At 48.4% G+C, this 69,101-nt stretch overlaps 10 protein-coding genes across 10 annotated transcripts; 5 read left to right on the top strand and 5 right to left on the bottom strand.

Annotated features, from left to right (window-relative positions):
• The first annotated feature begins 27,225 nt into the window (after positions 1 to 27,225).
• Positions 27,226 to 28,166, top strand: LOC100191590 (uncharacterized). Its single transcript, NM_001137020.1, has one exon. The coding sequence runs from the start codon at positions 27,252 to 27,254 to the stop codon at positions 27,966 to 27,968; it is 717 nt and encodes a 238-aa protein (NP_001130492.1). The 5' UTR covers positions 27,226 to 27,251; the 3' UTR covers positions 27,969 to 28,166.
• An 823-nt stretch (positions 28,167 to 28,989) lies between these two features.
• LOC103649438 (patatin-like protein 1) lies at positions 28,990 to 30,874 on the bottom strand. Its single transcript, XM_020548711.2, has 3 exons — positions 30,465 to 30,874; positions 29,619 to 30,273; positions 28,990 to 29,486 (listed from the first exon to the last, which is right to left on the bottom strand). The coding sequence occupies exons 1-3, from the start codon at positions 30,794 to 30,796 to the stop codon at positions 29,250 to 29,252; spliced, it is 1,224 nt and encodes a 407-aa protein (XP_020404300.1). The 5' UTR covers positions 30,797 to 30,874; the 3' UTR covers positions 28,990 to 29,249.
• Positions 30,875 to 31,231: 357 nt separating this feature from the next.
• Positions 31,232 to 33,673, top strand: LOC109944443 (uncharacterized). The gene is made up of 2 exons (XM_020549210.2): positions 31,232 to 31,249; positions 33,063 to 33,673. Exons 1-2 carry the CDS (start codon positions 31,232 to 31,234, stop codon positions 33,534 to 33,536), a joined length of 492 nt encoding a protein of 163 aa, XP_020404799.1. The 3' UTR covers positions 33,537 to 33,673.
• An 882-nt stretch (positions 33,674 to 34,555) lies between these two features.
• Positions 34,556 to 36,440, bottom strand: LOC109944628 (patatin-like protein 1). The gene is made up of 3 exons (XM_020549398.2): positions 36,031 to 36,440; positions 35,185 to 35,839; positions 34,556 to 35,052 (listed from the first exon to the last, which is right to left on the bottom strand). The coding sequence occupies exons 1-3, from the start codon at positions 36,360 to 36,362 to the stop codon at positions 34,816 to 34,818; spliced, it is 1,224 nt and encodes a 407-aa protein (XP_020404987.1). The 5' UTR covers positions 36,363 to 36,440; the 3' UTR covers positions 34,556 to 34,815.
• A 357-nt stretch (positions 36,441 to 36,797) lies between these two features.
• Positions 36,798 to 39,239, top strand: LOC103649437 (uncharacterized). The gene is made up of 2 exons (XM_020549209.2): positions 36,798 to 36,815; positions 38,629 to 39,239. Exons 1-2 carry the CDS (start codon positions 36,798 to 36,800, stop codon positions 39,100 to 39,102), a joined length of 492 nt encoding a protein of 163 aa, XP_020404798.1. The 3' UTR covers positions 39,103 to 39,239.
• Positions 39,240 to 40,122: 883 nt separating this feature from the next.
• On the bottom strand, positions 40,123 to 41,932 carry LOC103648160 (patatin-like protein 1). The gene is made up of 3 exons (XM_008672650.3): positions 41,598 to 41,932; positions 40,752 to 41,406; positions 40,123 to 40,619 (listed from the first exon to the last, which is right to left on the bottom strand). Exons 1-3 carry the CDS (start codon positions 41,927 to 41,929, stop codon positions 40,383 to 40,385), a joined length of 1,224 nt encoding a protein of 407 aa, XP_008670872.2. The 5' UTR covers positions 41,930 to 41,932; the 3' UTR covers positions 40,123 to 40,382.
• Positions 41,933 to 42,364: 432 nt separating this feature from the next.
• On the top strand, positions 42,365 to 44,806 carry LOC109944442 (uncharacterized). Its single transcript, XM_020549208.2, has 2 exons — positions 42,365 to 42,382; positions 44,196 to 44,806. Exons 1-2 carry the CDS (start codon positions 42,365 to 42,367, stop codon positions 44,667 to 44,669), a joined length of 492 nt encoding a protein of 163 aa, XP_020404797.1. The 3' UTR covers positions 44,670 to 44,806.
• An 882-nt stretch (positions 44,807 to 45,688) lies between these two features.
• LOC109939165 (patatin-like protein 1) lies at positions 45,689 to 47,495 on the bottom strand. Its single transcript, XM_020549397.1, has 3 exons — positions 47,164 to 47,495; positions 46,318 to 46,972; positions 45,689 to 46,185 (listed from the first exon to the last, which is right to left on the bottom strand). The coding sequence occupies exons 1-3, from the start codon at positions 47,493 to 47,495 to the stop codon at positions 45,949 to 45,951; spliced, it is 1,224 nt and encodes a 407-aa protein (XP_020404986.1). The 3' UTR covers positions 45,689 to 45,948.
• A 435-nt stretch (positions 47,496 to 47,930) lies between these two features.
• On the top strand, positions 47,931 to 50,372 carry LOC103649436 (uncharacterized). The gene is made up of 2 exons (XM_008673706.3): positions 47,931 to 47,948; positions 49,762 to 50,372. Exons 1-2 carry the CDS (start codon positions 47,931 to 47,933, stop codon positions 50,233 to 50,235), a joined length of 492 nt encoding a protein of 163 aa, XP_008671928.2. The 3' UTR covers positions 50,236 to 50,372.
• Positions 50,373 to 51,262: 890 nt separating this feature from the next.
• Positions 51,263 to 53,266, bottom strand: LOC100285633 (patatin T5). Its single transcript, NM_001158524.2, has 3 exons — positions 52,731 to 53,266; positions 51,885 to 52,539; positions 51,263 to 51,752 (listed from the first exon to the last, which is right to left on the bottom strand). Exons 1-3 carry the CDS (start codon positions 53,060 to 53,062, stop codon positions 51,516 to 51,518), a joined length of 1,224 nt encoding a protein of 407 aa, NP_001151996.2. The 5' UTR covers positions 53,063 to 53,266; the 3' UTR covers positions 51,263 to 51,515.
• Positions 53,267 to 69,101: the final 15,835 nt, after the last annotated feature.

The raw sequence follows: 69,101 nt of genomic DNA, 5'->3' as shown, positions 1-69,101 counted from the left end.
TAATTGTCTCCAAGACGTCTAGTACATTTACCATTCTTTTCCTTTTTGGGGTCACTGATGGCCCCTTTTGGTTTTTTGCTGTTTCAATATTTACTGCAGGACTCAAAACTTCTAATGTTTTTTCCTTGGTCGGTTTTTTCGCTTCTTCCATTTTTTCTGTGGATGGTGCTTCGGTCATCTCTGCAGTTTCTGGCAGCAAGGTTGGCTGTTCAGCTTCGGTGGCCGAAGAAGCTTCTCCGGTGAACTCAGGCACCGAAGCTGGTTCAATATAGCGTGGCCGGTGTGTGAGGACTTTTATCCTCTTTCTCTTTGATTCTGGCTCGCTAGGAGCAGTTGCAGCTTCCTCTTCTGCAGAGGTTGGGTTCTTTCTTTTTTGCCCTCGAGTGGGATAACGATAGTCAGGGTAGACAAACCCAATGGCATCGAATACCCGATTCAGTCTCTTCTTTTTTCGGCCTCCGAAGGCTGCTGACATTGCATTATCTTCAGCCTTCGAGTAGGTCCCGAGTAGCTCATCACTTAAATTGTCAATGCTTTTCAACCACTCATCATCTGGCTCAATAAATTTATCTCCAAATTTGAAGGTGTACTTCAGTCTCACAAGCTCACCTTCGTCGGCCTTTTTCATGGTTTCTTGTGGCATTTCCCATTTCTCAGCAAGCGGCCACACCCTGAAGGCGATATGTTCTTGTACTAAGTCCCTTGTTCCTATAAAAGAGCAGACAACGCCGAAGGCTCTTTGGCACTCTTCGGCGGCTTCGTTCATTTCAACCTTCGGCCTCCGAAGGCCGAAGCTTTGCCAAATAGGACGCATAATTATACCTTTGATGTCTTCTCGTGCTGATAAGTCATTCTTCACATAAAACCATTCTGTCATCCAATCCCCGGGCCATCTCTTCCGAAAGGTTGGTACGGGACAGCTTGCCCCGGACCGAGAAACGAAGCTGTAGCAGCCAAAGTTGTTATGGTACTGTTCTTTGCCCCAAGGCTTTGTTTCATATAATAATTCATGAACATTACAGAAGCTTCTTGCGTCAGGCTTCAGACCTTGGCTCCTCGCAGCCCACACGAAGATATTTAGCCTTATAATTGCCTCGGGAGTAAGTTGATGAAGATAGACTTCGAAGATTTTCAACACCTCCACGACGAAGCTGCTCAAGGGGAATCGCAGTCCAGCTTTCAAAAAGCTTCGGTACACCACAACTTCATTTTCTTCAGGGTGTGGACAAGTTTTTTCCCCTTCGTCCGCCCTCACAATGGACAGGTCCCGGAAATACCTTCCTCTCATATTAACAAGATGATTCTCTTTGATAGTTGATTTACCATAAACTGAATGGCTTGGTCGCCAGGGGCGATCTTCGGAGTCTTCGCCACCGCTGTCCATATCATAACTTTCACTGTCACCAGTATCTTCAGACAGCCCCTCCAGAATTTCCTTGGTAATCTTTTCTGTGTTGGACTTCGACATCGCTATAAGAAACCCTAGGTTCTTCTCTTCATCAAGACTCAGCTTCATCTCAGCAGCAGCCTTCTTAGCAGCTTCAGACATCTTCGGAAGCGCTAAAAAACTGTTTTTAAAAGCCGAAGCTTCAAAGCTAAAAACTTAGCAGATCACAGTGCACAAGAGCTAAAAAATGAATGAGCAGGAGTGGTTGGCCAGAAAGCGTGCGAAATAAGTTTGCGGCATGGCCATATTTATACGCTTGATGCGTTGAAAGTTGAAAGACCCCACTTGTCATTGAATGTTGCTATTCTAGCAAAGGAAAGGTGTTTTTTTCGGACCTTCGGCTCAAGGCCTTCGTCCATATCGCAATCTGAATTTATTATTTACAAATTAATATTGCGAGGGGCTACTGTTGGGGGCCTTCGTCCTCCGAAGGTCCTCAAAAACATGATTTGACAATGTTTTCCGAGTGGATTATGTGAACAGGTATTTTCGGATCCAGAATTATGAATATGGAGCACGGCCAGGACGAAGCCTGAACCAGACGAAGGTCGAGTGTAGCCGAAGCTGTGCGCAGGGAAGCTTCGGCGCGATGGCAGAAGGGGGAACCGACTTAAAGATGAAAAGACTTCGGGGGCCTCGACAGATTTCCATAAGCCGTTAACAAATGTAATGGACATGGATGTAATTTTACGTGGGCTGCGTCCCGCGTCTATAAATAGATGAACAGTACTCCTGTACTGTTCACGCGGACTTGGCATTTGCTTTTGGCATCACGCTCGTACTTTTTACCTTCTCTCAGGACCGAAGGTACATTTGTAATTTGGAATCATTTCTGTTTTTCCATGTTAATAAAATAGAAATGATTCTATGGTGATGCTTATATCATATTTCATGCTTTATGTGAGTCCTTCGTCATTACTTGTTATGTTTACGAAGGTATGTCTCTCATGACCTTCGTCCGAGACTCATTATTTCCCGAAGGAACATAATGCTTCGAAGGACGAAGGATTTTAACACTTAACACTTTTTATGTTGCCTTGTTCTTAACTCTTAGCACTTGAGAACAAGTCCCCAACAAATACACTGCAAACTACTGGATAAGTTTCATAAATCTAAAAAAACTACCCGTGAAATTAAATCACACCTCAACAATGCAGATTTTTTGTATGGACCTTTTGTTACCCTTCATCCAATGTGTTCTCCTTGTCTAATTAGGTGTGTGCCCGTGCGTTACAATGGAAACATAAAATATCCCGATAGCTTATGTACAAATGTGTTTTATATTATTATAAGATCGGGCGAAAACCTAAGCAAAGCTCCCTACCTGGCATGCTAAATGTCATAGGTAAACTCCTAGGTGGCGGAATGCACGTGCCTAATCCTATGAACGAGGGGTTGTCTAGGATTGGTGTTTGGAACCAAAGTGAGCCGGCGGACGGTCCGGCCCTGATGCCGGACGGTCCGCGCCTGTGGGCCGGACGGTCCGCGCAAGCGCAGAACAGATTAGGGTTCCGAGTTTTGTGCTACAGTTGTTAGCTAAATTCGTGGGATTCACTCGGAAATTAGTTTGTAAAGGGTCCAGCCCCCTCCTCTATAAATAGAGAGGTATACAGCCGATTTGTAATCATCAATCGAATCAATACAACTTCTATTTCGCATTTATTTCCAGTACAATTAGGAGTAGTTCTAGTCTAGTTCTAGTTTAGCCTCTCGATCCCCAAATTCTCCGCTTCTCTTCGACTCTACGTCGATTAGAGGAGTCTAGGTCGGCCGGCCCGAGCCTAGACAACTCCTAGGATCTCTCCTCCCCGACGGGGTCCCTCCCGGGAGCGAGATCTAGGCGCCGTCATCGATCTTCCGCCGCCCCTGCGCACGCGCGGACTGTCTGGCCCCAGGGCGCGGACCGTCCGGCCGTCAGGCAGGAGCCCTAGCCCCTGCGCCAGGCCGCGGACCGTCCGACCCCTGCGCGCGGACCGTCCGCCCCTGACCAGAGAGCACCGCCACGGTTCTTTTTGAGTGTTTGGCGCTCCGAAAAGACGTCAACATACTTTTTTGGCGACTCCGCTGGGGAAAAACACATATAGACTCACCAAATCGGCCCTCAATGGTCGGTTCAAGGGATAGCTCTGATATTTCCCCAAGCAATATCATCACACCGACATGGGAAACCTTGCCGACTGAAGAACAACTCTTGTTCGAGGAGCGCCAGGAGCAGCTGATCCAAGAAGCAAAGGCGAAGTTCCTGTCCGACTTTAAAGTGGACAGGAACAACAAAGTCGTTCGGCAACGGGCGACGGATCTAGCTTCGCTCCGATCTACTACGATTACCCCCAATGTAAGTAACACCAACGAACTCCAATCTCTTAAAGCTTACATAGATGAGCAGCGAGAACAGTTGCAACGTATCGTAGGGGATATACAAAATGATCATAAAAGGCTAGTGCGTGTGCTTGATAAGTCAACTATGGCAAATCTTCCTTCGCACGAGGTTGAATTGAGGGAATACACACATAATTCATCGGCTACAGGTTGTCACGACCAGTCACAACCCCTTTATGGGATACCGATGGACATGTACCCTGGGCAACGACAGCCTCCCACGCACATCGGCGATAAATTTGCCGATCTGCACATGTCCGGACCGTCCGTATGTGGGCGCGGACCGTCCAGGCCAGCGGCGGCCGATCCCATTTTTAGAAGCGAATTACCGAGACCTGCACCCAAGCCGCCACATGCCGTGCAAACCCTAGATAACCCATTCGGACCATTTGCGTATGGCGCCAGACAGTCCGAATACAATGTCGGACGGTCCGGCCACATGGCCGGACAGTCCGCGCACGGAGCCGGACGGTCCGCGTATTTAACCGGACGGTTCGGCACATAGTTTTTAAGGAGGATGGATATCCAACTCCGTATCCGTCCCAGCTAAACTCCCCATCTCACCATACGACACACCAGCACCATAATATAATCTATCAAACCCGTGAGAGTGAGTACTTTCCGGCCCCTAGAAGGCCAGAAAGGAATGGCCAGTCCTATGAGCCTCATAGGGCATGCATTAACGCACCGCAAAACCCAAACCAATGGGGAGGAAAACAATATACCAACATCCAAACAAACTCACCCATATTGGATCAAAGACCACCGGCTGCCATCGATATAGTAAGGGAGGAAATAGCTGGGGCGTTCCGAGATAAGCTCGGAGTTAGTATAGTCCCTGGGGGGCAGTCATATCGGAGACCTTATGATAGCCAGTTTGACCGGCTCCCATACCCACAGGGGACCAGAATACCCGAATTCGTAAAGTTTTCGGGTGACCAAGAAAAGAGCATGCATGAGCACATAGACCAGTTCTTAGCACAGTTAGGAGAATTGGCCGACACCGAAGCATTCCGTGTACATTTATTTTCATTATCTTTAACAGGGACTGCATTCACATGGTATGCCACGCTCCCTCCTAATTCCATTTTGTCGTGGGGAGATTTAGAACAAAAATTTCATGAACATTTCTTCTCTGGCGATTATGAGCTAGATTTAGTAGACTTAGTGGCCGTACGATAAGAAAAGGATGAATCGGTTGGTGATTACATCCGGAGATTCCGGGATACGAGAAATCGATGCTTTCAAATTCATTTAACAGATAAACAACTGGTGGGAATAGCCTTTGATGGATTGCGCTATTATTTAAAAGAGAAATTAGAAGGCATCCAGTTCTTTACGCTAGCACAATTACCTCAGAAAGCTTCGGCTTGTGAAAGCCGAAGCAAAGAACTAGTCAAAACGGTTCATCATAATGTCCATATAGTAGAACACAATCAAAGTAGTTTGGACGGTGAACCAAAGGAAATTTACACTGCCGAAATAGTTTGGCCTGAGCAGGCCAAATCTTTGGCTTGCTCCTCCTTGCAGCTAGTTCAAAAGAAACAGCAGGAGGAGATTAAGTTTACATTTAATGTTGGCAGATGTGATAAGATATTCGATGAATTACTAAAAAAATGGTAACATTAAGAATGATTATATCGTTCCACCTACCGACGAACTAAAGCATCGAGCATATTGCAAGTGGCACAACTCATTTTCCCATGCCACTAATGATTGTAATGTGTTCCGACGACAAATCCAATCGGCCATTAATGAGGGACGATTGAAATTTCAGGAGGACACGGAGCCCTTTCCAGTGAATATGATCGACTTTTTCAATGGCAAAAAAGGTCCTAATTCGGCCCAGCACAGCTGATAAGGGCAAAGACAAAGAATTCATCATCGGCAACGCACGGGAGGCCGATGGAAACAATAAAATTGCTTGCAGGAAAGTGGTGGCCGAGAAGACTCCTAATGGAGGGGAGACATTGAAGGTGACCATCATAAACTCCGGCACTGGAGGGCAAGTGCAGACAAGGGGACATGCGCAAGAACCCATACTACGCATCGCGGACGGTCCGGTGCCCAGGCGCGGACGGTCCGGGACATCGCCAGACGGTCCGGAGCGGTCCAGCGGACGGTCCGACAACGCCGAAGAACCAAGGCGACCACGTACCTTCAAACCACGACGACCAGAAATAGGTACGTGGAAAACTAACACGTTCAAGGCAACTGGTCGGTTGGTAAAATCTAGCCCGACCTTTGATCAATTATTGTCTAAATATGTGAAAGAAGGCTGGCCCCAGCGACCGGCCACCAAAGCGACCTCGCTTACCCACCCAGGTGCGACGGCAGGTTAGGCCGATTGGACCACCACACCAATCGGAAAAGATGGGAGGTCATAATGTTCAATTAAGACCTAACGTACCTGCATGGACACCTCCACCACCATATCCACCTATGCCATATCCATACACATACATACCTCCACCATATGTCCCAAATCAAATGTGGGGCATGCCACCATACCTATTTGGGATGCCATAGTACCCCGCTTGGGGGGCACCCCAAACATCTGTATTCAATAGGTTGACACCTCCAGTACAAGACCGATTGAGAGCCCCTCAATCTGGTCCACGAGCACAGGCCCAGCAAGATTGCCGAACAACTCGGCCCCAAAGGCTGACTAATCCGGCAGGGGGGCATACAACTACAACCTCCAACAGTACGAAAAAAGGAGACATCATTAAAATAGGAACGACAGATGTCGTTGTACAACAAAATAATGAAGGGCCGATGATTTTTGGTGAATCGGCCAACACAAACAAAAGAGAAGGTACGACTGTCAACAAAATAGCCGATCCAAAATACTCCATGCCCCGATGGTGCCCATCAGGATTGACACGATCGCAAAAGCGAAAATTACAGCGCCTTAGAGCAAAGGAGAATCAGGAGAAGGAGACAGAAAAAATATTTAATGACACACATCCGCAGTATCCGCCACCACAAAAGAGATGGAGACCAAAGGCCGTTGAGGAAAATCAAACGGCCACAAAGACAGAAAATAAAACAACAACTATGCAGCTCTTTGCAGGTATGGCAGACAGTCCGGCTATAAAGACCGGACCAACCGTACAGGGCGCGGACCATCCGACCCCTGAGGCCGACTCATCCGCAATACACCATGACACCTGCAACGACGTACCAACACCCATGGAGGAAGACGATATGTGTCACACCCGGTTTTAAAAGGCAAACCGAATGCGAACCATGTACGTGCCAGGATCAGTTATTCACGTACACAGCAGTTACATAACATGGACATCATCACACAGTGCTCAAAATAGTATTAATAAGGGAAATAGTTGATTACATCATACGTCTGAGACGTCCATATAGTTCTTACAATAAATCAAAGTGCGGAAAAGAAACGTAGATAACGCGGCCTTCACAGGCAGCCGACTGGGGGTTGCCACTAACCCACACCTAGAACTCGTCGTAATCTTGGAACTCCTGGAAGTCTCCTTCCACAGCTTCATCTTCGCCTGAGCAGTGGTTGCAATGCTGACAACCTGGGGGGGGTTTGGTGTGTAGAGCAAGGGTGAGTACACATCAACATACTCAGCAAGTATCCTGTTTGGCTGTAGTGGACTAGCTTTATGTGGGGATAAGTCAAGCAGTTGCTTTTAGTTGGTCAGATTATTATTTACTAGTAGAAAGCCAAGTTTTAGCATTAACCCAAGTTATTAACCCGATGTACCCTTTCCAAACGGAAAGAATACCACTTACCAGCACCATAGTCATAACCAAAACCATCAATCTCATTGCCACCTGTAAACCAAAAGGTCTCTTATCAAGTACCACTAATCACTGGAGCTCCCTTGGCCGCTCATAACCGCGAGCACGGCTGATATATCAGTTTCATAACACTCTGCAGAGGTTGTGCACTTTACCCACAAGCCGTGATTCCCTCTTGCCTCGGGCCGATCAAACCCTTAAACACTACCAAGGTGAATAGGCAGGGTCTCACTACGTAGCCTTTACAAAGATTCCCCGGGGCTGTAGCCACCCGTTAGGTTTCCTAAATGCACCGCACTCCTCCCCAAGGGGCGAACCCAAACTTGGCAGAGCGAGCCGCATACACCGAGCCCCATTGACGGCACGACGGCTAAGTGAACTACATCCCGAATCCTCTAATTATTCAGCTAAGGGCACCCCATTCCACCCTCATGGTTGCACTGTTTTCCCGGGCGGTCATCCATAGAACAGGTCCTTACGGAGAGGCACTCGAGAAACCGCTCGAGTCCCCTTAAATGCCACAAGTATAATCATAAATAAGAACGGGAAAACAGCGTATCATAGATAACCACATCATGTTCATTGATTAAAGTTGAGCAATAGCATAAAGCTAAACAATAATAATCCAACCCAAATAGGTAAACACGGACATGGATAACAAAAGCTAGTCAATCCTTAGGTATAAAGGTGTAATGCGGGAGGTGAATTAAATAATGAATAGGACAGAGATAGGTCAAAGGACACTTGCCTCCACCAAACGACTGCTGCTCAGGGGCTTCTCCTGCGAATTCCTCGGGCTCTTCGACCGGATCGTTCTCTATGCGATTGCAAACATACATACATCCATCCACATTTAATACAAAAGAACAGTACACCATACAAGGGAACAAATAAAGTGAATATGCATCAAGTATGACATTTGACATTGCATTTGTTATGGTTAGAAAGAAACGGGAAAGGGTCTCGCAGGGGGTTAAATCTTATGCACTAACGATCAATTACAATTGGTTCTTAACAAAAGAATTCTGTTATATGCGCTAGTGGGAACCTAATCATTTTAAGTTGATCAACATTGCACGAGATAAACAATTAACTACATGAATCAATTAGTATAACGGAATTTTAAATTAAACTTCCTATTTCAATAACATTAACAATGATTAGCCTACCTAAAATAAAATAGCTATGATCACAGAAAGTAAATAAAATAAAATAATAAACAAAATAAAAAAAAACAGAGGGGGGGGGGCGGTTGAACCGGCCCTAGGGGCGGTTGAACCGGCCGGGGCAGGGCGCGCAGGGGCGGCCGAGCCGGCCGAGCGGCCAGGGGGGGGGGGGCGCGGCCAGGCGGGCGGCCGGGCGGGCGGGACGAGCCGGACGAGCGGCCGGGCGGGCAGGGCGCGGCCAAGGCCGGGGCGCGGCCAAGGCGGCGGCCAGGGCGGGCGGCCGGACGGGGGCGGGACGAGCCGGGCGGGCGGCCGGGCGGGGGCGGGACGAGCCGGCCATGGCGGCGGCCATGGCGCCGAGCGGCGAGGGGAAGGGGAGGGGGGATGGGGGAGAGGAGAGGGGGAGGGGGCCTCACCGGCGACGGGGACGGGGACGGTGCGGGGCGGCCGAGCGGGGGGCGGCGGCGGCTTAGGGTAGGGGCGGGTAGGGGCGGCGCTAGGGGAGAGAGAGGGAAAATGAGAGAGAGGGAGAGGGATTGGGGGGTTTTGGGGAAAAATAAAGGGAGGGGGGCGGCATGGGCCAATTGGGCCCAAGGGGGGGGCGCCAGGGGCGGCTGGGCCGGCCGGGGTCGGCCCACGGCGCGGGAGAGAGAGAGATAGAAGAGAGAGAAAGAGAGAGAAAAAGAAATAAAAGATCTTCTTCTTATTTTCGAAATCCGATCTTTCTACATGAATGCATTTGCACTTTCAAAGCAATCAAAAGAAATGCAAGGTTCGGCATGGTGCATCAAACAACATAAAGTACTTAGGGTTTTTCTTACATGGGAAATCCAAACCGAATCCCGCTAGAACTTTGGAAAAGGTCAAGGTTTAGCGAGGGGAAAAAGAAAAAGAAAAGGTAACGCCCGAATTTTGGCGAGTAAAGAAAAGAAAAAAATTCAACTGCAAAAAATTCGGGGCGTTACAAACCTATCCCCCTTAAAAGAATCTCGCCCTCGAGATTCAGGGCTGGCTAGCAAAGAGCTCTGGGTACTTAGCCATCAGATCATCTTCACGCTCCCAGGTTGCTTCTTCCTCAGAGTGGTGATTCCATCTGACCTTGCACATTCTGATGGTCTTCCTTCGGGTGACTCGGTCTGTAACCTCAAGGATTTGCACTGGCTTCTCAACGTAGGTCAAGTCCTCCTGGACCTCAAGACCCTCCACTGGCAACTGCTCTTCTGGCACACGCAAGCACTTCTTCAACTGAGACACATGAAAGACATTATGCACAGCAGACAAACTCTCTGGCAAACTGAGCTGATAGGCCACTTCTCCTCGTCTTGCAAGAATCTGATACGGACCAATGTAGCGGGGTGCTAGCTTGCCTTTCACTCCGAATCTTCTGACTCCTCTGATCGGTGACACTTTCAGATAGACAAAGTCTCCGACTTCGAAACTCAGCTCTCTTCTTCTTGTGTCTGCATAGCTTCGCTGCCTCGATTGTGCTATCTTCAGATTCTCTCGGACCATCTTGATGTTCTCTTCGGCTTCAAGCAAAATGTCTGGCCCAAACACTTGCTTTTCTCCAGGCTGATCCCATTGCAACGGAGTTCTGCAACTCCTTCCATAAAGCGCTTGAAACGGTGACATCTTCAAACTGGCCTGATAACTGTTGTTATAGGAAAACTCCGCATAAGGCAATCTCTTGTCCCATCCGGACTGATCTTGCAACGCACAGGCTCTTAACATGTCTTCGAGAATTTGATTGGTCCTTTCGGTCTGGCCATCTGTCTGCGGATGATAAGCTGAACTGAAATTCAGATGCGTGCCCAAGGCTTCATGCAACTGCTGCCAGAAATGAGAGGTGAACTGCGTTCCTCTGTCTGACACTATCTTCTTTGGCACACCATGAAGACAAACGATCCGAGACATATACAATTCTGCCAATACTGCACTGCTGTAATTGGTCTTGACAGGTATGAAGTGGGCTGACTTGGTCAAACGGTCCACCACTACCCAAATGGAATCGTAGCCGGCTCGAGTGCGAGGCAATCCGACTATGAAATCCATACCAATTTCATCCCATTTCCACTAAGGGATCTGCAACGGTTGCAACAATCCAGCAGGTCTCTGGTGCTCTGCCTTAATTCTTCGGCAACTATCGCACTTAGCCACATGCTCTGCGATTTCCCTCTTCATTCCGTACCACCAGAATTTCTTCTTCAGATCCTGATACATCTTCTCACTACCAGGGTGAATCGAATAAGCTGTCTCATGAGCTTCCTTAAGAATCAACTCCCGAATGGACTGGACATTGGGAACACACAAGCGGTCTTTGAACCATATCACGCCTTCTGCGTCTTTTCGAAAATCTTTGCCTTTGCCTTCTAGAATCAGTCGCCGGATCTCACTGATTTTCTCATCATTCTTCTGCGCTTCTTTGATTTCGCGCTCCAAGGTAGGTTCCAACTCAACTGTGACTCCTCGCGAATTGTTCAGAAATCCGAGACTCAACCTGTCAAACTCCTTGGCCAACTCATAAGGCATCGGACGAGCGACCATCAGATTGACTTGACTCTTTCTGCTCAAAGCATCTGCCACTACGTTTGCTTTGCCTGGATGGTAATGAATTTCCAACTCATAGTCTTTGATCAACTCTAACCATCTTCGTTGCCTCATGTTCAACTCTGACTGAGTGAATATGTACTTCAGACTCTTGTGGTCTGTGTAAACATCGCATTTCTGTCCATACAGATAGTGCCTCCATGTCTTCAGTGCGTGAACCACTGCTGCCAACTCTAGATCATGGATTGGGTAGTTCTTCTCATGAACCTTCAGCTGTCGGGACGAGTAAGCCACAACTCTTCCCTCTTGCATCAACACACATCCCAAACCTGTGTAACAAGCATCACAGTACACAGAGAAGGGCTTGTGCACATCGGGCAAGACTAGGACAGGCGCTGTAGTCAACTTCTCTTTCAGCGCTTCAAAGGCCTCTTGGCATTTCTGGGTCCACTTGAACTCAACTTTGTTGCCTAGTAACGCTGTCATTGGTTTCGCAATCTTCGAAAACCCTTCAATGAATCGCCGATAATATCCGGCCATTCCAATGAAACTCTTGATTCCTCTAGCATCTGTTGGCGCTTTCCAGTTCAGAATGTCTGCCACTTTCTTCGGATCCACAGCCAATCCTTCTTTGTTGATTATGTGACCCAAAAACAGGACTTCACTGATCCAGAACTCACACTTGCTCAACTTTGCATACAACTGGTGCTCTCGCAATCTCTGCAATACCATCCTCAAATGATCTGCATGCTCTTCTTCGCTTTGAGAATAAATCAGAATGTCATCAATGAATACCACCACAAACTTATCAAGGTAATCCATGAATACACTGTTCATCAAGTTCATGAAGAATGCTGGCGCATTGGTCAAACCAAATGACATCACCGTGAACTCATACAACCCATACTTGGAAATGAATGCCGTCTTCGGAATGTCCGAAGGTCGGATCCTGAGCTGATGATAACCTGACCTCAGATCAATCTTGGAGAACACACTGGCTCCTCTCAACTGGTCGAACAGATCTTCTATTCTGGGCAAGGGATACTTGTTCTTGATCGTGACTTCATTCAAAGCTCGATAATCGATGCACATCCTCTTGGTGCCATCTTTCTTCTCCACAAATAGGACAGGGGCGGCCCAAGGCGAGGTGCTTGGCCGAATGTAACCTTTCTCTGACAACTCATCAATCTGCTTCTTAAGCTCAACCAACTCTGGTCCAGATATTCTGTAAGCTCTCTTAAAGATAGGGGCGGTTCCAGGAAGAAGCTCTATAGCAAACTCAACTTTCCGCTCTGGTGGCATACCCGGTAAGTCCTTTGGAAACACATCTGGGAATTCAGACACAACCTTGATACTCTCAATTGGATCTGCTTCACTGCTATCGACAGCCATCTGATAACAACTTCCTTTCTTTGGCTCAGGCGGGACTAACTCGGTCACCACTTCCTCTCCTAGTGGGGACACCAACTTGATTGTCCTTTTATCACAACTGATAACTGCCTGATACTTATCTAGCCAATTCATCCCTAGGATGACATCTATTCCCTGAGTACCCATTACTATAAGGTTGGCGGGAAACGCTATCCCCCTTATTTTCACACTTATATTCAAACAAATGCTATCGGCTCGAATTCTACCACCGGCTGAGTCAATTTGAATGGGGGTTGACATGGTAGTAATTGGAAGATTATGTGCTTCTACCCATGATGCAGTAATGAAAGAATGCGTTGCTCCAGTATCAAATAACACTTCTGCAATATGGGAGTCGACTGGGAACATACCTACTATCATGCCGGGGGTCTCCTGAACTGCTTCAGCTTCCAAGTGGTTCAGCCTTCCATGATTATAACGCGGCTGAGGGCGGTTGCCTGATCCAGGCTGAGGCACATTCTGCTTCGCTGGGGCATTGGGGCCTGACTGCTGCTGGGCTACCTTCTTCGGACATTGCATCACCCAGTGGCCTTGCTCTCCACAGTGGAAACACGCCCTGTTTCCAACCTGAGCTGGTGCTGCCTGACTGCTCTGCTGATTTGCTGGGGCAGGAAGACGAGGTGCCTGCTGGTTCTGCCTCGGAAACTGACCTCCTGACTGATTGCTCTGACGGTTCTGATACTGATGCTGAGGGTACTGCCTTTGAAACTGCTGATGCTGCTGAGGTGGACGCTGGTTCTGCCTGAACTGCTGGGGTTGATTGCCTGAGAAACGAGGACGACTGCTGCTTCCAGGCTGGGGTCCACTGATCTTGCGCTTACGATCTTCCATCTCCTTGCGCTTTCTCTCCGTCATGATTGCTCTATCAATCAGGTGCTGGAATGTCGGGAAAGTGTGATTCATCAGCTGATACTGCAGAGGGTCAACCAAGCCTCTCAGGAAACGGTACTGTCGCTTGGCGTCGGTGTTGACATCTTCGGGAGCATAGCGAGACAATTGCAGAAACTTGTCCCGGTACTCACTGACAGACAATGGCCCTTGCTTGAGGGCCAGGAACTCCTCCTTCTTCACTGTCATCAGACCTGCAGGCACGTGGTACTGACGAAAGCTACCCCTGAATTCTTCCCAGGTGATGGTGTCGGGGTTGGCATGGGTGGCAAGGTAAGACTCCCACCATGACTGGGCTGCTCCTCTCAATAGACGGGGGCCATACAGAACTTTCTCCCTGTCATCGCACTGAGCGGTATGCAACTCCCGCTCCACAGTGCGCAGCCAATCTTCAGCATCCATAGGGTCAGAAGAATGAGCGAACGTTGGTGGATGACCTCTCATGAATTCAGCACGCTTGTCTCTGGGCATCTGAGGCATCTGAGGCTGAGGTGGTGCTTGCTGCTGCTGCTGCTGCTGCTGAATGGCGGCCAAAGTCTGACCGATGGCCTGAACTGTCTGAGTCTGCATCATAAACATCTGCTCAATCGACATCGGGGGCGGGGGTGGCAGCTGCTGCTGCTGGGGCGCCTCATCTTGCTGACCGGCTCGCTCCTGCTGAGCACGCCTTCCTCCTCTGCGCCTGTTCTCTGACATCTGCAGAATGCGACCACACATCAGAACTGATCTGGCAAATCTTGCAGCATAAGAAAAGAGTATAGAATTCTTCAATAGCACTGAACAGATGAGCATCTTCACTGATCTCCAACATAGACCACACAGCTTCTCAGATAAAGAGGAAAGTGGAATAAAAGGTTTCCCAACTATATAACTAACTCCATTAACATAATAGGTAAACCAAAATGCAGGGGATACCCACACTCTGGTGACAGTCATTACAAAGATCCAAACCAAACATAGTTCATCATGACAAACATAGATGCACAGGATATAGCAAACTACCCTGTCTAACTAAGACTAACTAAGACTGAGACTAACGCTAAGACTGAAGCTTCTATGTATATATATTTCGTATTAATTACAAGATCCAACTCTAACGATCTATGGTTCTAGAGTTATCTTGGTCTTGCAGTCGGGATTGCCATAAGACTGGTGTCCACGCTGAGGTGAGCGGTACGGGTGCTGAGTCCCGACGGGAGCGGGGGAACCACCATCCAAGTGACGACGTTCCGCGCGCTCAGCCCGCAGCAGGGCGATCTCAGCACGAGCCCTACTCAGCTCGTCTAATGCATGGTCCAGCTCCGTGTTTAGCACGGCGGCTAGGTTGACTGTGCTGCTCAACCTAGGATTGCCCTCACCGACAGGTGAGACAATCACGCCTCCTGTGCTGCCAGATGAACGGCGGGGGTAATACTTCAGGTCAAGACCGTCAGCTGCCCCACCGAAAACCGAGCAGTAGTGCGAAAGCGCACGCCGTGCAGCATCTTGCATGGCTGCCTCAGCTGAGTCCCGCTCAGAGATAGAATAGTGCTCTGAACAGGCCTCTGCACCCTGGAGACTGTTCTCCGGACAGCGCACCAAGCAGGTTGCCTCCCAGCGGTCCGGGTGGACCCCGCGACTATGCTGGTAGACCACACAGCGATACTCGACGGACCAAGTATGCCGGTCAAATGCCCGACGTAGCAGGGTGTCGAGCGCATCGTGGAAGTCACACCCGCGAGCAGCGTCGCGAGTGATCGGTCGAGCAACCCATCCTTCCGGCTCAGGGTTAGCAGAGAAGTCGGTGTCGTGGCTCGAGCTGTCGTCGCCTCCTCCGTCGTCTGGGTCTCCTCCAGCAGCTACTCCAGAAGCTGGGGCGCCCAGTGGTGGTGCAGGGGGCGGCTCCAGAGGAAGCACAGGGGAGCAGCTCCTCACAGACTCTATCTCCTGGTGGAGCGAGAAGGAAGAGCTCTGCTGCTCCTGTCGTCGACGCTCCTGCTCCTCACGCAGGCGGTGGTGTAGTCTCTCCAAGTGGCTGGACTGTCCGGCCACGGGACGGCGAAGCGGACGCTCAGCAAGGCGGGAGGGTAAAAAGGGGATGACTGACTTTCGTGCAGTGTGTCTAAGTCGAGCCATCTACAAAAGACATCGCAAGCAAAAGGGTGAGAACAGAATTAATATGACCAGCAAGTAATAAGTAAATGAAGGATCAGAATGAAACACAATTTTTTTGCAAGGTATAATATATAATAGAACATAGGTTTGGTCGGTATGACCAACTTTTGAAGGGATATCAAAGTCAAGGCAGAGACAGAGGTCTATAGTCCTTAGAACAGCCATTCTACTCTAGGTTAGCGGTCCTACAGTCAGCACGGCTTTGATACCACTTATGTCACACCCGGTTTTAAAAGGCAAACCGAATGCGAACCATGTACGTGCCAGGATCAGTTATTCACGTACACAGCAGTTACATAACATGGACATCATCACACAGTGCTCAAAATAGTATTAATAAGGGAAATAGTTGATTACATCATACGTCTGAGACGTCCATATAGTTCTTACAATAAATCAAAGTGCGGAAAAGAAACGTAGATAACGCGGCCTTCACAGGTAGCCGACTGGGGGTTGCCGCTAACCCACACCTAGAACTCGTCGTAATCTTGGAACTCCTGGAAGTCTCCTTCCACAGCTTCATCTTCGCCTGAGCAGTGGTTGCAATGCTGACAACCTGGGGGGGGGGGGTTTGGTGTGTAGAGCAAGGGTGAGTACACATCAACATACTCAGCAAGTATCCTGTTTGGCTGTAGTGGACTAGCTTTATGTGGGGATAAGTCAAGCAGTTGCTTTTAGTTGGTCAGATTATTATTTACTAGTAGAAAGCCAAGTTTTAGCATTAACCCAAGTTATTAACCCGATGTACCCTTTCCAAACGGAAAGAATACCACTTACCAGCACCATAGTCATAACCAAAACCATCAATCTCATTGCCACCTGTAAACCAAAAGGTCTCTTATCAAGTACCACTAATCACTGGAGCTCCCTTGGCCGCTCATAACCGGGAGCACGGCTGATATATCAGTTTCATAACACTCTGCAGAGGTTGTGCACTTTACCCACAACCCGTGATTCCCTCTTGCCTCGGGCCGATCAAACCCTTAAACACTACCAAGGTGAATAGGCAGGGTCTCACTACGTAGCCTTTACAAAGATTCCCCGGGGCTGTAGCCACCCGTTAGGTTTCCTAAATGCACCGCACTCCTCCCCAAGGGGCGAACCCAAACTTGGCAGAGCGAGCCGCATACACCGAGCCCCATTGACGGCACGACGGCTAAGTGAACTACATCCCGGATCCTCTAATTATTCAGCTAAGGGCACCCCATTCCACCCTCATGGTTGCACTGTTTTCCCGGGTGGTCATCCATAGAACAGGTCCTTACGGAGAGGCACTCGAGAAACCGCTCGAGTCCCCTTAAATGCCACAAGTATAATCATAAATAAGAACGGGAAAACAACGTATCATAGATAACCACATCATGTTCATTGATTAAAGTTGAGCAATAGCATAAAGCTAAACAATAATAATCCAACCCAAATAGGTAAACAAGGACATGGATAACAAAAGCTAGTCAATCCTTAGGTATAAAGGTGTAATGCGGGAGGTGAATTAAATAATGAATAGGACAGAGATAGGTCAAAGGACACTTGCCTCCACCAAACGACTGCTGCTCAGGGGCTTCTCCTGCGAATTCCTCGGGCTCTTCGACCGGATCGTTCTCTATGCGATTGCAAACATACATACATCCATCCACATTTAATACAAAAGAACAGTACACCATACAAGGGAACAAATAAAGTGAATATGCATCAAGTATGACATTTGACATTGCATTTGTTATGGTTAGAAAGAAACGGGAAAGGGTCTCGCAGGGGGTTAAATCTTATGCACTAACGATCAATTACAATTGGTTCTTAACAAAAGAATTCTGTTATATGCGCTAGTGGGAACCTAATCATTTTAAGTTGATCAACATTGCACGAGATAAACAATTAACTACATGAATCAATTAGTATAACGGAATTTTAAATTAAACTTCCTATTTCAATAACATTAACAATGATTAGCCTACCTAAAATAAAATAGCTATGATCACAGAAAGTAAATAAAATAAAATAATAAACAAAATAAAAAAAAACAGAGGGGGGGGGGGGCGGTTGAACCGGCCCTAGGGGCGGTTGAACTGGCCGGGGCAGGGCGCGCAGGGGCGGCCGAGCCGGGGCGGCCGAGCCGGCCGAGCGGCCAGGGGGGGGGCGCGGCCAGGGCGCGGCCAGGCGGGCGGCCGGGCGGGCGGGACGAGCCGGACGAGCGGCCGGGCGGGCAGGGCGCGGCCAAGGCGGGGGCGGGCGGCCGGACGGGGGCGGGACGAGCCGGGCGGGCGGCCGGGCGGGGGCGGGACGAGCCGGCCATGGCGGCGGCCATGGCGCCGAGCGGCGAGGGGAAGGGGAGGGGGGATGGGGGAGAGGAGAGGGGGAGGGGGCCTCACCGGCGACGGGGACGGGGACGGGGCGGGGCGGCCGAGCGGGGGGCGGCGGCGGCTTAGGGCAGGGGCGGGTAGGGGCGGCGCTAGGGGAGAGAGAGGGAAAATGAGAGAGAGGGAGAGGGATTGGGGGGTTTTGGGGAAAAATAAAGGGAGGGGGGCGGCATGGGCCAATTGGGCCCAAGGGGGGGCGCCAGGGGCGGCTGGGCCGGCCGGGGTCGGCCCACGGCGCGGGAGAGAGAGAGATAGAAGAGAGAGAAAGAGAGAGAAAAAGAAATAAAAGATCTTCTTCTTATTTTCGAAATCCGATCTTTCTACATGAATGCATTTGCACTTTCAAAGCAATCAAAAGAAATGCAAGGTTCGGCATGGTGCATCAAACAACATAAAGTACTTAGGGTTTTTCTTACACGGGAAATCCAAACCGAATCCCGCTAGAACTTTGGAAAAGGTCAAGGTTTAGCGAGGGGAAAAAGAAAAAGAAAAGGTAACGCCCGAATTTTGGCGAGTAAAGAAAAGAAAAAAATTCAACTGCAAAAAATTCGGGGCGTTACAATATGCAAGGAGAAGACCTGGTCGACTACGAAGCTACGCCAGAACACTTAGAAAATTAGGAAAGCAAGGTGACGAATTGGTCAGGACCAGTATGGCGCTCGATGATATTGGGACTAACAGTTCGATCAAAGCTAAAGGGGTCACGTCTGTTGAGTCAACCATCGGGACTAAGGCCACTGCGTATCATCCCAGTAAGTGTCAAGATGCCTAAGAAAACTGATGTGATCAAATCGAGTTATTTGCTTTTGGTTCGCCTAGCTCCACCAAAAGGCAGGGGGGCATATGTTTGGAACCAAACTGAGCCGGCGGACGGTCCGGCCTTGAGGCCGGACGGTCCGCGGTCCGGACGGTCCGCGCCTGTGGGTCGAACGGTCCGCGCAAGCGCAGAACAGATTAGGGTTCCGAGTTTTGTGCTACAGTTGTTAGCTAAATTCATGGGATTCGCTCGGAAATTAGTTTGTAAAGGGTCCAGCCCCCTCCTCTATAAATAGAGAGGTATACGGTCGATTTGTAATCATCAATCGAATCAATACAACTTCTATTTCGCATTTATTTCCAGTACAATTAGGAGTAGTTCTAGTTTAATTTTAGTTTAGCCTCTCGATCCCCAAATTCTCCGCTTCTCTTCGACTCTACGTCGATTAGAGGAGTCTAGGTCGGCCGGCCCGAGCCTAGACAACTCCTAGGATCTCTCCTCCCCGACGGGGTCCCTCCCGGGAGCGAGATCCAGGCGCTGCCGGCGATCTTCCGCCGCCCCTGCGCACGCGCGGACCGTCCGGCCCCAGGGCACGGACCGTCCGGCCCCAGGGCACGGACCGTCCGGCCGTCAGGCAGGAGCCCTAGCCCCTGCGCCAGGCCTTTGACCGTCCGGCCCCTGCGCGCGGACCGTCCGCCCTTGACCAGAGAGCACCGCCACAGTTCTTTTTGAGTGTTTGGCGCTCCGAAAAGACGTCAACAATTGGACTATCGAGATGCAAGAACACAAGAACACATGGATTTAGAGTGGTTCGGACCACCAGAGTGTAATACACTACATCCACCGTGAGTTGTATTGAGAGCTTGAGTGTAGGCGAAGATATCTGAGGCCGAGAGAGTGTGTCCCTTGCATCGCATGCGCCCTCCCTTTAATAGTCCAAGGGAGGCACGTACAAGGGTGTTGTGCCCAACATGTGGGTCCTAGTGATCTAGTTTTAAATATATGCAACATGGAGCGTTAAATTCTACGACGGACATAGATCTTCTCGGTCGCCGCACAGATCTTCTAACCAGGCCTGCTTCTGCCCCACTTGCCAGCCCGAGCGACCATAGAGTGGTGTAGATATGCTGACGTATGTAGGGGCCGCTCTTGCTGACGTGCGCAGGAGTTAATGCGAATGACCTATGCAGTCACCTCTAGCTGGTGCTACAACGAGTGCATTGCCCGAGCCGACGGTTGCTCATGATGGCGCCGCCCACGCGCGTGACGCAGAGACACAACCGCTTAAGCCTGTACCACATGGTGCACTGTGCAAGCCATTGTGCGCGGCGCTGACACACAACTGCATACATTGGTAATGCTCGGAGCGATCATTCGTTCCTGCACAGCATAACGAAGCATGTCCATGCTCTGTGCATAGTAGGGCACGCCCCCGCCGCTCGTTGAATGCAGGCGGCAAGCTTGCTTCTAGCCGAAGGCTTGTGGCATGCGCCCACGAGCCATGTGGCAACACCGGAACCCTTTCCAAGCGGAGAGCAGGGACCAATATTGCATGCTGGCTTGAAGACTTGGGCTCCCTAGTTAGGGGTCTAGATGCCAAATGAGGAGGTCTAGAAACCGGACGGTACACGTTGAGGTCCAGGTAGGGATGAAAACAAACTAGAAAAATTCGTCTCGTCCGGTACCGTATTCCCGTTATGACACCGTGAAAAATTCATCCCGTCTGGTACCGTATTCCCGTTATGACACCATGAATTCCCATTTGTGAATAGTTTTAGTTTTTTTACCATTTATACGTGGAGAAACACAATGACGGTAGAAACCGTGGAACCATGTAAATGATGATGATAGAAACTATGACACCATGAAAACTGATGTTTTATATAGTAGACAAATGCACTGCAAACTACTGGATAAGTTTCATAAATCTAAAAAACTACCCGTGAAATTAAATCACACCTCAACAATGCAGATTTTTTGTATGGGCCTTTTGTTACCCTTCATCCAATCCATTCTCCTTGTCTAATTAGGTGCGTGCCCGTGCGTTACAACGGAAACATAAAATATTCCGATAGCTTATGTACAAATGTGTGTTATATTATTATGAGAAAAAGTTTTATAATCTATTTGTGATCCTAGCCATACATAAATTTTGTTTTTCTAATGCAACACAACCTATGGGAAACCCTAACCCTAACACAAGTTTAAGTATTGTATTAATAGACTGAGTTAGTTGGGTCTGGTCATTACACAGGGGTGAGAAGGTAATTACATGGGGTAAACCCCAAACCCTAAACGGGTACTCTAACAGTACTCTAACACCCCTCGTAGTCTTAACTCTATCATGTACAGATGTTGAGACTGGATTGAAGATGTCAGCAAACTGCAGCATGGTGAGGACACTGAAAACCAGAACATCACCAGCGGCGACAAGCTCCCGGATGAAGTGCAGGCCGATCTCCACACGCTTCGTGCGCTGATGCTGCATGGGATTGGTGGAGAGGTAGACAGTGTTGACGTTGTCGCAGTAGACGAGGGTGGCGCGATGAAGGGGGTTGTGGAGAACAATGACTTTGCTAGGGGTGTATTCTTTCTTTTTCAGAGAACTGATTTTGCCCAAGCTAGCTCCAAAATGATGACTTTGCTAATCTGAGCTAACCAACCTCCTTATATATATATCAAATGGTTCCTAGGGGTGTATTCAACTTATCCAAGGTGTGAACCTAGGCATTCTTCATATTTTCTAAGTTTTACCCCTTTGTGGTTGATTTTGAGCTGTATCTAACTTAGAACTGAGTTCAGTGGACTTATGCTCTTGTGAATCAAAGACTAGGAAAACTAGTTAGTCCATAAGGTTGTGATAGTCATCAAGCACCAAAATCAATTAGAGAAAATGGTTAGTGGCATTTCCCTTTCAATCTCCCCCCTTTTTGGTGATTGATGCTGTCGGTACCCCAAATATGGGGTACCCACAGCTATTGGGTCAAGGCAGGACCCCTATGGCTATCCATAGACATTGTGTTCCTCTGTAAAATACACACTCGTGAAGTATGAAACCTCCTTCAGCAAAAAAGCTTCAGCGATGCATCCTTCTACTCTAGCCTTATTTCGAATCATGGCTCACAGGTATTTGAGTGCTCCTTCAACATGATACCCACCTATATTGTACAGGTCCACCAACCTTTGCTTCATATAGAATGTGAATAAGTAGATGCTACATCAGGTTGAAGAATCCTGGTGGGAATATTTTTTCTAGCTTGTATAGTAACAATGGTATTTCTTTCTTCAACTTCTCCATCATACTTTTAATGATTTCTTTAGCATGGATTTGCATGTAGAAATAACTTAGCTCCGCTATTGCTTGCCGCATGGCGTTGGGCATGTAACCACAAAACATGATAGGGACAATCCTCTCAATTAGTATATGGAAGTCATGGCTCTTCAACCCAGTTAGTTTCCTATTTTAAAATTCATAGCTCTTTTCAAGCCTGCAACATGGCCATCAAGAAATTTATTTATTTTTCATCCATCTCATCACCTCGATATTGTCCTTAGAGGCAAGACAGAAGAAGGCACATGGCGGTTTGCTGTTGTCATTAAGCACTTGGGTTGGTCGGTCACAAAGCATTGCTAGATCTCTTCAAGCTTTTGGATTATCCTTTGTTTTAAAAAAAATCATGTAGGTGTGTATGAGGGCTTTGTTAACATTACTTTCTTGGTGCATGACATCAATGTTGTGCATTAGAATCAATGATTGTGCATAAGGGAGCTCCCATAGGCCACATTTATGTGTCTGGTTCTCATCCACTCCAAATCCTTGGTTCTTGTCCCCTTTTTCATTTAGGACAATGTTGTTCCACTGAGCATAAATTTCTGTTGCGTTCAGACGTTTTGGCGGTCCTTTCGTGACCACAATATTCTTTATGAAGTTTTTCTTATCACTTCTGAAGGCGTGTTTCCTAGGCAACCAGCGTCGATGACAATCAAAGTAAGTGATCTTCCCACCATGAGCAAGAAGGAAGCAATCTGTATTTGAACCACAATACGGACATGCCAATCTACCATGTGTACTCCAACCGACAAAAATACCATACGCCATGAAGTCATGCACCAACCACAAATACACGACTCGAAGGTTGAATTTTTGTATTTTGAAAACATCATATGCTTCGACACCTTTCCAAAGCTCCTTCAACTCTTCAATTAAGGGTTGTAACATGACATTAAGTTTCTTTCCAGGATGGTCCGGGCCAGATTGATTAAGCAAAGAAACATAAATTCATACTTCATACAAAGAGAAGGTGAAAGGTTGTATGGAATAGAAAAGATGGGCCAACATGAGTATGATGATGCCATTTGACCAAAAGGTGTGAAGCCATCGGTCACGAGGCCGATTTGAACATTTTCGGTTCAACAGCAAAGTACGGATCAAACGTGTTGATAGCCTTCCAAGCATCCCTATCTAAAGGTTGCACCATTAGCTCATCGTTCTAACGAACACCTTCTTTATGCCATCGCATGTGCATGGCCTTTTTTCGATAGAAACAACTGTTTTACTCAAGGATTTAGTGGGAAGTAGCGAAGCTGCTTATGTGGAACATCTGTCATCACCTTGTCACCCTCATCATTAACTTCCACAAATCTAGATTGTCCACATTGCAAACATTTTTTTCTCTTTCACATGCTCCTTCATGAAAAGCATACAATTATTTTTGCATACATCAATCTTTTCATAATCCATACTGAGACCTTTGACAATTGTCTTTGAAAAATACATGTCTTTAGGCAACTTATTGGGCTTTGGCGCCACATCCTCCAACAATTTTAAAATCTCATTGTAATAGTTGTTCGAGAAAAAGTACTTGGCCTTAATGGACATGAGCCATATCACAAAAGCGAGTATACTCACATCCGTGTGTTCATGCAACAGCTCTTCAGATTCTTTTAGTAGCTTAAAAATCTCAAACCTCTAGTGTGGGAGGATCCTCGGAGCTAAAGTTTAACTCTGGACTTAGCGAATCTAGCATCTCATGCATTGCATCACCCCTAGCCCAATCATTGTTGTCCTCCTCTTCTACATTCGGGCTGGGTACTACCTGACCATTATGCTCCCACACCTCATATCTGGACATAAATCCAAATTGACAGAGATCTAGGCTAACCCATTTCTTATTAAGGTATATACTATTTTTGTGTCGCCTAGAAGGGCATCTGACAGTGTCAGTTAATGACAAGGAGAGCACACGGTCCACAAAATCTTTGGTCTTGGCTACCAACTCATTAGAATGTCGTCCATTCCTACTCTAGCGATTGTATATCCATTCACGATCTTCAGTCATGCCTGAGACTATTAAAGCGGACCATGTCGTAAAAACATCATTCAACTTTCTCAAGGGTATCAGTCCTACATCTATAGACAAGGATAGGTCCTAAACCCACCCAAGAGTGACCGATAGAACATGAATTTATGACAAGCCAGTAGGATCCAAAGGAAATTTCATTAGCATAACATCATTGTTCTCCAGTTGCACGCAAAATATGGTGCAATGGAGAACAATGAGGTTATGCCGTCGAAATTTCCTTCAGATCCTACTGCCTTGTCATAAATCTATGTCATATCGGTCACTCCGAGGCTGTCCATAATTGGGACAATTTTAGACGGGTATGTCTCACGTGCATTGAGAATGGGATGTGAGACGAACCTGTCTGAAACGGGTGACACATAGGTTTCGCTACTTAAAACAATAATACAACACATGCTAATAAGTAAATGACTAAAAAATAATATAACACACTTAAACTAAACAATAATGCATGTTAATATGAAATTAAATCAAAACATATTGAAACTCTAAAACCAAATTACATGTGTTGTTAATGGAATCAAACTAAAGAATAACTCATGTTAATATGCAATTTAAGTTAAGGATTATATTAGTTAATAGAATCAAACAATATTTGAATGGTCTAATTAAATAACAAATAACTAATCACAAGTAACAAAAAATGGTCTAATCAAACAATAAATACTATATTAATCACTAATTTTGACGACAAATTAAAAACAACTGCCAAAAATAAATAATAAAATACAAAAAAATATTAGTGACCTCTCGCAGTCGGTGTCGTGATCGTGATGGTGGGCGAACAGAGTCACGGTCGAGGACGAGGATGAGGGCTGCGTGGCGAGGTTGGTGTGGCCGAAACTGGTGGCAGCGTGACAGGACATCAAGGAGGATCGGACAAGGCGCGAGCGGTCAGGGGCAGGACCGGTGCGGCGTGCTGGCGTGGCTTCCCGTCGAGGAGGGCGCTGGCGGGGCCGGTCGGAGGCGGCGCTGCGCGGTGATGGAGGCCGCTGGCGTGGCCGGGGGTAACACGACGCGGCCGAGGGCGGAGGTGGCGCGGCGCAGGGAAAGGCGCGGCGGCACACACAGGCAAAGGCGACGACGCGGGAAGGTGTGCGCGCGTGTGCCAATGAAAACGCTAAATTTTCGTCTGCCAAAGAGGTGGGCTGCCGAAAATAAAGTAATTTGCAGTAGACATGTACTATGCCACCGTTTGTTACATTAAAGGGGTGTTTGGTTACACCCCGCTAAAATTTAGCTCCTGTCCTATCGAATGTTTGAATCTCCGTTCCGGGTATTAAATGTAGTCGGATTATAAAACTAATTTGTCAGCCGAAGATTAAAAGACGAGACGAATCTAGTCCAGTTGGTTGGGTCTATATTTTATACTCCTATTTAAAAGTCAAACGTTTGATGTGACCCGGGCTAAACTTTAGCAGGAGCAACCAAACACCCCATAAATTTCGACAGTCGCTGGTGGCCGACCAAAATTAAACTGTTTTTTCGGCGGTCGGGACTTGACCGCCGAAAATAGTACCGGCCGCCGAAAATGGTTGTTTCTCACTTACTCTTGCCGTGGTGTCTAATTATACTATGTCTAATAGTGCTAATGTCAATGTGGTGACTAATAGTGCTAGTATCATTATGGTGCCGGATGGTGTGTTTGGCCATCTATACTGAGAGCCACAAGAGCACATCCGGAGCAGATATCGAGGCAGGCGGTGACGCTGCGGAGAAATCCTAAAGTCGAGCAGCCTAGGCAGGGTGAAGATAACGCTCCATGTATACTAGCAACGAAACAAAAGCCAAAAGGACTCTTGGATGACAACTACTAGCCCTTACCAGTTCACTGAGACGGCCGGCGACAGTGAATTGGGCTGCGGCGCGAGGGGCAACTCCGCGCCTGTGCGTGCGAGGGCAATAGTTCAGAGTTCAGACGATTGGTGATCCCGACGACCAGAATAAGGTACGGCGTCGGCGTGTGCCAGCATTACATTGATACAGTTTTAATGCAACATTGAGATAACCAGATGCAGTATATATGTATATATGTCATATTCGCTGGAGAATCTAGAGACTGTTTACACATGTTGTTACAAAATTAATTGAATAGCTAGTGGTGATTACAGTGAACTGAGCTCGAGTTATGCTTAACAAGTACACCATTGAGATCGAGTAGACTGACATGATGCCATCAGAGCCCATGACTTCAATACTCCGACCAATCATGGAACGCAAGCCATGCATGGCATTCTTTGCCTTGTGCTCTCTGAGTATGAGATGCGTACGGTATGGAATCATTAGTCTCTCTCTTGCTAGCATACATGATTCGGATCAGTAGTGATTAATAAACTGTTCCGCGCTACCTGCTGGCGGAGACAATCTGAATTAATAGTTTGTAGTTTTTCTTCGTAAGAGGACTAGAGGAGCATCAGTTCCAAGTTCCAACTGCAGCTACCGATTTCCAACTTATGCTCAACCTCATTTGTTGGAAGGCGTAATAGAAGGCGAAGGCTAGTGTCGTAGGTGTAGACTAACTACACTGCGTATTACTAGTCAGCATCAAAACACATTGTTTGACTTACACAGTTGTACCCGTTTGTTCAGTTGCAGACAAAGTAAGCATTCGTTTCATAATAAACGAAGAAAATCACTGATAAACAGATAAATCTCGAATGATTATAGTATAACCGGATGATGAGGGGATCACTGTCATGTCCGGCTGCCTGTTCCTTTCTGCTCCGCCGAGTCGAGTCGACGGTCAAGTCCGCCTGGTGCTTCAGGACAAATGGAGCGAGCCAAGCCAATGAGTCCCCGCCAACTCGCACCAAATTTTCCACAGGATTTGGTGGCCACGAGGGGACTTGTTGTCGTTGCGTTGCAGAAATTTTATTTTTACCACGGTTTTCACATTATATATACAGAGGCTAACAGCCATGGAGATTGTGCAGCAGCCGATGCCGAACCAGTGACCCGCAGGCGCAGCTGCCAATTGCAAGCATGTGCGGGAGTAAGAAATCCGTAGCCTACTTCGCCCACGACCGGGCGCACCGGCTGCTCCCCATTGCCGGCGGCGACGACTTCACCTGCGGCGGGTGCCTGGTCGCTGGCGCCGGCCCGCGGTACCGGTGCGCCCACCCGGGCTGCAGCTTTACCGTCCACGAGGCGTGCGCGCGCCGCTCCCCGAGGACGCTCAGGTCCGCCGTGCACCCGCTGCACAGGCTGAGGCGGCGCGAGGCCGCGGGAGCCGACGGCAGCGGCGGCGGCGGCGGGTGCGAGGTGTGCGGCGAGGCCGTGGAGCGCGCGTGCTACGCCTGCGTCGCGTGCGGGGTCGCCGTGCACCCGCTGTGCGCGCGGATGCCCGGGTCGGCGCGGGGCCCCGCGCACCCGGACGACGGCCACGAGGCGTGGCTGGTCCGAGTCGCGTCGCCGCCGGACGACGGCGATGGCAAGCAGAAGCAGAAGCAGGCGGCGGGGTGCGGCTCGTGCGGCCGGGCCCTGGGCGCGTGGCGGTACCGCTGCGTGACGTGCGCCGCGGAGTTGCACCCCCGCTGCCTGGTGCCGGCGGTAGACCAGTGCCGCGGCGCCGGCGAGGGCGAGGCCGGGCGCGCGGGTTCCGCGGCCAGTAGCTGCTGCTTGGGGCTGGTGCACGACCTGACGCGCTGCTTGGCCACGCTGGGCACCGCCCTCCACTACCGTGGTTACTACAATGGTTGACGTTGTAACGCGGGAAGCTTGGAAATTATGCGTGCATAGCCATAGCATCGGCACTCTGGAGATGGATCTCCCAGCTCTGAATATGATCGAGTGCAAAACAGTAGCAGTACTACCAACCTGTTCCTTGTTTGCTCACCCTTGCCATGTCTGTCGTCCTTGTCCTGATGAGTTATCATGAAAAAGCTCAAGATGGCCACCAAAACGCTGGTACTTAGGAGTGACAATAAGCCTTTCATTTTAAATTATAGAATTTAAGGATTAAAAAGCTCTATTTATGTTCATTTTTAAACTAAAATTATTTTATAGCTCTAACAAATTGTGAAAAAAAATTCAGATCATAATTCATTACCACTCCTACTTGTTGTGCCCGACCTGAAAATTCCTAGCATTTTCCTCCCCTTTTCTCTGCTCCGGCTAATATACCCTCTTAAACTGAACTAGTAGTGTAAATTTAGATAAGGTTCTCCATTTCTGGACGCCAAAACGGGGGAGCAAGACCCTCTAGAGCTTGTTTAGTTCTACTCCAATCCATATGGATTGAGGGTGATTGTGGGGGGTTTTAATCCCTAGTAAGTCAAAATCCCTTCCAATCCGTATCGATCCCCTCTAATCCATATGAATTGAAAATAACCGAACAAGCCCCTAGTTGGGGGAATCCACGAAACAACACTAGTTTAAGATAGTATTAAGAAAATAGCACTTGTTTTAAAGTAATTTAAAGAACAACATCAGTTTCATTAAATGAATTCGGAAAAGAGCACACCATTTATATTTTCCATTCTTTTATTTCTCACCTCACAAGTAAATTGACCAAATTGCCTCTATCACCTCACAAGTAAATTTTAACGCTCCCACTCGGTCGAAACCCTAGAAAATCTTAGTGCTCGCCGGAAGAACTGCAACATGGCGTCGTCCACACAAGATTATATGTTGCCATCGTCAATCACAAGATTATATATATGTATATATGATTGTTGTTGTCATCGTCAATCACAAGATTGCAATCCAGAAAGGAGGCTGCTTGCATCACGAAGGTCATTAGACTAAACAACCGCACATCAGAATGGAATCATTCTTTTGAGACCATAGGCAAACAAATGATGATTGGACTTACATGTTTATTGGTCGACATATGTGTATGTTTCCTGATTAATATAGTTATAAAAAGTAAGAAATGACTAGCTACCAATACCATGCATCTATGTGAGGCACATTGCTAGCTAGTGTAGGTGCAGCTAGGGCTCCTTCAAGCTTCTCTGCTGACATCATCCTTCAAGCTTGCTAGTAGGAGTCGAGATTGCGCTTGCGTAGCTTGCGCTCGTCAGAGAGCTTCTTGGCGAAGTGAGCTAGCGCCTCTGCATTCGTCCCCTCGCCGGAGCAGGGCTCGTACACACCTGTGTCGATGTTCACTCTGGCCACTGGCTTCTTGAGCAGGTCCTGGCCGATCCCGATCAGAGACTCCATGTTCTCCTTGGTCGCGATGTCCACTGATGATGTGTTCCCAATCAGAGTATCATCCTACACACACAGGCGTCCAATATAATAGCAGCCATCAATGGTTGTCATCCGTTTTATATGAAGAACATTTTTGTTTTTTGCTTTAGTATGTCCATGTTAGATGTTTTCATGTATCCTGTACATACACTGTACCTGAATGCGAAGGTAGTTCTTCTCACAGTGGAGGGCCTGGAAGAGCACGGCAGCATGGATGTCGACCATGTCGGAGCTGGCGTGGGAGAAGATGTCGATGATCGGGGTGAAGCCGCCGTTGTATAGCCACTGAAAGAGGCCCCATTTCGCGCACTGCGGCGCGGTGTACTTCTCCGCCTGCTTGGCCGAGCCGGTCCCCACGGAGATGATGAGGTAGTTGGTGTACTCGGTGGGCCTGCCGGCGTTGAAGTCCGGGTTCCGGCGGAGCACCTCCTTGGTGAGCATGGACATGGCGACCATGGTGGGGTTGTTGGCCGCGACGCCGCCGTCGACGAGGTGGAACTCGCGGGACCTGCCGTCGGTGGCCTCCGTCTTGAAGAAGTGTGCCGGGAAGTAGGTGGGCGCCGCCGACGTGCTGATGCAGATGTCGGAGAGGTGCGCGTTCTTGAGGGTGTCGTTCTTGGCCTCGTACGTGGAGAAGATGATGGGCTGCAGGTACTTGACGTCGAACGCCGGCACGATGACGTTGGTCACCGTGTCCGCCACCCTCACGTCGTGCGTCAGGCTCTTGATCTTGTCGTGCAGGAACACGCCGTCGTACTTGGGACCCCTCACCAGGCCCAGCAGGTTCGCCACCGGCGTCAGGAACCCGGCCCTGTGCACCACCACAAACCACAGTATGAATTTGCTGGACCCGTTGGGTAGCTGTAGCTTAGAGTTGGTGGATAGATGCGATGCATGCGACACGAAGAACAGCCGAACTAACTGACGCATGAATGAAAGTGACAGAGAGCTACCAAACCAAGGAAGAAGAAAGAGCGTCAGGCGGATATGAACGGCGTATACTTTTTCTGAGGGAAGATCTTGGGCCCGTTCTCGAGGTAGAACGTGTTGAGGTCCTTTGCGGCGAACAGCGGCCGGTTGTTCTGGTCCGGCGCCGCCAGCATCGACGTGAGAAGGGCGCCGGTGCTCGTCCCGGCGATCACGTCGAAGTAGTCGGCGATCCGAGCATCTGGGCCGTCCAGCTCCTGCAGCTTGGCCTCGAGGTGCGCGATGATGGTGGCTGGGATGAGGCCGCGGATGCCGCCACCATCGATGCTCAGAATCGTGATCAGCTTCCCTGTCGACGGCGGCGGCTGCGGCACGGTGGCGCAGTTGGACGAGGCGTTGCTCTCCATGTGTCTGAAACTTAACTGGAGATCGGTCTAGCAGAGCTCTAGAGTAGAAGAGAATCCAAGAAGGAATTAAGGATCGGATCATCGGAGCACTAGTACAGAGAAGTTCTATAGTGGCGGTTGTAAACCTATTTATAGTGGCGTTTTTCGTAACCGCCAGTGATAGGGGCCAGTAGAAATCATCATTTCTACAGGCGGGTAACTGAGGACCGCCAGTGAAAATCGATTTTCACTGGCGGTCGGCGTAATAAAACCGCCAGTGAAAATCGATTTTCACTGGCGGTCGACGTAATAAAACCGCCAGTGCAAATCGTTTCCAGGAAACATAAAACATATTTTAAAAATAGTAAAAAAATTTATTTTTATTAGGCCCACCCCACCCGCCCGTCCCGCGAGTCTCCCTCAGCGACCCATACTTCGTGACAGACGTCCGCTGATATGACCCGATGGAGAGCGGTAGGTAACTTTAGATGTTGTTGCTGCTTTTTCATATTATATGTTCAAATTAATAATAGAAACTAATACTTTATCTTAATCACTTGGAAAGGTCTTGGAAGGTTTTAGAGAGTGCAGGGGGTCACGGCCGCAACCCCAATGGCATCCTCGGCCTTCTATGCAGGGAACACTTCCCTGGACTTGTCGAGTACGCCGGAGTGACGAGCCCAGCCTACACCTTCGACCACTATGTCGTCGCCCCCAATGCAGTAACAAGGCGGAGCGGGTGAAGCAAGAGTTGTGGGTAAGTCTTCCTCGCACTATATTGTTTAGTCGCATTTGTTGCATATTCTTGAAATAATGTATGGATACATCATTTTTGTATGTAGGATTTCTTCAGATGCGAGGCTGGATACGAGGCCAGGGCGGATGTGGTGGCTACCACGAGCTGTAAGAAGCTCGTCGTGGACATGCACTACGAGGCACGCATCCAGGCCATCGTCACTTACCATGGCTCCGTCCTTGGGGAGAAGGTGAGCAAGAAGGACGCCCGAACCATGTCGTTGACTCCGGACCAGTACTTGCAGGTAAATACAAAACTTTATTATTGGTACTAAATATGCTTAATTTTATCTTCTGATATGCCGTGTACTTGTATTTTTTAGATGATTCTTCATTGGTGCGCCGCGCATCCTGAGTGCTGGGAGCAGATGGTGCAGGGGTGGTGCTCGGCTGAGTGGGACGAGGCGCACAACGCTAGCCGGGAACGGCGTTTGATGATGCAAGGTCCCTCCCACCATCAAGGCAGCCGCAGCCTGGGCAAATACGCGGAAGCATGGGTACGCGCTCTTTTTATTTAGGTATATAACTTTCGACTAGACATGATTTCTAACCATCTCGTTGGTTATCTCGCAGTCGGTGGCACATGGTGGCGCGCCTTGCTCCACGTTCTTGGCATATGCTATGGCCCACAAGGGGAAGGCGACGTCCGACGTCACCTACAACCCGGATGACGGGCCCGAGGCGTACACCAACCCCACCGTCCACAGCCGCCTCAGTTAGTACACCGCCATGGCCAAGGAGGTCCACGGGCCAGATTACGATCCGAGGACCGAGGACATCGACGGAGATGTCCTCATGAGGGTCGGAGGAGGCAAGAGGCATGGGCGGTACTGGATTGCTGACGGGGCAATCGACTCGTCCTCCACTCCCACTCTATCTCAGGTGCGAGCTAGGAGCACGAGCGCGAGCCCAGCCATACGACCTCGGTAGGACAGCTCACAGCATCGTATCCAACAACTCCAGGTTATTCCTTATCTATTCATCGTTCATTGATTATTATATATCTTCTCTTTGCATTATCGTAACATTAGGGCAAAATATTACAGACTCAGCTAGATGATGAGAGGAGGCAACGTGAGGAGCTGGAGAAGAGGATGGCGGAGATGTTCGCGTACATGCAGAGCCTTGGCGCCGCACAGGGTCATGCTCCACCACCTCCGTTGTTCCCTGCAGCTGACCCTGCTGAGTTCACTACTCCTGTGAGTATCAAAATTTTAGTACTGCATGATATATATTCATATGTTCTCACACATGCAATCTCTTCTCTGTGCAGGGTCAATCGGCGGCGTCGAACAACCCTCACGCTTCGTCCAGCCCTTCGCCGAACCAGTCCAGATGCCCACCTCGTTGATGACCTGTTTTGTGATGATCCAGACTTATATTTGTGAGTGTTGGTGATGTTAGTTATACTTGGTCTTGTGAGATACTTATTGAGACTTATGTGCTGTGAAACCTGATTTATGTGGTGATATTTGTGATATATATGGTGTAGTCCGCCGTGCACCCGCTGCACAGGCTGAGGCGGCGCGAGGCCGCGGGAGCCGACGGCAGCGGCGGCGGCGGCGGGTGCGAGGTGTGCAGCGAGGCCGTGGAGCGCGCGTGCTACGCCTGCGTCGCGTGCGGGGTCGCCGTGCACCCGCTGTGCGCGCGGATGCCCGGGTCGGCGCGGGGCCCCGCGCACCCGGACGACGGCGATGGCAAGCAAAAGCAGAAGCAGGCGGCGGGGTGCGGCTCGTGCGGCCGGGCCCTGGGCGCGTGGCGGTACCGCTGCGTGACGTGCGCCGCGGAGTTGCACCCCCGCTGCCTGGTGCCGGCGGTAGACCAGTGCCGCGGCGCCGGCGAGGGCGAGGCCGGGCGCGCGGGTTCCGCGGCCAGTAGCTGCTGCTTGGGGCTGGTGCACGACCTGACGCGCTGCTTGGCCACGCTGGGCACCGCCCTCCACTACCGTGGTTACTACAATGGTTGACGTTGTAACGCGGGAAGCTTGGAAATTATGCGTGCATAGCCATAGCATCGGCACTCTGGAGATGGATCTCCCAGCTCTGAATATGATCGAGTGCAAAACAGTAGCAGTACTACCAACCTGTTCCTTGTTTGCTCACCCTTGCCATGTCTGTCGTCCTTGTCCTGATGAGTTATCATGAAAAAGCTCAAGAAGGCCACCAAAACGCTGGTACTTAGGAGTGACAATAAGCCTTTAATTTTAAATTATAGAATTTAAGGATTAAAAAGCTCTATTTATGTTCATTTTTAAACTAAAATTATTTTATAGCTCTAACAAATTGTGAAAAAAATTCAGATCATAATTCATTACCACTCCTACTTGTTGTGCCCGACCTGAAAATTCCTAGCATTTTTCTCCCCTTTTCTCTGCTCCGGCTAATATACCCTCTTAAACTGAACTAGTAGTGTAAATTTAGATAAGGTTCTCCATTTCTGGACGCCAAAACGGGGGAGCAAGCCCCTCTAGAGCTTGTTTAGTTCTACTCCAATCCATATGGATTGAGGGTGATTGTGCGGGTTTTAATCCCTAGTAAGTCAAAATCCCTTTTAATCCGTATCGATCCCCTCTAATCCATATGGATTGAAAATAACCGAACAAGCCCTTAGTTGGGGGAATCTACGAAACAACACTAGTTTAAGATAGTATTAAGAAAATAGCACTTGTTTTAAAGTAATTTAAAGAACAACATCAGTTTCATTAAATGAATTCGGAAAAGAGCACACCATTTATATTTTCCATTCTTTTATTTCTCACCTCACAAGTAAATTGACCAAATTGCCTCTATCACCTCACAAGTAAATTTTAACGCTCCCACTCGGTCGAAACCCTAGAAAATCTTAGTGCTCGCCGGAAGAACTGCAACATGGCGTCGTCCACACAAGATTATATGTTGCCATCGTCAATCACAAGATTATATATATGTATATATGATTGTTGTTGTCATCGTCAATCACAAGATTGCAATCCAGAAAGGAGGCTGCTTGCATCACGAAGGTCATTAGACTAAACAACCGCACATCAGAATGGAATCATTCTTTTGAGACCATAGGCAAACAAATGATGATTGGACTTACATGTTTATTGGTCGACATATGTGTATGTTTCCTGATTAATATAGTTATAAAAAGTAAGAAATGACTAGCTACCAATACCATGCATCTATGTGAGGCACATTGCTAGCTAGTGTAGGTGCAGCTAGGGCTCCTTCAAGCTTCTCTGCTGACATCATCCTTCAAGCTTGCTAGTAGGAGTCGAGATTGCGCTTGCGTAGCTTGCGCTCGTCAGAGAGCTTCTTGGCGAAGTGAGCTAGCGCCTCTGCATTCGTCCCCTCGCCGGAGCAGGGCTCGTACACACCTGTGTCGATGTTCACTCTGGCCACTGGCTTCTTGAGCAGGTCCTGGCCGATCCCGATCAGAGACTCCATGTTCTCCTTGGTCGCGATGTCCACTGATGATGTGTTCCCAATCAGAGTATCATCCTACACACACAGGCGTCCAATATAATAGCAGCCATCAATGGTCGTCATCCGTTTTATATGAAGAACATTTTTGTTTTTTGCTTTAGTATGTCCATGTTAGATGTTTTCATGTATCCTGTACATACACTGTACCTGAATGCGAAGGTAGTTCTTCTCACAGTGGAGGGCCTGGAAGAGCACGGCAGCATGGATGTCGACCATGTCGGAGCTGGCGTGGGAGAAGATGTCGATGATCGGGGTGAAGCCGCCGTTGTATAGCCACTGAAAGAGGCCCCATTTCGCGCACTGCGGCGCGGTGTACTTCTCCGCCTGCTTGGCCGAGCCGGTCCCCACGGAGATGATGAGGTAGTTGGTGTACTCGGTGGGCCTGCCGGCGTTGAAGTCCGGGTTCCGGCGGAGCACCTCCTTGGTGAGCATGGACATGGCGACCATGGTGGGGTTGTTGGCCGCGACGCCGCCATCGACGAGGTGGAACTCGCGGGACCTGCCGTCGGTGGCCTCCGTCTTGAAGAAGTGTGCCGGGAAGTAGGTGGGCGCCGCCGACGTGCTGATGCAGATGTCGGAGAGGTGCGCGTTCTTGAGGGTGTCGTTCTTGGCCTCGTACGTGGAGAAGATGATGGGCTGCAGGTACTTGACGTCGAACGCCGGCACGATGACGTTGGTCACCGTGTCCGCCACCCTCACGTCGTGCGTCAGGCTCTTGATCTTGTCGTGCAGGAACACGCCGTCGTACTTGGGACCCCTCACCAGGCCCAGCAGGTTCGCCACCGGCGTCAGGAACCCGGCCCTGTGCACCACCACAAACCACAGTATGAATTTGCTGGACCCGTTGGGTAGCTGTAGCTTAGAGTTGGTGGATAGATGCGATGCATGCGACACGAAGAACAACCGAACTAACTGACGCATGAATGAAAGTGACAGAGAGCTACCAAACCAAGGAAGAAGAAAGAGCGTCAGGCGGATATGAACGGCGTATACTTTTTCTGAGGGAAGATCTTGGGCCCGTTCTCGAGGTAGAACGTGTTGAGGTCCTTTGCGGCGAACAGCGGCCGGTTGTTCTGGTCCGGCGCCGCCAGCATCGACGTGAGAAGGGCGCCGGTGCTCGTCCCGGCGATCACGTCGAAGTAGTCGGCGATCCGAGCATCTGGGCCGTCCAGCTCCTGCAGCTTGGCCTCGAGGTGCGCGATGATGGTGGCTGGGATGAGGCCGCGGATGCCGCCACCATCGATGCTCAGAATCGTGATCAGCTTCCCTGTCGACGGCGGCGGCTGCGGCACGGTGGCGCAGTTGGACGAGGCGTTGCTCTCCATGTGTCTGAAACTTAACTGGAGATCGGTCTAGCAGAGCTCTAGAGTAGAAGAGAATCCAAGAAGGAATTAAGGATCGGATCATCGGAGCACTAGTACAGAGAAGTTCTATAGTGGCGGTTGTAAACCTATTTATAGTGGCGTTTTTCGTAACCGCCAGTGATAGGGGCCAGTAGAAATCATCATTTCTACAGGCGGGTAACTGAGGACCGCCAGTGAAAATCGATTTTCACTGGCGGTCGGCGTAATAAAACCGCCAGTGAAAATCGATTTTCACTGGCGGTCGACGTAATAAAACCGCCAGTGCAAATCGTTTCCAGGAAACATAAAACATATTTTAAAAATAGTAAAAAAATTTATTTTTATTAGGCCCACCCCACCCGCCCGTCCCGCGAGTCTCCCTCAGCGACCCATACTTCGTGACAGACGTCCGCTGATATGACCCGATGGAGAGCGGTAGGTAACTTTAGATGTTGTTGCTGCTTTTTCATATTATATGTTCAAATTAATAATAGAAACTAATACTTTATCTTAATCACTTGGAAAGGTCTTGGAAGGTTTTGGAGAGTGCAGGGGGTCACGGCCGCAACCCCAATGGCATCCTCGGCCTTCTATGCAGGGAACACTTCCCTGGACTTGTCGAGTACGCCGGAGTGACGAGCCCAGCCTACACCTTCGACCACTATGTCGTCGCCCCCAATGCAGTAACAAGGCGGAGCGGGTGAAGCAAGAGTTGTGGGTAAGTCTTCCTCGCACTATATTGTTTAGTCGCATTTGTTGCATATTCTTGAAATAATGTATGGATACATCGTTTTTGTATGTAGGATTTCTTCAGATGCGAGGCTGGATACGAGGCCAGGGCGGATGTGGTGGCTACCACGAGCTGTAAGAAGCTCGTCGTGGACATGCACTACGAGGCACGCATCCAGGCCATCGTCACTTACCATGGCTCCGTCCTTGGGGAGAAGGTGAGCAAGAAGGACGCCCGAACCATGTCATTGACTCCGGACCAGTACTTGCAGGTAAATACAAAACTTTATTATTGGTACTAAATATGCTTAATTTTATCTTCTGATATGCCGTGTACTTGTATTTTTTAGATGATTCCTCATTGGTGCGCCGCGCATCCTGAGTGCTGGGAGCAGATGGTGCAGGGGTGGTGCTCGGCTGAGTGGGACGAGGCGCACAACGCTAGCCGGGAACGGCGTTTGATGATGCAAGGTCCCTCCCACCATCAAGGCAGCCGCAGCCTGGGCAAATACGCGGAAGCATGGGTACGCGCTCTTTTTATTTAGGTATATAACTTTCGACTAGACATGATTTCTAACCATCTCGTTGGTTATCTCGCAGTCGGTGGCACATGGTGGCGCGCCTTGCTCCACGTTCTTGGCATATGCTATGGCCCACAAGGGGAAGGCGACGTCCGACGTCACCTACAACCCGGATGACGGGCCCGAGGCGTACACCAACCCCACCGTCCACAGCCGCCTCAGTTAGTACACCGCCATGGCCAAGGAGGTCCACGGGCCAGATTACGATCCGAGGACCGAGGACATCGACGGAGATGTCCTCATGAGGGTCGGAGGAGGCAAGAGGCATGGGCGGTACTGGATTGCTGACGGGGCAATCGACTCGTCCTCCACTCCCACTCTATCTCAGGTGCGAGCTAGGAGCACGAGCGCAAGCCCAGCCATACGACCTCGGTAGGACAGCTCACAGCATCGTATCCAACAACTCCAGGTTATTCCTTATCTATTCATCGTTCATTGATTATTATATATCTTCTCTTTGCATTATCGTAACATTAGGGCAAAATATTACAGACTCAGCTAGATGATGAGAGGAGGCAACGTGAGGAGCTGGAGAAGAGGATGGCGGAGATGTTCGCGTACATGCAGAGCCTTGGCGCCGCACAGGGTCATGCTCCACCACCTCCGTTGTTCCCTGCAGCTGACCCTGCTGAGTTCACTACTCCTGTGAGTATCAAAATTTTAGTACTGCATGATATATATTCATATGTTCTCACACATGCAATCTCTTCTCTGTGCAGGGTCAATCGGCGGCGTCGAACAACCCTCACGCTTCGTCCAGCCCTTCGCCGAACCAGTCCAGATGCCCACCTCGTTGATGACCTGTTTTGTGATGATCCAGACTTATATTTGTGAGTGTTGGTGATGTTAGTTATACTTGGTCTTGTGAGATACTTATTGAGACTTATGTGCTGTGAAACCTGATTTATGTGGTGATATTTGTGATATATATGGTGTAGTCCGCCGTGCACCCGCTGCACAGGCTGAGGCGGCGCGAGGCCGCGGGAGCCGACGGCAGCGGCGGCGGCGGCGGGTGCGAGGTGTGCAGCGAGGCCGTGGAGCGCGCGTGCTACGCCTGCGTCGCGTGCGGGGTCGCCGTGCACCCGCTGTGCGCGCGGATGCCCGGGTCGGCGCGGGGCCCCGCGCACCCGGACGACGGCGATGGCAAGCAAAAGCAGAAGCAGGCGGCGGGGTGCGGCTCGTGCGGCCGGGCCCTGGGCGCGTGGCGGTACCGCTGCGTGACGTGCGCCGCGGAGTTGCACCCCCGCTGCCTGGTGCCGGCGGTAGACCAGTGCCGCGGCGCCGGCGAGGGCGAGGCCGGGCGCGCGGGTTCCGCGGCCAGTAGCTGCTGCTTGGGGCTGGTGCACGACCTGACGCGCTGCTTGGCCACGCTGGGCACCGCCCTCCACTACCGTGGTTACTACAATGGTTGACGTTGTAACGCGGGAAGCTTGGAAATTATGCGTGCATAGCCATAGCATCGGCACTCTGGAGATGGATCTCCCAGCTCTGAATATGATCGAGTGCAAAACAGTAGCAGTACTACCAACCTGTTCCTTGTTTGCTCACCCTTGCCATGTCTGTCGTCCTTGTCCTGATGAGTTATCATGAAAAAGCTCAAGAAGGCCACCAAAACGCGGGTACTTAGGAGTGACAATAAGCCTTTAATTTTAAATTATAGAATTTAAGGATTAAAAAGCTCTATTTATGTTCATTTTTAAACTAAAATTATTTTATAGCTCTAACAAATTGTGAAAAAAAATTCAGATCATAATTCATTACCACTCCTACTTGTTGTGCCCGACCTGAAAATTCCTAGCATTTTTCTCCCCTTTTCTCTGCTCCGGCTAATATACCCTCTTAAACTGAACTAGTAGTGTAAATTTAGATAAGGTTCTCCATTTCTGGACGCCAAAACGGGGGAGCAAGCCCCTCTAGAGCTTGTTTAGTTCTACTCCAATCCATATGGATTGAGGGTGATTGTGCGGGTTTTAATCCCTAGTAAGTCAAAATCCCTTTTAATCCGTATCGATCCCCTCTAATCCATATGGATTGAAAATAACCGAACAAGCCCTTAGTTGGGGGAATCTACGAAACAACACTAGTTTAAGATAGTATTAAGAAAATAGCACTTGTTTTAAAATAATTTAAAGAACAACAACAGTTTCATTAAATGAATTCGGAAAAGAGCACACCATTTATATTTTCCATTCTTTTATTTCTCACCTCACAAGTAAATTGACCAAATTGCCTCTATCACCTCACAAGTAAATTTTAACGCTCCCACTCGGTCGAAACCCTAGAAAATCTTAGTGCTCGCCGGAAGAACTGCAACATGGCGTCGTCCACACAAGATTATATGTTGCCATCGTCAATCACAAGATTATATATATGTATATATGATTGTTGTTGTCATCGTCAATCACAAGATTGCAATCCAGAAAGGAGGCTGCTTGCATCACGAAGGTCATTAGACTAAACAACCGCACATCAGAATGGAATCATTCTTTTGAGACCATAGGCAAACAAATGATGATTGGACTTACATGTTTATTGGTCGACATATGTGTATGTTTCCTGATTAATATAGTTATAAAAAGTAAGAAATGACTAGCTACCAATACCATGCATCTATGTGAGGCACATTGCTAGCTAGTGTAGGTGCAGCTAGGGCTCCTTCAAGCTTCTCTGCTGACATCATCCTTCAAGCTTGCTAGTAGGAGTCGAGATTGCGCTTGCGTAGCTTGCGCTCGTCAGAGAGCTTCTTGGCGAAGTGAGCTAGCGCCTCTGCATTCGTCCCCTCGCCGGAGCAGGGCTCGTACACACCTGTGTCGATGTTCACTCTGGCCACTGGCTTCTTGAGCAGGTCCTGGCCGATCCCGATCAGAGACTCCATGTTCTCCTTGGTCGCGATGTCCACTGATGATGTGTTCCCAATCAGAGTATCATCCTACACACACAGGCGTCCAATATAATAGCAGCCATCAATGGTCGTCATCCGTTTTATATGAAGAACATTTTTGTTTTTTGCTTTAGTATGTCCATGTTAGATGTTTTCATGTATCCTGTACATACACTGTACCTGAATGCGAAGGTAGTTCTTCTCACAGTGGAGGGCCTGGAAGAGCACGGCAGCATGGATGTCGACCATGTCGGAGCTGGCGTGGGAGAAGATGTCGATGATCGGGGTGAAGCCGCCGTTGTATAGCCACTGAAAGAGGCCCCATTTCGCGCACTGCGGCGCGGTGTACTTCTCCGCCTGCTTGGCCGAGCCGGTCCCCACGGAGATGATGAGGTAGTTGGTGTACTCGGTGGGCCTGCCGGCGTTGAAGTCCGGGTTCCGGCGGAGCACCTCCTTGGTGAGCATGGACATGGCGACCATGGTGGGGTTGTTGGCCGCGACGCCGCCGTCGACGAGGTGGAACTCGCGGGACCTGCCGTCGGTGGCCTCCGTCTTGAAGAAGTGTGCCGGGAAGTAGGTGGGCGCCGCCGACGTGCTGATGCAGATGTCGGAGAGGTGCGCGTTCTTGAGGGTGTCGTTCTTGGCCTCGTACGTGGAGAAGATGATGGGCTGCAGGTACTTGACGTCGAACGCCGGCACGATGACGTTGGTCACCGTGTCCGCCACCCTCACGTCGTGCGTCAGGCTCTTGATCTTGTCGTGCAGGAACACGCCGTCGTACTTGGGACCCCTCACCAGGCCCAGCAGGTTCGCCACCGGCGTCAGGAACCCGGCCCTGTGCACCACCACAAACCAAAGTATGAATTTGCTGGACCCGTTGGGTAGCTGTAGCTTAGAGTTGGTGGATAGATGCGATGCATGCGACACGAAGAACAACCGAACTAACTGACGCATGAATGAAAGTGACAGAGAGCTACCAAACCAAGGAAGAAGAAAGAGCGTCAGGCGGATATGAACGGCGTATACTTTTTCTGAGGGAAGATCTTGGGCCCGTTCTCGAGGTAGAACGTGTTGAGGTCCTTTGCGGCGAACAGCGGCCGGTTGTTCTGGTCCGGCGCCGCCAGCATCGACGTGAGAAGGGCGCCGGTGCTCGTCCCGGCGATCACGTCGAAGTAGTCGGCGATCCGAGCATCTGGGCCGTCCAGCTCCTGCAGCTTGGCCTCGAGGTGCGCGATGATGGTGGCTGGGATGAGGCCGCGGATGCCGCCACCATCGATGCTCAGAATCGTGATCAGCTTCCCTGTCGACGGCGGCGGCTGCGGCACGGTGGCGCAGTTGGACGAGGCGTTGCTCTCCATATGTCTGAAACTTAACTGGAGATCGGTCTAGCAGAGCTCTAGAGTAGAAGAGAATCCAAGAAGGAATTAAGGATCGGATCATCGGAGCACTAGTACAGAGAAGTTCTATAGTGGCGGTTGTAAACCTATTTATAGTGGCGTTTTTCGTAACCGCCAGTGATAGGGGCCAGTAGAAATCATCATTTCTACAGGCGGGTAACTGAGGACCGCCAGTGAAAATCGATTTTCACTGGCGGTCGGCGTAATAAAACCGCCAGTGAAAATCGATTTTCACTGGCGGTCGACGTAATAAAACCGCCAGTGCAAATCGTTTCCAGGAAACATAAAACATATTTTAAAAATAGTAAAAAAATTTATTTTTATTAGGCCCACCCCACCCGCCCGTCCCGCGAGTCTCCCTCAGCGACCCATACTTCGTGACAGACGTCCGCTGATATGACCCGATGGAGAGCGGTAGGTAACTTTAGATGTTGTTGCTGCTTTTTCATATTATATGTTCAAATTAATAATAGAAACTAATACTTTATCTTAATCACTTGGAAAGGTCTTGGAAGGTTTTGGAGAGTGCAGGGGGTCACGGCCGCAACCCCAATGGCATCCTCGGCCTTCTATGCAGGGAACACTTCCCTGGACTTGTCGAGTACGCCGGAGTGACGAGCCCAGCCTACACCTTCGACCACTATGTCGTCGCCCCCAATGCAGTAACAAGGCGGAGCGGGTGAAGCAAGAGTTGTGGGTAAGTCTTCCTCGCACTATATTGTTTAGTCGCATTTGTTGCATATTCTTGAAATAATGTATGGATACATCGTTTTTGTATGTAGGATTTCTTCAGATGCGAGGCTGGATACGAGGCCAGGGCGGATGTGGTGGCTACCACGAGCTGTAAGAAGCTCGTCGTGGACATGCACTACGAGGCACGCATCCAGGCCATCGTCACTTACCATGGCTCCGTCCTTGGGGAGAAGGTGAGCAAGAAGGACGCCCGAACCATGTCGTTGACTCCGGACCAGTACTTGCAGGTAAATACAAAACTTTATTATTGGTACTAAATATGCTTAATTTTATCTTCTGATATGCCGTGTACTTGTATTTTTTAGATGATTCCTCATTGGTGCGCCGCGCATCCTGAGTGCTGGGAGCAGATGGTGCAGGGGTGGTGCTCGGCTGAGTGGGACGAGGCGCACAACGCTAGCCGGGAACGGCGTTTGATGATGCAAGGTCCCTCCCACCATCAAGGCAGCCGCAGCCTGGGCAAATACGCGGAAGCATGGGTACGCGCTCTTTTTATTTAGGTATATAACTTTCGACTAGACATGATTTCTAACCATCTCATTGGTTATCTCGCAGTCGGTGGCACATGGTGGCGCGCCTTGCTCCACGTTCTTGGCATATGCTATGGCCCACAAGGGGAAGGCGACGTCCGACGTCACCTACAACCCGGATGACGGGCCCGAGGCGTACACCAACCCCACCGTCCACAGCCGCCTCAGTTAGTACACCGCCATGGCCAAGGAGGTCCACGGGCCAGATTACGATCCGAGGACCGAGGACATCGACGGAGATGTCCTCATGAGGGTCGGAGGAGGCAAGAGGCATGGGCGGTACTGGATTGCTGACGGGGCAATCGACTCGTCCTCCACTCCCACTCTATCTCAGGTGCGAGCTAGGAGCACGAGCGCGAGCCCAGCCATACGACCTCGGTAGGACAGCTCACAGCATCGTATCCAACAACTCCAGGTTATTCCTTATCTATTCATCGTTCATTGATTATTATATATCTTCTCTTTGCATTATCGTAACATTAGGGCAAAATATTACAGACTCAGCTAGATGATGAGAGGAGGCAACGTGAGGAGCTGGAGAAGAGGATGGCGGAGATGTTCGCGTACATGCAGAGCCTTGGCGCCGCACAGGGTCATGCTCCACCACCTCCGTTGTTCCCTGCAGCTGACCCTGCTGAGTTCACTACTCCTGTGAGTATCAAAATTTTAGTACTGCATGATATATATTCATATGTTCTCACACATGCAATCTCTTCTCTGTGCAGGGTCAATCGGCGGCGTCGAACAACCCTCACGCTTCGTCCAGCCCTTCGCCGAACCAGTCCAGATGCCCACCTCGTTGATGACCTGTTTTGTGATGATCCAGACTTATATTTGTGAGTGTTGGTGATGTTAGTTATACTTGGTCTTGTGAGATACTTATTGAGACTTATGTGCTGTGAAACCTGATTTATGTGGTGATATTTGTGATATATATGGTGTAGTCCGCCGTGCACCCGCTGCACAGGCTGAGGCGGCGCGAGGCCGCGGGAGCCGACGGCAGCGGCGGCGGCGGCGGGTGCGAGGTGTGCAGCGAGGCCGTGGAGCGCGCGTGCTACGCCTGCGTCGCGTGCGGGGTCGCCGTGCACCCGCTGTGCGCGCGGATGCCCGGGTCGGCGCGGGGCCCCGCGCACCCGGACGACGGCGATGGCAAGCAAAAGCAGAAGCAGGCGGCGGGGTGCGGCTCGTGCGGCCGGGCCCTGGGCGCGTGGCGGTACCGCTGCGTGACGTGCGCCGCGGAGTTGCACCCCCGCTGCCTGGTGCCGGCGGTAGACCAGTGCCGCGGCGCCGGCGAGGGCGAGGCCGGGCGCGCGGGTTCCGCGGCCAGTAGCTGCTGCTTGGGGCTGGTGCACGACCTGACGCGCTGCTTGGCCACGCTGGGCACCGCCCTCCACTACCGTGGTTACTACAATGGTTGACGTTGTAACGCGGGAAGCTTGGAAATTATGCGTGCATAGCCATAGCATCGGCACTCTGGAGATGGATCTCCCAGCTCTGAATATGATCGAGTGCAAAACAGTAGCAGTACTACCAACCTGTTCCTTGTTTGCTCACCCTTGCCATGTCTGTCGTCCTTGTCCTGATGAGTTATCATGAAAAAGCTCAAGAAGGCCACCAAAACGCTGGTACTTAGGAGTGACAATAAGCCTTTAATTTTAAATTATAGAATTTAAGGATTAAAAAGCTCTATTTATGTTCATTTTTAAACTAAAATTATTTTATAGCTCTAACAAATTGTGAAAAAAATTCAGATCATAATTCATTACCACTCCTACTTGTTGTGCCCGACCTGAAAATTCCTAGCATTTTTCTCCCCTTTTCTCTGCTCCGGCTAATATACCCTCTTAAACTGAACTAGTAGTGTAAATTTAGATAAGGTTCTCCATTTCTGGACGCCAAAACGGGGGAGCAAGCCCCTCTAGAGCTTGTTTAGTTCTACTCCAATCCATATGGATTGAGGGTGATTGTGCGGGTTTTAATCCCTAGTAAGTCAAAATCCCTTTTAATCCGTATCGATCCCCTCTAATCCATATGGATTGAAAATAACCGAACAAGCCCTTAGTTGGGGGAATCTACGAAACAACACTAGTTTAAGATAGTATTAAGAAAATAGCACTTGTTTTAAAGTAATTTAAAGAACAACATCAGTTTCATTAAATGAATTCGGAAAAGAGCACACCATTTATATTTTCCATTCTTTTATTTCTCACCTCACAAGTAAATTGACCAAATTGCCTCTATCACCTCACAAGTAAATTTTAACGCTCCCACTCGGTCGAAACCCTAGAAAATCTTAGTGCTCGCCGGAAGAACTGCAACATGGCGTCGTCCACACAAGATTATATGTTGCCATCGTCAATCACAAGATTATATATATGTATATATGATTGTTGTTGTCATCGTCAATCACAAGATTGCAATCCAGAAAGGAGGCTGCTTGCATCACGAAGGTCATTAGACTAAACAACCGCACATCAGAATGGAATCATTCTTTTGAGACCATAGGCAAACAAATGATGATTGGACTTACATGTTTATTGGTCGACATATGTGTATGTTTCCTGATTAATATAGTTATAAAAAGTAAGAAATGACTAGCTACCAATACCATGCATCTATGTGAGGCACATTGCTAGCTAGTGTAGGTGCAGCTAGGGCTCCTTCAAGCTTCTCTGCTGACATCATCCTTCAAGCTTGCTAGTAGGAGTCGAGATTGCGCTTGCGTAGCTTGCGCTCGTCAGAGAGCTTCTTGGCGAAGTGAGCTAGCGCCTCTGCATTCGTCCCCTCGCCGGAGCAGGGCTCGTACACACCTGTGTCGATGTTCACTCTGGCCACTGGCTTCTTGAGCAGGTCCTGGCCGATCCCGATCAGAGACTCCATGTTCTCCTTGGTCGCGATGTCCACTGATGATGTGTTCCCAATCAGAGTATCATCCTACACACACAGGCGTCCAATATAATAGCAGCCATCAATGGTCGTCATCCGTTTTATATGAAGAACATTTTTGTTTTTTGCTTTAGTATGTCCATGTTAGATGTTTTCATGTATCCTGTACATACACTGTACCTGAATGCGAAGGTAGTTCTTCTCACAGTGGAGGGCCTGGAAGAGCACGGCAGCATGGATGTCGACCATGTCGGAGCTGGCGTGGGAGAAGATGTCGATGATCGGGGTGAAGCCGCCGTTGTATAGCCACTGAAAGAGGCCCCATTTCGCGCACTGCGGCGCGGTGTACTTCTCCGCCTGCTTGGCCGAGCCGGTCCCCACGGAGATGATGAGGTAGTTGGTGTACTCGGTGGGCCTGCCGGCGTTGAAGTCCGGGTTCCGGCGGAGCACCTCCTTGGTGAGCATGGACATGGCGACCATGGTGGGGTTGTTGGCCGCGACGCCGCCGTCGACGAGGTGGAACTCGCGGGACCTGCCGTCGGTGGCCTCCATCTTGAAGAAGTGTGCCGGGAAGTAGGTGGGCGCCGCCGACGTGCTGATGCAGATGTCGGAGAGGTGCGCGTTCTTGAGGGTGTCGTTCTTGGCCTCGTACGTGGAGAAGATGATGGGCTGCAGGTACTTGACATCGAACGCCGGCACGATGACGTTGGTCACCGTGTCCGCCACCCTCACGTCGTGCGTCAGGCTCTTGATCTTGTCGTGCAGGAACACGCCGTCGTACTTGGGACCCCTCACCAGGCCCAGCAGGTTCGCCACCGGCGTCAGGAACCCGGCCCTGTGCACCACCACAAACCACAGTATGAATTTGCTGGACCCGTTGGGTAGCTGTAGCTTAGAGTTGGTGGATAGATGCGATGCATGCGACACGAAGAACAGCCGAACTAACTGACGCATGAATGAAAGTGACAGAGAGCTACCAAACCAAGGAAGAAGAAAGAGCGTCAGGCGGATATGAACGGCGTATACTTTTTCTGAGGGAAGATCTTGGGCCCGTTCTCGAGGTAGAACGTGTTGAGGTCCTTTGCGGCGAACAGCGGCCGGTTGTTCTGGTCCGGCGTCGCCAGCATCGACGTGAGAAGGGCGCCGGTGCTCGTCCCGGCGATCACGTCGAAGTAGTCGGCGATCCGAGCATCTGGGCCGTCCAGCTCCTGCAGCTTGGCCTCGAGGTGCGCGATGATGGTGGCTGGGATGAGGCCGCGGATGCCGCCACCATCGATGCTCAGAATCGTGATCAGCTTCCCTGTCGACGGCGGCGGCTGCGGCACGGTGGCGCAGTTGGACGAGGCGTTGCTCTCCATGTGTATGAAACTTAACTGGAGATCGGTCTAGCAGAGCTCTAGAGTAGAAGAGAATCCAAGAAGGAATTAAGGATCGGATCATCGGAGCACTAGTACAGAGAAGTTCTATAGTGGCGGTTGTAAACCTATTTATAGTGGCGTTTTTCGTAACCGCCAGTGATAGGGGCCAGTAGAAATCATCATTTCTACAGGCGGGTAACTGAGGACCGCCAGTGAAAATCGATTTTCACTGGCGGTCGGCGTAATAAAACCGCCAGTGAAAATCGATTTTCACTGGCGGTCGACGTAATAAAACCGCCAGTGCAAATCGTTTCCAGGAAACATAAAACATATTTTAAAAATAGTAAAAAAATTTATTTTTATTAGGCCCACCCCACCCGCCCGTCCCGCGAGTCTCCCTCAGCGACCCATACTTCGTGACAGACGTCCGCTGATATGACCCGATGGAGAGCGGTAGGTAACTTTAGATGTTGTTGCTGCTTTTTCATATTATATGTTCAAATTAATAATAGAAACTAATACTTTATCTTAATCACTTGGAAAGGTCTTGGAAGGTTTTGGAGAGTGCAGGGGGTCACGGCCGCAACCCCAATGGCATCCTCGGCCTTCTATGCAGGGAACACTTCCCTGGACTTGTCGAGTACGCCGGAGTGACGAGCCCAGCCTACACCTTCGACCACTATGTCGTCGCCCCCAATGCAGTAACAAGGCGGAGCGGGTGAAGCAAGAGTTGTGGGTAAGTCTTCCTCGCACTATATTGTTTAGTCGCATTTGTTGCATATTCTTGAAATAATGTATGGATACATCGTTTTTGTATGTAGGATTTCTTCAGATGCGAGGCTGGATACGAGGCCAGGGCGGATGTGGTGGCTACCACGAGCTGTAAGAAGCTCGTCGTGGACATGCACTACGAGGCACGCATCCAGGCCATCGTCACTTACCATGGCTCCGTCCTTGGGGAGAAGGTGAGCAAGAAGGACGCCCGAACCATGTCGTTGACTCCGGACCAGTACTTGCAGGTAAATACAAAACTTTATTATTGGTACTAAATATGCTTAATTTTATCTTCTGATATGCCGTGTACTTGTATTTTTTAGATGATTCCTCATTGGTGCGCCGCGCATCCTGAGTGCTGGGAGCAGATGGTGCAGGGGTGGTGCTCGGCTGAGTGGGACGAGGCGCACAACGCTAGCCGGGAACGGCGTTTGATGATGCAAGGTCCCTCCCACCATCAAGGCAGCCGCAGCCTGGGCAAATACGCGGAAGCATGGGTACGCGCTCTTTTTATTTAGGTATATAACTTTCGACTAGACATGATTTCTAACCATCTCGTTGGTTATCTCGCAGTCGGTGGCACATGGTGGCGCGCCTTGCTCCACGTTCTTGGCATATGCTATGGCCCACAAGGGGAAGGCGACGTCCGACGTCACCTACAACCCGGATGACGGGCCCGAGGCGTACACCAACCCCACCGTCCACAGCCGCCTCAGTTAGTACACCGCCATGGCCAAGGAGGTCCACGGGCCAGATTACGATCCGAGGACCGAGGACATCGACGGAGATGTCCTCATGAGGGTCGGAGGAGGCAAGAGGCATGGGCGGTACTGGATTGCTGACGGGGCAATCGACTCGTCCTCCACTCCCACTCTATCTCAGGTGCGAGCTAGGAGCACGAGCGCGAGCCCAGCCATACGACCTCGGTAGGACAGCTCACAGCATCGTATCCAACAACTCCAGGTTATTCCTTATCTATTCATCGTTCATTGATTATTATATATCTTCTCTTTGCATTATCGTAACATTAGGGCAAAATATTACAGACTCAGCTAGATGATGAGAGGAGGCAACGTGAGGAGCTGGAGAAGAGGATGGCGGAGATGTTCGCGTACATGCAGAGCCTTGGCGCCGCACAGGGTCATGCTCCACCACCTCCGTTGTTCCCTGCAGCTGACCCTGCTGAGTTCACTACTCCTGTGAGTATCAAAATTTTAGTACTGCATGATATATATTCATATGTTCTCACACATGCAATCTCTTCTCTGTGCAGGGTCAATCGGCGGCGTCGAACAACCCTCACGCTTCGTCCAGCCCTTCGCCGAACCAGTCCAGATGCCCACCTCGTTGATGACCTGTTTTGTGATGATCCAGACTTATATTTGTGAGTGTTGGTGATGTTAGTTATACTTGGTCTTGTGAGATACTTATTGAGACTTATGTGCTGTGAAACCTGATTTATGTGGTGATATTTGTGATATATATGGTGTAGTCCGCCGTGCACCCGCTGCACAGGCTGAGGCGGCGCGAGGCCGCGGGAGCCGACGGCAGCGGCGGCGGCGGCGGGTGCGAGGTGTGCAGCGAGGCCGTGGAGCGCGCGTGCTACGCCTGCGTCGCGTGCGGGGTCGCCGTGCACCCGCTGTGCGCGCGGATGCCCGGGTCGGCGCGGGGCCCCGCGCACCCGGACGACGGCGATGGCAAGCAAAAGCAGAAGCAGGCGGTGGGGTGCGGCTCGTGCGGCCGGGCCCTGGGCGCGTGGCGGTACCGCTGCGTGACGTGCGCCGCGGAGTTGCACCCCCGCTGCCTGGTGCCGGCGGTAGACCAGTGCCGCGGCGCCGGCGAGGGCGAGGCCGGGCGCGCGGGTTCCGCGGCCAGTAGCTGCTGCTTGGGGCTGGTGCACGACCTGACGCGCTGCTTGGCCACGCTGGGCACCGCCCTCCACTACCGTGGTTACTACAATGGTTGACGTTGTAACGCGGGAAGCTTGGAAATTATGCGTGCATAGCCATAGCATCGGCACTCTGGAGATGGATCTCCCAGCTCTGAATATGATCGAGTGCAAAACAGTAGCAGTACTACCAACCTGTTCCTTGTTTGCTCACCCTTGCCATGTCTGTCGTCCTTGTCCTGATGAGTTATCATGAAAAAGCTCAAGAAGGCCACCAAAACGCTGGTACTTAGGAGTGACAATAAGCCTTTAATTTTAAATTATAGAATTTAAGGATTAAAAAGCTCTATTTATGTTCATTTTTAAACTAAAATTATTTTATAGCTCTAACAAATTGTGAAAAAAAATTCAGATCATAATTCATTACCACTCCTACTTGTTGTGCCCGACCTGAAAATTCCTAGCATTTTTCTCCCCTTTTCTCTGCTCCGGCTAATATACCCTCTTAAACTGAACTAGTAGTGTAAATTTAGATAAGGTTCTCCATTTCTGGACGCCAAAACGGGGGAGCAAGCCCCTCTAGAGCTTGTTTAGTTCTACTCCAATCCATATGGATTGAGGGTGATTGTGCGGGTTTTAATCCCTAGTAAGTCAAAATCCCTTTTAATCCGTATCGATCCCCTCTAATCCATATGGATTGAAAATAACCGAACAAGCCCTTAGTTGGGGGAATCTACGAAACAACAAGTGTTTAAGATAGTATTAAGAAAATAGCACTTGTTTTAAAGTAATTTAAAGAACAACATCAGTTTCATTAAATGAATTCGGAAAAGAGCACACCATTTATATTTTCCATTCTTTTATTTCTCACCTCACAAGTAAATTGACCAAATTGCCTCTATCACCTCACAAGTAAATTTTAACGCTCCCACTCGGTCGAAACCCTAGAAAATCTTAGTGCTCGCCGGAAGAACTGCAACATGGCGTCGTCCACACAAGATTATATGTTGCCATCGTCAATCACAAGATTATATATATGTATATATGATTGTTGTTGTCATCATCAATCACAAGATTGCAATCCAGAAAGGAGGCTGCTTGCATCACGAAGGTCATTAGACTAAACAACCGCACATCAGAATGGAATCATTCTTTTGAGACCATAGGCAAACAAATGATGATTGGACTTACATGTTTATTGGTCGACATATGTGTTTGTTTCCTGATTAATATAGTTATAAAAAGTAAGAAATGACTAGCTACCAATACCATGCATCTATGTGAGGCACATTGCTAGCTAGTGTAGGTGCAGCTAGGGCTCCTTCAAGCTTCTCTGCTGACATCATCCTTCAAGCTTGCTAGTAGGAGTCGAGATTGCGCTTGCGTAGCTTGCGCTCGTCAGAGAGCTTCTTGGCGAAGTGAGCTAGCGCCTCTGCATTCGTCCCCTCGCCGGAGCAGGGCTCGTACACACCTGTGTCGATGTTCACTCTGGCCACTGGCTTCTTGAGCAGGTCCTGGCCGATCCCGATCAGAGACTCCATGTTCTCCTTGGTCGCGATGTCCACTGATGATGTGTTCCCAATCAGAGTATCATCCTACACACACAGGCGTCCAATATAATAGCAGCCATCAATGGTCGTCATCCGTTTTATATGAAGAACATTTTTGTTTTTTGCTTTAGTATGTCCATGTTAGATGTTTTCATGTATCCTGTACATACACTGTACCTGAATGCGAAGGTAGTTCTTCTCACAGTGGAGGGCCTGGAAGAGCACGGCAGCATGGATGTCGACCATGTCGGAGCTGGCGTGGGAGAAGATGTCGATGATCGGGGTGAAGCCGCCGTTGTATAGCCACTGAAAGAGGCCCCATTTCGCGCACTGCGGCGCGGTGTACTTCTCCGCCTGCTTGGCCGAGCCGGTCCCCACGGAGATGATGAGGTAGTTGGTGTACTCGGTGGGCCTGCCGGCGTTGAAGTCCGGGTTCCGGCGGAGCACCTCCTTGGTGAGCATGGACATGGCGACCATGGTGGGGTTGTTGGCCGCGACGCCGCCGTCGACGAGGTGGAACTCGCGGGACCTGCCGTCGGTGGCCTCCGTCTTGAAGAAGTGTGCCGGGAAGTAGGTGGGCGCCGCCGACGTGCTGATGCAGATGTCGGAGAGGTGCGCGTTCTTGAGGGTGTCGTTCTTGGCCTCGTACGTGGAGAAGATGATGGGCTGCAGGTACTTGACGTCGAACGCCGGCACGATGACGTTGGTCACCGTGTCCGCCACCCTCACGTCGTGCGTCAGGCTCTTGATCTTGTCGTGCAGGAACACGCCGTCGTACTTGGGACCCCTCACCAGGCCCAGCAGGTTCGCCACCGGCGTCAGGAACCCGGCCCTGTGCACCACCACAAACCACAGTATGAATTTGCTGGACCCGTTGGGTAGCTGTAGCTTAGAGTTGGTGGATAGATACGATGCATGCGACACGAAGAACAGCCGAACTAACTGACGCATGAATGAAAGTGACAGAGAGCTACCAAACCAAGGAAGAAGAAAGAGCGTCAGGCGGATATGAACGGCGTATACTTTTTCTGAGGGAAGATCTTGGGCCCGTTCTCGAGGTAGAACGTGTTGAGGTCCTTTGCGAAGAACAGCGGCCGGTTGTTCTGGTCCGGCGCCGCCAGCATCGACGTGAGAAGGGCGCCGGTGCTCGTCCCGGCGATCACGTCGAAGTAGTCGGCGATCCGAGCATCTGGGCCGTCCAGCTCCTGCAGCTTGGCCTCGAGGTGCGCGATGATGGTGGCTGGGATGAGGCCGCGGATGCCGCCACCATCGATGCTCAGAATCGTGATCAGCTTCCCTGTCGACGGCGGCGGCTGCGGCACGGTGGCGCAGTTGGACGAGGCGTTGCTCTCCATGTGTCTGAAACTTAACTGGAGATCGGTCTAGCAGAGCTCTAGAGTAGAAGAGAATCCAAGAAGGAATTAAGGATCGGAGTGCTCCGATCCTCGCTTTTGCAGTTGTGTTTCTTGGATCTTGTGCTCTGCATTCGCTGGCTCTGGCAAGCTATTTATATATAATACAAAGATTGTAGTCACAACAGTATGAATTGTAGTGAAAATGACAAGTTTTAGCTCTGCACGTTCTCTGCGTGGCTTATTAATCTCTCTTTTTCCAGTCATACGCCGGCAGCCGTGATCGAACTTTCTCCAGCCCTTTCCTCACATGCTTTTCCCATGTCTCACGCTAACTCGGAGCAAAGCTTCGTCGACTTACTAATAAGCCATCATTACGGAAAAATGAACCGGTGAAAGAAAAATGACAGTATTATGACTTTCCTATCAGCATGCATGCATGGTTAAAAAAATTTCTATAGTGATGCCAAACTTCACTACCAGTTAAAATCCTAAACAGACAATATTAAGTTGAGCAACATTATTACCGATAATAATTAATTTTTCATTTTTCATTATTATTTTTGTGTAATACTTTTTTCATGATTGTTAGATTCACATACATCACAAAATTCATCAAAATTTATATTACAAATATTATATTGATATATATGTTATAATAAAAAAAATTATATATCCCAATAATCTAAGAAACATGAATCCATTATAATCTTTCTTGTACGTCCTTGGGCTGTCCTATACAAAATGATCCTTTTTTACTCAACATCTCGTCCAAGATAAAGGTTGCTAGCTCATCTTGGATGTTTGTGGTCTTGAAGTCTACTAGCATTTGATGACCAAGTCTTTTCATTGAAGCAAGATGATATTAAAACAAGGAAGTGCTAGATAAAACAGTACTGTGTTTTGTTCAATTAACGTATACATGAAATGAGAAAGCGCACACACACTATATTTTTATTTCTTCCTTGTGTTATGCTTGTGCCCATGTGTAATGGTGTATTGCTCACGTCACGGAGAACCCCCATTAGTTGTTGGCCATCAACTGTTCTAGGGTTTGCATTTGCATAATCACCCTCGAATTGGTTCTTTATGTCCCTTTCACATTTTTCTTGATATTATGAAGTGTGAGAAACATTGACATTAAAATATACTATGTGATCAGAAAATTATATCTTATTGGCTTCACTTATTATATGTGATCAGCAAATTTTACTATATGAATAGAATATACTTGGCGAAGTGCCTCAGCACATCTATAACTTCACCAGACTATACAACGCCCCCAAAATGGCTAGCAATAGGAGTATTTATCACTACAGGAAACAACTTATTTGCCGAGTGTCTAAAGCACTCGGCAAAGCCTGGAAAACACTCAACAAAGGCTTTGCAAAGAAAGCTCGATAAACTGTACATCGGCAACAGCTTCTTTACCGAGTACTTTTTATCGGGCACTCGACAAAGAAAAGTCACCGTCACAGCGACTAGTAACGGCGACAGAGCCTTTGCCGATTGTATTAGATGACCCTCGGCAAAGCGTATCCCTTTGCCGAGCGTATTAGGTGACACTCGGCAAAAAGTTTCCCTCTTTGGCGAGTGACAGTTGTGCTAGCACTCGGTAAAGATATCACCAACGGGTCCCCTTTGTCAGTTCCTTTGCCGAGTGCACTAGGAGGCACTCGGCAAAGCTTGCTTCTTTACCGAGTGCCAAGGCCACAACACTTGGCAAAGAGACTTTACTAGTGCCCATGTGTGCCTTCTTTGTCGAGTGCTATGACCTTAGCACTCAGCAAAGTGACCAAAATACCCCTTTTTATTTATTTTTGCTATTCCATCCAAACAAACAAAAACATATATCACATAATTATCACAGATATCACATAATCATCACATACATAATAGATACCACATATTTCACAAAAAACACAAATCCCACAAGTTTTTCACAAACATGTAGAGGCTGTGATAAAAATTTGAGAATGTTCGATAAAGCTGTGACTCACTATGTGTAGAAACCTAAGTGGCCTACACATGAAATCATAGAGTTTCAATGTAGAACGGCTAGAATTCTTCACATAGTGCGTGATAACTTTCTCGAAACATGCTTAAATTTTTATCACAACCTCTACATTATATCATAACATGTGGACAAGTTTAATGATTTTCTGACTTTGTTTGTGTTTTATACATTTTTTAAACAACTCGATGACAAGTTCACGATCATGTTTAGTGAGCATGGTGCTCGAAAATTTCGGTCTACCCCTTAAATCGGCCGTAACTTGTGCTAAATAACATGGATACCATTTTTGCATTCACGCTTTTACATTTTTTTCCAGTGACTTGTGGTTCAAATCTGAATTATCCGAGGAAATTCAATTAAACGAACAAAATCTAATAATTATAGCAAACACTTTTATAGTTGTACCAAAATGGAATATATAAGTCTATATAGTGTAGGAACAAACCACAAAAAGTTTGGCTGGAAAAAGAAAAAAATGGAAATATACTTTGCCAAGTGTCCAAGTAAGACACTCGGCAAAGCATAGTTTGCCGAGTGCTAGCCGAGCGACAGTCGACAAAGTACCTTCTTTATCGAGTGTCCACGCCTGGCTCTCGGCAAAGATAATGGCCATCAGCTATAGACGACTGCTGATGGTCCTTTGCCAGGCGTCGAGGTTCGCCGAGTGTTTGGCACTCGGTAAAGCGGTCTTTGCCGAGTGTCTGTTTGTGCCGAGAGTCCTCCTATCGGCAAAAGTTGTCGTTACCGAGAGTAGGCCTTTGCCGAGTGCGGCACTCGGGAAAGAAACAAGAAGCACTCGACAAAGAGCCGTAATTCTGGTTGTGTAGACCCGCAAAAATCTAGCTGTTGGGCAAGGTGGGAAGCTTTCTGCATAATCACCAGATGCTCTGGTGCTATCACTGGACTAATCTAGTGTGTAGGAAACGGTGATGCCTAAGAGGGGGTAAATTAGAACTTCTAAAACTTCTTTCTAAACTAGACCACAAAGTAATTTCTAGAACAAAACCTAAGAAATTAAGTTAACTAGAATATTCAAACTAGGTTTTGTCTATGTGTTGCTATCTCTACCACAAAAGGAGTTATGCAACCTAAGTTCCAATCCTATATAATTTACACTAACGCCCCGTTTGGATCATTGGAATTGAATTCCATTCTAATAATAGTAATTTAGGCATATATCAATTAAGGTAATTCGGTTTTATGCAAAATATATTTGTATACTATTATTAGTAAGATGTTGGAGATATTTATGTGCTACATTTTTACTGTAGAGGAGTGAGACGAAGAGTGTCATGCAAGTTATAGAGTAGAAACCAATTCTACTAATACATAAAATCATTTCCCACCCTCCACCCTATGAATTTGAGATAGGCTTATATATGAACTTTGGAAAGTGGTGGAATATCAAATTCCAAACTAAATAAGTTACTTTATTGAGTGAATTCCAATTCCACTAAAATGAAGGGATCCAAATGCCCCATAAGACTAGTAAAGATTGCAACTTAAGTAGAGAGAGTAAATGCGGAAGGTTAAAGAGATAGTAGAGAAATCAAACTCTCGTGGACGACGCCGATATTTTTACCAAGGTATCCGGAACCACGCAAGGTCCCGACTAATCCTTGTTAGTCCGTGCTTGCATACCCCACCGAACACAAATCTATCGTCCCCTGGTTTTCGAAACCACAATAGTTGGCGTGCCAAGTAGGGGACCGCAACTGTACCAAAGTGATTTTTTTCACTCTGATGGCTAGCCATTCAGCGTCCACTAGGGGCAAGATTTTCGCTCCCGGGAGCCAGAACACCTTCAGCTCCCTCACCTAGGAGCTCGGCGAGCTCTGCCTCGTTAGCCATAAGGAGGCCAAGACCGCAGGACCGGGGCCCAGTCATTCCACCCGGACTAAGGCGGAGAAACGATGCCTCAAAAGGCACGCCACCGCCCTCAAGCGATGCCTCAACGCATCTGCCGCTAATCGTCAAGCGAAAGCAACCCTACCATCAACCATGCTGGCCGTCGTTAGTCACCAACTTGCGACCATCGTCGACATCCTCGAGGACGACTCGAGCAATGCCTCGACATAGCACGACTTGGACTCCGATGAGGCGCAAGAAAGAGCCTGCTTCGTGGCCACGCCACCATGAGGCAACAATGAATGGGGAGAGTTGGGGTCCCCCATCCTAGAAGAAGAATACCAATGCTAGCGTCAAGTGTGCATCCTCGCCCGCGAGGCTACCCTCCGACAGCAGCAGGAGTAGCTCGACGCACTCATCATGAGGCTCGACCGGGTTTACGACAACATTGAGCAGAGATGCCTTGAAGCCGAAAGGCCCCGAGCGAGTAAGATTTGTAGTCTGGTAACTAAAAGTTGCGAGGACACACAATACTTCCTCAACTCTGGGCAAAACATGGCTACGACGGCCATGATGGTCCGATCGATCCACGAACCGGACGAGCCCAAGGCAAAGGCGGTGTACCAGAACCTCCGCAACTTGGTGGAGAGGGCTGCGGTACAACAAGATGAGGTCGATCGACGGCAACACACCAGCACAGAGAGTCATGGCACACACACGGCCTCATCCTGGAGCAAGGGGGTGCATACCTCCTAGTCTACTCTGACACGGATCCACATAAAGCATCGCATCGGAGGCATTCGCGTCACTCGACACATCCTCGATAGATGGCATCAAGAACTGGAATAAGTCGAGCAACCACATGAAAGAATGCGCGCACGTGGCCCCAGTCTACCTGGGTCAGTACCACGTGCTTTTGGACCCAAGATCCAAAAAGCGTAGTTCCCCCACAAAGCTACATGCACTAGCCAACATTTCCATGTACGACGGTTCCACAAATCCTGGCATGTGGCTAGAATACTACCGCCTCACGTGCCACATGGTGGGGATCAATGATGACCACTTAGTCATCCAGTTCCTCCCCGACCACCTTGTGGAAGGGGCGAGGGCCTAGCTCGAGCACCTGTCAGCTAGCACCATACATGATTGGGCCAACCTCTAAAAGCCCTTCGTCGGGAACTTCCACGGCATCTACAAGCGCCCTTGAAGCTCCTAGGGCCTCAAGAGGTGCGCCCAAAAGAGTGGTGAGAGCCTCTAGGACTACATCTAGAGGTTCTCACACAAAAGGAACAAACTCCCATATGCCTTAGACATTGACATGGTGAGTGCCTTCACCTATAGCACCACCAACAAGGCCTTAGACCATAAGCTCGGACGGGGGCGACCAAAGATGGCCACCGACCTCTTCGACATTGCGATCAAGTTCGCTGATGGGGAAGACGTGGTGAGGGGCAATGTTCCGTAAGGGAAAGAGACCGCGCGACGCTGGCAAGCCCAGCGGCGAAAGGAGGGATCAGAAGGAGCACCCTAACAGACCCTGGAGGAACCACTGCCCCGCGCGCATCGAGGAAGGAGAAGTCGCTGCCGCGTTCCGGTCGCCCAGGACACCAACAAAGAACAACAATGACCATTTCCAGAAGTTGATGGATTCGCTGTGTCAGAAACTTGGCTTTCTCATCCGCCACAAACTCCAGGAGTGCGAACTCCCAAAGCGCTTCATCTCCAAGCTGCTGACCAAAAAGGTAAAATAGGAAGAGCTAACAATGCCAGCGGAACAAGAGACCCCCACTGAAGACTTCCCCAAAACCATGGGATGATTCATGATCTTTGGCGGGGGAGAAGCATACGATGAGAAATTGAGAGCACCTAGAGGGCCTACGAAAATTAACTCTAAACAACACAAACTTGGTTTATACAAGTTATTAGTGAGAACTAAAACCAAGTTAGGATGAGAAGAGAGAAGGAAGAACTCTTCACTTGATTTCTCATTTAAAGTGAGTATTAAACTTAGGAGCAATATTGCAAGTGAGTAGAGAACCCAAGAAAACAATAATCGCAATAAGTAGATGGACAAGTGACACAATGATTTTACCGTGGTTCGGTCAATGCCTACTCCACGTTGTGGTGACCTCCTTTGGTCAAGGGTTCCACTTAACCCATTTCAAGTGATCCAAAGATCAAACTTGAGTGCCACAGATGTCTTCCTTATATCAATATCACATTGGAAGAATCTCCACAAATTGGAGTCTCTCACGCCTTACACAATTGATTACAATAAAAACCGGAGTAAGGATGGGAGTAGAAACACACACAAGAGCACAACACAGCAACAACACGCACACAAGCGAAAGGAGAGAGCGCAAGAAACAAAACAACAGAGTTAAAACTCAAGAATGCGCCCAAATCTCTCTCTAACAAATCAAAAGTGTGGTTGCAAAGATTCGGAATTGAAGTGTGCTCAATAGGTGCTTGGGTAACAGCTCCATGCGCCTAGGGGGTCCTTTTATAGCCCCAAGGGACGAAGGAGCCATTTGATCTTCATTTGGAAGGCCCCGGTTGCCTTTTGTTCGCGGGTTGCTCACCGAACATTGCACAATGGCTGATTTACTTCCTTAATCAGCCGAGCCGACCGTTGCCGACCATTGGTCACTTGGCACACCGGGCAGTCCGATGCAGCCTAGTCACTATTCTTGAGCTGATGTGGACGGCGTTGATCGCATGGGCGACCGTTGGCTGAGACACGCGGCTGTCAAACCGGACAGTCCAGTCAATTATAGCCGTGGCGCCCCAGCAGAATCCCGAGAGCGGCTTGTTTGCCGTCTGACTAGCCTAGGCACAGGACAGTCCGGTACAGTCCATACTTGCCCAAGTTTGGAAAAACTAAGCCAAACTTCTTTTCTCCAAATTGGTTCAACTTGAGAAGGTTCCTAGCACCTAGATGGACATAGTTAGCAACTAAAACGATTTACTAAGTGCTAGAATCAAACCTTTGTTCCTTCAATGCAATAGGATTTGCAATATACTCCAAAATGCTCTTTTCTTATATTTCTCAATTCTCCTTACAAACATCTACGCTCATGCTCATATTTGGAGTTGTTAGTCCATAGAAATGTGTTGAGCATCTAATCACCAAAAAAACTAGAAATGGCCCAACACATTTCCCTTTCAATCTCCCCATTTTTGGTGATTTATGCCAACACATGAAAAGCAACTGAAAGAGGTACTAACATAATCAAATATGAGCCATATTTTGCAAATTAAAGTCAAATCAACCATCAATATAATAAGTATAGGATTTGGCATATTTGGATCATTTTTGTACCAGTTGGTTTGTTTTCGCAAAACAAATTCATTTTCTTACCTCTGTGTAAAAACTCTTTGTTTTGGCAAATCGAGCATTTTTCAAGATTAGTTTTGAATTTTTGATCAAAAGACAAGTATTAACACATAATAATTTTGAAATTCATAAGTGGCGGTTGATCCAGTTGCTTTGGCCTTATTTTCTCCCCCTTTGTCATTAAGCTCCAAAACAGAGAAACTAGTGGCCTTAAAACCTCATTGCCTCACCAAAAATTGCGAATTAAAAGCAAGAAGGCAATGAACACCAAGCACAACTTGAACATGGTACAATGATATTGTTATGCAGTGGAAGCCTTTTTCGTTGTTCAAGTCCACCATTTCCCCTTTCCTTCACCTTCGAGACTAAACCAAAATCAATTAAGCAAACACATTAGTCTCAAAGGGCCAAGTTGTAGAATATCCTCCCCCTAAACATATGCATCATTTGCACAAAGACTTGTGAGGTCCGAAGATGATGTTTTACAACTTGAACACCAAAATACATAACTAAGCTTAAACTGATATGATCGAAAACATAAAAGACATATATGCTATAGATCAATCCAAGTTCCGCGAATCTAAAACATTTAGCTAACTACTCAGCTTGCAAAACCTTTTCTCATCTAAAGGCTTGGTAAAGATATTGGCTAGCAGGTGATCGGTGCTAATATGGCAAACATCGATATCTCCCTTTGCTGATGATCTCTCAGAAAGTGATGCCGAATGTCTATGTGCTTAATGCGGCTGTGTTCACGCCAAGCGGATTGCACTCTGATTATCACATTGGAGTGGGACTTCGCTCAGATTGTAGCCAAAGTCCCGGAGGGTTTACCTCATCCAAAGTATTTGCGCGCAACACTGTCCTGCGGCAACATACTCGGACTCAACGGTGGATAGGGCAATGGAGGTTTGTTTCTTTGAACTCCAAGACACTAGAGATCTTCCCAGAAACTGACAAGTCCCTGATGTGCTCTTCCTATCAACCTTGCACCCAGCATAATCGAAGTCTGAGTATCCAATCAAGTCAAAGGTACACCCCTTAGGATACTAGAGCTCGATGGAAGGCGTATGAACTAAATATCGAAGAATACGCTTCACAACCACAAGGTGACATACCTTGGGATCATATTGAAATTTAGCACATATGCAAACAGAAACCATAATATCTGGCCTACTTGCACAAAGATAAAGCAAAGATCCTATCATAAACTGGTATACCTTTTGATCTACGGACTTACTTAAGTCCATAGAGTGCCTTAGAGAGCTTGTACACATGGTTGGGGTACCTGTCATCCTCGAAGCCAGGGGGTTGCTCCACGTACACCTCCTCCTTGATTGGCCCATTGAGGAAAGCTCTCTTCATGTTAATTTGGTAGAGCTTAAAAGAATGGTGATCAACGTAGGCTAATAGTATACGAATAGACTCAAGCCTAGCTATAGGAGCAAAAGTCTCCTCAAAATCCAAACCTGTGACTTGGGCTTAACCTTTTACCACAAGTCTTGCCTTGTTTCTTGTCACCACCACGTACTCGTCTTGTTTGTTGCGAAACACCCACTTGGCGCTCACAACATTTTGCTTTGGACGTGGCACCAAAATCCATACTTCATTTCTCTTGAAATTGTTTAGCTCTTCTTGCATGGCCAACACCGAGTCCAGATCCTGCAAGGCTTCTTCTACCCTGAAAGGCTCAATAGAAGAAACAAAGGAGTAGTGCTCACAAAATTAGCAATACATGAACACATAGTAACTCTATTGCTCAAGTCACCAAGGATTTGATACACCATATGATCCCTTTGAATGTTGGTGCGGACTTGGGTTTGAGGTGCATGTGGTACTTCTTCCTCCTTCCTTTCTTCTTGTTCTTGTGCTCCCCCTTAATCCATGACATCGTCTTGAGGTACCTGTTCCTCCTCTTGAGTTTGGGGCTACACCATTGTTGAGGAAGAAGGTTGATCTTGCACTTGTTCCTGCGGTTGCACATCACCTTTCGCCATAGTCCTTATTGCGGCTGTTGGAACCTCGTTTTCATCTATGTCATCAAGATCAACTTGCTCTCTTGGAGAGCCATTAGTCTCATCAAATACAACATCACTAGTGACTTCAACTAAACCCAAAGATTTTTTGAAGACCCTATATGCCTTTGTATTTGAATCATAACCAAGTAAAACCCTTCAACGGCTTTGGGTGCAAACTTTGAATGTCTACCTTTCTTAACCAACATGTAGCATTTGCTCCCGGCCAAATACAAGAAAATAAGAAACATTTGGTTTATTACCGGTTAGTAGCTCATATGTCGTCTTCTTAAGGAGGCGATGAAGATAGAGACGATTTATGGCATGGCAAACCGTATTTACGGCTTCCGACCAAAATCGTTCCGGCATCTTGTATTCTCCCAGCATCGTCCTTGCCATATCAATGAGCATCCTGTTCTTCCTCTCCACTACACCATTTTGCTGTGGAGTGTAGGGAGCGAAGAACTCGTGCTTGATGCCTTCCTCCTCAAGACATTCCTCCACTTCAAGGTTCTTCAACTAAGATCCATTATCACTCCTTATCTTCTTATTTTTAGCTCAAACTAATTTTCAGCCTGTCTTAGGAAGCGCCTGAGAGTTTCTTAGGTTTCAGATTTATCCTACAAAAAGAATACCCAAGTGAAGTGGGAATAGTCATCAATAATAACAAGACCATACTTACTTCCCTCGATGCTAAGATAAGCAACAGGCCCAAAGAGATCCATATGGAGAAGCGCCAATGGTCTTGATGTCGTCATAACATTCTTGCTTGGATGACTTGTTCCCACTTGTTTACTTGCTTGACATGCTGCACAAGGTCTGTCTTTCTCAAAACAAACATTGGTTAGTCCTAACACATGTTCTCCCTTTAGAAGCTTATGAAGGTTCTTCATCCCAATATGTGCTAGAAGACGATGCCAAAGCTAGCCCATGTTAGTCTTAGGAAGTAAAATACATCTAGGTCGACATTTTCTTTAGTAAAATCTACTAAATAAAGCTTGTCGTCAGACACACCTTTAAATGATAATGAACCATCACTTCTTATAAAGACAGTTACATCAACGTTTGTTAATAAACAATTATATCCCATGTGACATAGCTGACTAACATAAAGCACATAATATCCAAGCGATTCTACCAAAAAGACATTAGAAATGGAATGCTCGGCAGTAATCGCTATTTTACATATCCCCTTTATCTTGCCTTGGTTCTCATCTCCAAAGATGATCGGGTATGGGAATCCTTATTTTTGACGTAGGAGGTGAACATGTTCTTCTCCCCCGTCATGTGGTTTGTGCATCCGCTATCAATGATCTAGCTTGAGCCCTTGGATGCATAAACCTGCAAGGTAATTAGGCTTGCAATTTAGGTCCCCAACTTGTGTTGGGTCCTGTCATGTTAGTTACATAAGATTTTTGAAACCAAATGCAAGTCTTACCTTTCTTGCATTCTGGTCCCACATTTTTAGCAACAATTCTATCATTCTTGTAATGAATTACATATGATGCATCAAAAGTACGGAATAAAATAGCAGGTCCATGAGATGCATTCATATCCTTAGGCACATGAGGAACAACATGAGAAACATGGTGCCTAGTTCTATTCGTACTAGAATCACTAGATGAAATAGGCATAGTGCGAGGAGTAAAGACACTACCATGACACTTTGGTAAATCAAAACTACCATTACAAACATCATGATGAGCATTCTTAACATGAGAGTACAAATAAGCATGGTTCTTATTTTCATGAAAAGAATGCGAGCTACTAGTCATAGGTGCCTTCCCCTTCTCCTTTGTGAAGTTGATGACCTTTTGGTTGTTAGTGTCCTTGGTTCCCTTTTGGAAACCAAGTCCATCCTTAATGGAGGGATGTCTACAAATGGTGAAGGCATCCCTAGCAAATTTAACTTTCTCTACTTCATTTTTGCAAGTTTTAAGTTGAACATTTAATTGAACAATTTCATTATTCAACTTTGCAATAGTAGAGGAATGAATACTACAAGCATCAAAATCATGATCTTTACATTTATCACACATTGAAACATCCTCCATGGATGAACTAGCAACACTTAATTTCTCTATTCTAGCATTTATATCAATATTTAAACTCTTAAGGCTAGTAATAGAGGAATGCCAAGAAGACAATTCAAAAAGACAATTCAAATGCTAGCATTTCATTCTTCTTCATTTCTAAAGCAAGAAATTTTTCTACTTCTACTACTTTATCATGTTCCTCATAAAGCAGATCCTCTTGCTTTTTTAGAAATTTATCCTTTTCATTAAGAGCATCAATGAATTCATTAATTTTATCTACCTTAGATCTATCCAAGCCCTTAAAATATTTCTATAGTCTACATCATCATCACATTCCTCATCGCTAGAAGAAGTATACTTAGGAGTATCACATGTACGTACCTTCTTCTCTTTTGCCATGATGCAGGTGTAATGCTCATTGGAGAAAAGGGAGGACTTGTCGAAGGTGAGTATTAAACTTTGGAGCAATATTGCAAGTGAGTAGAGAACCCAAGAAGACAATAATCACAATAAGTAAATGGACCAGTGACACAACGATTTTTACCCTGGTTCAGCCAATGCCTACTCCACGTTGTGGTGACCTCCTTTGGTCAATGGTTGCACTTAACCCCTCTCAAGTGATTCAAAGATCAAACTTGAGTGCAACAGATGTCTTCCTTATATCAATGTCTTGCTGTGAGGAATCTCCACAAATTGGAGTCTCCCACGCCTTACACAATTGATTACAATAAAAATCGGAGTAAGGATGGGAGTAGAAACACACACAAAAGCACAACACACACACAAGCGAAAAGAGAGAACGCATGAAACAAAACGACAGAGTTATAGCTCAAGAATGCGACCAAATCTCTCTATAACAAATCAAAAGCGAGTGCTTGGGTAACAGCTCGATGCGCCTAGGGGGTCCTTTTATAGCCCCAAGGGACCAAGTAGTCGTTTGATCTTCATTTGGAAGGCCTTGGTTGCCTTCTGTCTGCGGGTGCACCGAACTGTCCGGTGCACACCAGACACTGCAAAGTGGCCAATTTACTTCCTTGATCACCCAAACTGACTATTGCCGACCGTTGGTCCGGTGACGCGTCGGACAATCAGGTGCAGCCTGGTGATCGTTTTGAGCTGACGTGGCCGCCGCCAATCGCGCGGTCGGACGTTGCCTAAGACGTGCTGCTGTCACACCGGACAGTCCGGTGCACACCGAATAGTCCGGTGAATTATAGCCGCGGCGCCCCGGCAGAATCCTAAGAGCGGCTTGTTCGTTGGTTGACCAGCCTGGGCACCAGACACTGTTCGGTGCACACCGCACAGTTCTGTGCAGTCCAAACTTGCCCAAGTTTGGCCAAACTAAGCCATACTTCTTTTCTCCAAATTGGTTCGACTTGAGAAGGCTCCTAGCACTTAGATGATCATAGTGAGGAACTAAAACAATTTACTAAGTGCTAGAATCATACCTTTGTTCCTTCAATGCAATGAGATTTGCAATATACTCCAAAATGCTCTTTTCTTATATTTCTCAATTTGCCTTATAAACACTTGCGCTCATGCTCATATTTGGAGTTGTTAGTCCATAGAAATGTGTTGAGCATCTAATCACCAAACTACTAGAAATGGCCCAAGGGCACATTTCCCTTTCACAAATGCCGCCATAAGGCGACCCGACGAGAAGTGTTCACAGCAGAGCCCGCTGTCCCGCGATACCTCTGGTGGTCGAGAGTCCCGATCATCTTCGACTACCGCGACCACCCAGACGTGATTCCGCATCCTAGGACCTACCCTATCATCGTTGAGCCGATCGTGGGATCTCAGCACCTCACTAAGTTGCTGATGGATGGGGTAGTGGTCTCAAGATCATGTAGATCGAGCCTTCGACAGTTTGGGCATCGCGCGCTCAGCGCTGCACTCCAGTTCGGCACCATTCCATGGCGTCATCCTAGGCCATCAGGCCTACCCCCTCGGGCAGATCACTCTACCCATCATATTTGAGGACCCCACCAACTTCCGCACCGAACGACTACATTTTGAGGTGGTGGACTTCTCGGGATGCCACAATGCCATCCTCAGGAGACCATGCTATGCCAAGTTCATGGCCATACCCAACTATACATACCTAAAGCTGAAGATGTCAGGACCGTGCAGAGTCATCACAGCCACTGCTTCATTCAAGGTTGTGTATGCCTGCGAACGAGTCAGCTCCAAGCCTCCGAGCTGATCCCAATGCTTGCAGAATCCTAAAGGGGCATCAGTTCGGGCGATGTTGATGCAACCATGGTCGGCCCTATCGCCGCTGGGCCCGTGGAGCAAGGAGCATGCCACAAGATGACTCCAAGCACCACTGATGTCCCCAAACATGCGTGAGTCAATGGATAGGGAGGCATAGGCACAGGCACAAGACGAAAGGGTTTCCCAGCAATGGAGTTTGGAAAGAAACTTCCCCGTCTAAGCAAGTCGCAATCGTGTAAGTTTGCCCAAAATCAATCAAAGTTGGAAATGTGCATCGAAACTATTGTCCACACGGAAACATGTGTTTTCAAATACACAAAATGCACCATGGAGAGGTTCAATACATGAATCCTAGGGGCATCGACTAAACAGGAGCAGTTGGACCACCAACGGGAAGTTCTAGGGTCAAAGGGCCGATCAGGAGGGACCTGACATCAACTAGGCTTGCGATCGACTGAGCATGGGGGCGGACCTACTCTTCGATAATGTCTACCTCCTCATCGCTCCGGCCGGCAGCGTAGCCCTCTACGATAACGTCGTCGTCGATCTCATCAAAATGAGAGACCATCCAGCCAGGGGCGATGCCACCCCCTCGACAAATGTCATCGGCGATGGCGAGTGCCAAACGGTCTGGCAGCACCCACAGGTAATCAACCAGATGTGTCTTTGTCGACGGTGGAGGAGAGAGATGAACGCACACTATGTCGACAACCAGATAGAGTCTCGAAGTTCGGTGCTCCTTTCCGGGAGAAGGGCATCCGTGCAACGTCCCGTAGCGAGGGCATTTTCATGAGCAAGTAAAAGCTCACACATTTTCTCCGCTGCCGCTGCCTTTGCTTCATCCGTCGTGACCTAAGCAAAAGGAGATAGCTGAGGCCGAAGCACGACAGAATCAGACGAAGCAAGTCCTACATACTACTTCATGTTATTCCCCATACATTCTAGAGTATGTGGGCAATCAATAGCCATTTTCACAACCTACAGTTTCAGTGGCTTCGGCAAGTCACTCTCCAGCTGCGTGGGCCTTACCACAACCACCGGTATAGGCTCAAACTTCATCCCACAACCAGCAGCCTGAAGGGCAGTGCCAAATTCAATAGCAACGCGATGCAAGAGAAGAGTCTGAAGCTCGAACAGTTAACAACATTGTTCTAGAGTCTCGGCACATTTACTGAAACTACAGAGGGGCTGGACTAAGAACTTCATATACACCTATTGTAATTTCCATTTTCTCTTGTTTCATGTTCTTACCTCGGAAACAATTGAGAACGTGCAACCTTCGATATGTTGTAATAAATATGTGGTCACACCATCGAGTGTAACAACAAAGGTAAAAAAGCTCCAAAGTCGTTCCTAAGGGGATGCTAAGCTTAAATGCCACATAAGTAAAAGGTGAAGAGACTCCAAAGTCATTCATAAGGGGATACATAGTCTTATAATTTTGAAGTGTTTTCTATTAACATTTCTCGCATCATGTCATCACATCATTCTGCATCATTCAAAAAGGGGAAAAGAAGGGAAATTGCTCATTCGTCTGCAAATATGGTAAGTGTGTTTTTGTCAAGGAATTACGAAAGGATACTACATCTCTACCGGTTGCTATTAACTGGTACAAAACTCCTTATACAAGACCTGCGGCAAGACCTTCGGGTCTAATATTGACACTTCAGCAACGATATTCCTTATGCAAGAGTTGCGACAAGACCTTCGAGTCTAATACTGTCGCTTCGGCAAAAACAAGATTTTCTTTATGAAGCGTGAAAAGAAGGGAATGTGTTTTTTCGCCTTCGTCTCAAAAACGGTATGTATGACACTTTCACGGTACACAAAGAAATATATTACATAATGAATCACATAGTTTGCAATTGTTTCTTACATAAAGACAACATACAAATTTTGCAAATGTTTTTTACACATAGTTTAATCATTCTCCTTCAGGACTCTCTGAGCAGCTTCGTTTAGAAGTTTTTCTACAACTTCATCTATTGCTGCATTCACTATTTTGATTTCGTCGAAGGTACCCTTTAGGGCTGGATCGGTGTCAGGATCGTATGGCTCCGAAGGAGGAGAAAGTTCAGCTACACCAAAATATAAGTTTTTGTCAGATACGAAGCTAAAGTACTTACAAAACTAAAATATGACAAACATACATATACGCCTTTCGCGCTCTACGACTTCTTCAACTTTTCTCGCTTCTTCTGAGGCAAAATGAGATTCTTTTTCGCTTTGCTTGATAGCTTCGTCTGCTATCTCTCGACCGACGTTCATCCACACTTCAGAATAAAATTTCCCACCAATGGCAATATTTTCAGCTGAAGGTTCTTAAATGTTATTTGCTGAAACTGAGAATTCTGGCTGAATTACAGCCTTCGCATGTTCGCAGCCAGCCTTTTCAAGCAGCGACACAGCCCCCCGAGCGCCTACGTAGGCACAAAAATCGCCGTGCCAATTAGAACTTCGTCAAATGCTTCGATTTCACCCTCAATTCATTTGATCACACCCTCGGGATCACCACAAATAAAATTTCGCTCAGCCGAGAATGCGCCAACACTAGTAAAAGCATTTTTTAGCT

The sequence above is a fragment of the Zea mays genome, chromosome 2 (assembly GCF_902167145.1).
Source record: "Zea mays cultivar B73 chromosome 2, Zm-B73-REFERENCE-NAM-5.0, whole genome shotgun sequence".
Classification (NCBI taxonomy): Eukaryota; Viridiplantae; Streptophyta; class Magnoliopsida; order Poales; family Poaceae; genus Zea; species Zea mays.
Note: the sequence above shows the minus strand (reverse complement) of the source record. Positions and strands in the feature narration are given on the sequence as shown.

Bases quoted from the DNA above. Each gene is read 5' to 3' on its own strand.
- LOC103648160 (XM_008672650.3), bottom strand. From the start codon at position 41,929: ATGGAGAGCAACGCCTCGTCCAACTGCGCCACCGTGCCGCAGCCGCCG. The intron at 41,407-41,597 runs GTATACGCCGTT...GGTGGTGCACAG, and splicing joins AAGATCTTCCCTCAGAAAAA to GGCCGGGTTCCTGACGCCGG. The intron at 40,620-40,751 runs GTACAGTGTATG...CTGTGTGTGTAG, and splicing joins AGAACTACCTTCGCATTCAG to GATGATACTCTGATTGGGAA.
- LOC100285633 (NM_001158524.2), bottom strand. From the start codon at position 53,062: ATGGAGAGCAACGCCTCGTCCAACTGCGCCACCGTGCCGCAGCCGCCG. The intron at 52,540-52,730 runs GTATACGCCGTT...GGTGGTGCACAG, and splicing joins AAGATCTTCCCTCAGAAAAA to GGCCGGGTTCCTGACGCCGG. The intron at 51,753-51,884 runs GTACAGTGTATG...CTGTGTGTGTAG, and splicing joins AGAACTACCTTCGCATTCAG to GATGATACTCTGATTGGGAA.
- LOC100191590 (NM_001137020.1), top strand. From the start codon at position 27,252: ATGTGCGGGAGTAAGAAATCCGTAGCCTACTTCGCCCACGACCGGGCG.
- LOC103649438 (XM_020548711.2), bottom strand. From the start codon at position 30,796: ATGGAGAGCAACGCCTCGTCCAACTGCGCCACCGTGCCGCAGCCGCCG. The intron at 30,274-30,464 runs GTATACGCCGTT...GGTGGTGCACAG, and splicing joins AAGATCTTCCCTCAGAAAAA to GGCCGGGTTCCTGACGCCGG. The intron at 29,487-29,618 runs GTACAGTGTATG...CTGTGTGTGTAG, and splicing joins AGAACTACCTTCGCATTCAG to GATGATACTCTGATTGGGAA.
- LOC109939165 (XM_020549397.1), bottom strand. From the start codon at position 47,495: ATGGAGAGCAACGCCTCGTCCAACTGCGCCACCGTGCCGCAGCCGCCG. The intron at 46,973-47,163 runs GTATACGCCGTT...GGTGGTGCACAG, and splicing joins AAGATCTTCCCTCAGAAAAA to GGCCGGGTTCCTGACGCCGG. The intron at 46,186-46,317 runs GTACAGTGTATG...CTGTGTGTGTAG, and splicing joins AGAACTACCTTCGCATTCAG to GATGATACTCTGATTGGGAA.
- LOC109944628 (XM_020549398.2), bottom strand. From the start codon at position 36,362: ATGGAGAGCAACGCCTCGTCCAACTGCGCCACCGTGCCGCAGCCGCCG. The intron at 35,840-36,030 runs GTATACGCCGTT...GGTGGTGCACAG, and splicing joins AAGATCTTCCCTCAGAAAAA to GGCCGGGTTCCTGACGCCGG. The intron at 35,053-35,184 runs GTACAGTGTATG...CTGTGTGTGTAG, and splicing joins AGAACTACCTTCGCATTCAG to GATGATACTCTGATTGGGAA.